Source organism: Apium graveolens, chromosome 10 (genome assembly GCF_009905375.1).
Source record: "Apium graveolens cultivar Ventura chromosome 10, ASM990537v1, whole genome shotgun sequence".
Lineage (NCBI taxonomy): Eukaryota > Viridiplantae > Streptophyta > Magnoliopsida > Apiales > Apiaceae > Apium > Apium graveolens.
The window spans coordinates 7672400-7744488 of NC_133656.1; the positions used below are offsets into that span (position 1 = coordinate 7672400).

Here is a 72089-nt window from a genome sequence, read left to right on the forward strand (position 1 = left end):
TTTGCAAAACCAATCCTGCTCCACTGGAGTTTGTTTTTGATGCTCCATCAAAATAGAGAACCCAATACTCTTTATCATCCTTCTCTTTGCTTTCATTATCAACTCCTTTGTCTTGAGGTATGGTATCTTCCTGCCCCCCGACTTCTTGGTTGGGTATGGTACATTCCACCACGAAGTCAGCTAGTGCCTGGGCTTTTATCGCCGTACGTGGCTTATACTTGAGATCGAACTCTCCCAGCTCTATTGCCCACTTAATCAATCTCCCACTTGCCTTGGGACTGTGAATGATGTTTCTCAAGGGTTGATTCGTTAGCACCTCAATCTGGTGAGCCTGAAAATAAGGACGCAGCTTTCTCGAAGTCATTACCAAGGCTAGAGCAAATTTCTCAATAGTCGAATAATTCAACTCAGCACCATGCAAAATTTTGCTGACATAGTATACGGGTTTCTGGACTTTCAGTTCCTCCTTAACCAACACCGCGCTCAAGGCGCTCTCTGAAACAGCCAAGTACAGAAATAAAACTTCATTCAGAACTGGCTTGGCCAACAACGGGGCCTGGCCCATATACTTCTTTAACTCTTCAAATGTCTTCTGATTTTCCTCACTCCATACAAAGTCTTTGATGTTCTTTAGTGACTTGAAGAATGACAAGCACTTGTCTCCTGACTTGGAGATGAATCGTCCTAGCGCAGCAACCCTTCCCGTGAGCTTCTGAACATCCTTGACAGTTTTTGGGGGTTCCATGTCCAGGATTGCCTTTATTTTATCGGGGTTAGCCTCAATTCCCCTCTTTGAGACCATCAATCCCAAGAATTTTCCAGATCCTACTCCGAAAGCACACTTCGCAGGATTCAACATCATCTTGTGGTACCTCAGGACCTCAAAAGCTTCCCTCAAATGGGTTATGTGATCGGTCTTTACTAGACTCTTGACTAACATGTCATCAACATAGACTTCCATAGTCTTACCAATAAGATCCTTAAAAATTTTGTTTACCAACCTTTGATAGGTGGCTCCTGCATTCTTGAGACCAAACGCCATAACAAGATAACAATAAACACCAAAATCAGTGATAAATGATACCTTTGGTATGTCATCCTTATGCATTCTGATCTGGTTGTATCCGCTAAATCCATCCATGAAACTCAGCATCTCATGTCCAGCAGTGGCATCAATCAAAGTATCAATCCTAGGCAGCGGAAAACAGTCTTTGGGGCATGCATCATTCAGATCAGTGAAGTCTATACACATCCTCCACTTTCCATTAGCCTTCTTCACCATTACAGGGTTGGCTAACCACTCCGGAAATTGGATCTCCTCAATGAAACCAGCCTCTAAGAGCTTTTCTACTTCCTATTTTATAGCCTCTTGTCTTTCTGGGGCAAAATTTCTTTTCTTTTGTTTCACTGTCTTCCGGATTGGATCCACGTTTAGCTTGTGAGTAATTAACTCCGGGTCTATGCCTGGCATATCAGCTGCTGACCATGCAAATACATCACTATTTTCTTGCAAAAATTTCACCAACTTCCCTCTAAAGGGATCCTCTAATGTGGCTCCAATGAAAGTCTTCCTCTCAGGATCCTTGGGGTCTAAAGGGACCGAAACCAGGTCTTCAGCTGGCCTTCCTCTCTTCTCGTCATTTTCTCGAACATCCATATCTTTAATAGGAAGAACTTGTCCCCCGACTCCGTCCGCCCTCAAAGAGGCTACATAACAGCTTCTAGCCATTCTTTGATCTCCTCTCTCTTCTCCAATCCCATTTCGGGTGGGAAACTTCATAACTGAATGGTAGGAAGAGGGGACTGCCTTGAAGGCATGTATCCCTGTTCTCCCCATGATAGCATTATAAGTTGAACTAGCCTTTACCACCACGAAATCCAGCATTTGCGTTGCTTGCCTTGGCTCCGTACCTATGGTGGTTGGTAATTTGATTATCCCTTCTACAGGACACTCTACTCCAGCAAATCCATATATCGGCATGTCGGTTGGTGTTAACTGGGAATCATTATACCCCATCCTTAGAAAGGCGTCATGGAGCAAGATATCCACGGAAGCACCATTATCAACAAGGACCCTCTTGACCGGGCTGTTTCCTATTATCGGTGTTATGACTAGCGGGTCGTCATGAGGAAACTTGACCCCCTCTAGGTCAGAGTCATCAAAAGCCAATGTTACCTCTGTCCTGGCCCTTTTTGGGGCTTCTCCTACAATATGCATAACCTCTCTAGTATATGCCTTTCTGGAATTCTTGGACAATCCAGCAGCAGTTGGACCTCCAAAGATCGTGTTTATCACATGCCCTCGAGGTCTCGGCCCTCCATAAATGGTGTTTATAACAGGTCCTCTAGGCTGGGGATTTCGCCCCTGATCGTCTTGGTCCCTCCTACGATCTTCAAAGTTCTTCCTTCCACTATTATTCCTGTCCCCTCCTTCTCCAGTGTATTTGTTCAATCTTCCTTTTCGAATGAGGAACTCAATTTCATCCTTCAATTGCCTACACTCATCGGTGTCATGGCCAACATCTTTGTGAAACCTGCAGTACTTGCTCTTATCTAGCTTGGCAGGATCAGCCTTCAAGGGCTTAGGCCAGCGAATATCTCTGTCTTTCTCAATCTCCATCAAAATCTGACTTCTAGGAGCATTCAGTTTAGCGTATTCAGTGAACTTTTGCCCAGGTCCTCCCTTCTTGGGGGTTGAATCAGGATTTTGTTCGGTTCTAGGATACTTGTCCTTAGCGATATACTCCAGATCAGTTTTTCGCTTCTTGCCTCCAGTGGGCTCATTACTTACTGCGGTCTTCCTCATGCTTTCTTCAACCTTGATATACTTCCCTGCCCTCTCTTGGAGCTGCAACATATTTTCAGGGGGACGTTTGGCCAAAGACATCTTGAAAAACTCATCCTTGGTTCCTTGTTGCAGTGCTATCATGGCTACCTTATCATCAAGGTCTGGGACTTTTAAAGCCTCCTTTGTAAAACGATTCAGGTAGTCTCTCAAAGATTCCTTTGCTCCTTGCACAATACTCATGAGAGATGCTGAACTTTTCTCATGGACTCTCCCACTGATGAACTGCTTAATGAAAGCCTGACTTAACTCCCGGAACGATCCTATAGAGTTCGGAGGCAAGCGACTATACCATCTTTGAGCCATACCCGACAGGGTTTGAGGGAAGGCCCGACACTTTATAGCATCATTCACGGGTTGCAGCAGCAGTGCATTAGAGAATGTCCTAACATGATTTGCGGGGTCTCCCGTGCCATCATAGGCTTTGATAGTGGGCATCTTGAACTTTCTTGATATATGGGCATTCATTATCTCTTCTGTGAAGGGCGGAGTTGGATCATCAGGATCTCCAAGGGGAAGTAGATTGCTTGGATCAGTTCTTGGGCCAACAGCCCTTCTTCGCACTGGACCTTCCAGGTCTATGACAGGAGGAGGATTTCTCCCCCTAGGAGGTATCTGGGGTATGGCGGCCTGGTGAGCCTCCAAATCACGCCTCAGCCTTTGGATTTCGGCCTCATGAGCCCTAATCCTTTCCTGCACTTCTTGGGGATTCGCCCCTGGGGTGCTTTGAGGGCGTTGCCTTCCATCAGCCATTGGCTCTTTGCCAGGACGCCTCCTTCTCGGGGCCACTTCATCATCCGAAGATTCGGAGTCTCTCTCAGTGTAAGGACCAGAAAATTCCCGATCCTCAGGGATAGGACCCAATCCTCGTATATAGGGAGGCGACTGCCCTCGTGCTTCACTTCGCCCAGCATATCCGCTTCCTCCAACCTCAGGGTGAAGGGGCATCCCATAAGGGGGGTTAGTAGTAACAATAGTTGAATATTCATACCCGACGGGTCGAGAATTCACAGGTATATGTACTTGTTGAACTTGAGGATTCGTACCTTGAATAGTCGGGGGAGTTGTCCCTTGTAGCTGAGGTTAAGTTGCCCCTGTCTGGGCTTCCCCTTGAGCAGATGCATAAGTTGAGTGGGGAGGAATCTCCACGGTTGACGAAATCACCTGAGTTGTCCCTGATGGTGTTCCTTCCTCCAAAGCTCTAATCGTTCTCCGTGTTCTCGCCATGGTTGTTGTTGTGCTTCCCACAGACGGCGCCAAATGTTGTGGATAAAAAACTAAGGTTATTACTCGCTGCGTTTATTACTAAGATTCGGGAGCTCAAGGCCTTTAATGGCTGCTCTCGTGTTTCGTAGCTTAATTCTGCCTTTACGAGATGCCTACGTATCTCTGTGAATTAGAGAATCAAGCCAAAAAACGTAGTTCTGATCTGTGGGGTGAGACCCCTTATATAGATGTTGGTGGTCCTTGAATTGGACTTGGTATAGGAGACTTGGTGGGCAAGTCTCATAATTAGAATGGACTTTGGAGTCCTAGATAGTAGGAAACTGATTCCTTATCCTTTTAGGTCCCCTTGAGGCTTATCTATAAGGATTTATATCCTTATCAGGACTCTTCTCAACAGCTGATTTTTCCCTTATTAATTAATTACGAAATTAATTAATAATCAGGGCTTTTGGGCCATTTTTATTCGACCAGACCTAATCTGGTCCATCAGGCTTAACCTTTCTGGTCTGAATATCAAACATCTTCTTATTGGGTCTAGCAGCCCATTATCAGGATTTATTTATCCCTATCACATACGACCCAGTGTATCCCCATGGGGTGCACCGGTATTGTTCGTGAAGAAGAAAGATGGCAGTATGCGATTATGCATTAACTATCGGGAATTGAATAAGCTAACTATCAAGAAAAAGTATCCTTTACCGATAATCGATGATTTGTTCGATCAACTAAAAAGAGCCGCATGGTTTTCGAAGATAGATTTATGATCAGGCTATTATCAATTGAAGATTAAAGTCGAAGATATTCCCAGGACTGATACGGACATTACGAGTTTCTTGTAATGGCATTCGGTTTGACAAACGCATCAGCAGCATTCATGGATCTGATTAATAGGGTATTCAAGAAATACTTGGACAAATTTGTGATCGTATTTATTGATGACATCTTGATTTACTCAAGGACGGAAGAAGAGCATGCTGAGCACTTGAGGATAGCTTTGGAAATTCTGAGGAAAGAGCAACTGTACGCGAAATTCTCGAAATATGAATTCTGGTTGAAGGAAGTACAATTTCTAGGACACATCATCAGTAGAGAAGGCATCAAAGTTGATCCAGCAAAGATTGAAGCCGTGTTGAATTGGGAAAGACCAAAGATACCGACAGAAGTTCGAAGTTTCTTGGGATTGACAGGATATTATAGATGATTTGTCAAAGATTTTGCGAAAATAGCAACGCCGTTGACCTAGTTAACTTAAAAAAGTGAAAAGTTCGTATGGAATGACAAATGTGAAGAAAGTTTTCAAGACCTGAAGAATCGGTTAGTAACCACACCGGTACTCGTATTGCCAGATGAGCATGGGAATTTCGTCATTTACAGCGATGCTTCGTATCGCGGATTAGGATGTGTATTGATGCAGCACGGTAATGTCATTGCATATGCTTCGAGACAACTTAAACCTCATGAACAGAAATATCCTACTCATGACCTGGAATTAGCAGCGATCGTATTTGCGTTGAAACTTTGGAGACACTATCTCTATGGTGAAAAATGCAAAATCTACACAGATCATAAAAGTCTGAAGTATATCTTTACGCAAAAGGAACTGAACATGAGACAACGTCGATGGCTGGAATTAATTAAGGATTATGATGTTACGATCAGTTATCATCCAGGGAAAGCAAATGTTGTGGCAGATGCACTGAGCAGGAAAGAAAAATTGAATTTGTTAACTTCATGCGAAGAATTAGCCAAGGAATTTAATAAGTTGGAAATTGAAATTCGTATTCCCAATGAATCTGCAGAAGTTATCTACGCTATGACTTTTCTACCAGAGTTGTTAGAGAAGATTCGCCGCTGTCAAGAAGAAGTGATGAGTCAGGATGATGACTTAACGGGAGAAGAAATCACAACTTAGAAGGATAATGAAGGAATTATACGCTTTGCATCGAGAATCTGGATCCCTAACGTGGCAGAATTAAAAGAAGAAATATTGCGAGATGCCCACAGTTCGAAGTATTCCATTCATCCAGGGAGCACAAAAATGTATCACGATCTGAAGGAAAACTTTTGCTGGCCAAACATGAAGAAGGAAATAGCAGAATGGGTGAGTAAATGCTACACATGCCGGCGAGTTAAAGTGGAACATCAACATCCGAGCGGATTATTACAACCGTTAGACATTCCAGAATGGAAATGGGAACATTTAGCGATGGATTTTGTGGTAGGACTACCACGAACTAAAGCAAATCATGATGGGATATGGGTAATCATTGACAGACTCACGAAGTCGGCACATTTTCTACCAATTAACGAAAGATTTTCACTCGACAAGTTAGTGCACTTGTATCTCAAGGAAATTATGATACGACATGGAGTTCTAATATCTATCGTATCTGATCGAGATCCCCGTTTCAACTCAAGATTTTGGAGACAATTTCAAGAATGTCTTGGAACTACATTAAACATGAGTACCGCGTATCATCCGCAAACCGATGGGCAAAGTGAAAGGACTATCCAAACGATTGAAGACATGCTACGAGTTCGTGCGATTGATTTTGAAGGCAATTGGGATGAACATTTACCTTTGGTGGAATTTTCTTACAACAACAGTTATCACGCCATCATTGGAATGCCACCGTACGAAGTATTATACGGAAGAAAATGCAGATCACCAGTACATTGGGATGAAGTTAGAGAACGCAAGATTTTGGGTCCAGAATTAATCCAATAGACTAAAGAAAAGATTGAACTTATTCGGAAACGACTCGATGCAGCACAAAACAGACAACGCAAATATGCAGACCAAGCAAGGAAGGATATGGACTACCAGGAAGGAGAACACGTATTACTCAAAATATCACCATGGAAAGGATTGACCAGATTTGGCAACAAGGGTAAATTGAAACCACGATACGTCGGACCGTTTGAAATTTTGAAGAAAGTGGGAAAAGTTGCGTACGAATTAGCTTTACCGCCTCATATGCAACATATTCACAACATGTTTCACGTGTCGATGCTTAAGCAATATAATCCTGATTCTAGGCATGTAATCGAGTATGAACCGATAGACATCCAACCTGATTTGACTTTTGTAGAACAGCCGGTAAAAATTTTCGATCGGCGTGAGAAAGTGTTGAGAAATAAGTCTGTATCTTTAGTGCGAGTCTTGTGGAGAAATCCTATGGTTGAAGAATCAACATGGGAACTTGAGAGCGAAATGTTAGAAAAATATCCTCACTTGTTTTCATAGTGAGATTCTGAGGACATAATCCTATTAAGGGGGAAGGATGTAACGTCTGGGAAATTTACGTTTGTATTATATCATATTTATAATAAAATATGTGTATTAATGTGTCATTTATGTGTAATTATCCGTCAGACCCTAATTGTTACGTGTTACGTGTATTCTGTGTTATTCCGGTATTTTAAGATATTTTTCAGATATTTTATTTTGCATTCATAAGTTTCATTTCAAACGTTTTACGACCCGAACCATGATTTTAAAGCAAATATTTCAAAAAAATAATGGGCCTTATTTTTCATCAAACCGCTTTTCTCATCGCATTATTCTGAACATCTAGGCATTTTATAAACTTTCTCGTTTTATGAAAAATGACTTTTCCGGGCCCCATTGGGTGTTAAAAACCCCACAAAAATCAATTTTTATAAAATTATAGGACTTTCATTTATATTATTTCTTTGCATTTTTGCATTATTCACAATTTTTGGGAAATTTTGGCATATATATTGTATATATAAAATATTTATAAATTAAAATTTAATACTCAAAAATTATAAAATTAAGGGCCTATTAATTTTAAAAAGTGTAGAATTAGGGCCTTAATTTTATTTAGGAGTATTAATTTTACTACTATCAATAGCCTAATTTTTATTTAATAATTATTAATTATAAAATAGAAATCAGAAATTAATTGATTTTCTCTGCAAATCGGGTCGGGAAGAACTTGAATCGGGTCGAGAATCAAACTGTGATTTCCAGCTGATTTCTTCATCAAATCGTGTGATTCCAGTAACCAAATCGAAGGTTTTGATATGTTCTTTCTGTTTTTGATATCAATTTCATGTTTTAACAGTAACCAAATCGAAGGTTTTGATCTGTTCTTTCTGTTTTTGATATCAATTTCATGTTTTAATGCATTGTTTTTAATTTTCAATTTCTAGGGTTTATGTTCGAATTAGGACTTTTTGATTTCTGGGTTATTTTGATGTTTTGATGATTGATATAGCTTTGTTAGATGATTTACAGTCGATTCATGATGTTTAATTGAACAAACGATGTCTGTATAATGATTCACGATTTCTAGGGTTTAAAATGAATTTTCAAATTATAACTCGATGATTTATGTGAATCTTTGGTTCCTGAAAGGTTAGGGCTTTGATTGTATGTGTTATTGGCTTCAGTTTGCACTATATAACGTTTGATTTTATGTACAAATGAATGATTTGGGTATTTGGCCGGAGTTTATGTCGATTGTGATCGGAGTTGAGGTTTCAGTTGTGGCGCCCTCCAGACCCGGGTCAGAAGTTTGGGGTCCACAACACAAACACATTATATTAACATGTATAAGAAATATTATTTATAATGACCCTGCTTCATAGATCACGGATCGCAACAGGTTAAAGTATGAAAAGAAGGCACAACCTTAACTTTTATTACAACATACCGAATTTCCCTTTAATTTAACTTACAACTGATAATAAAAGTATTCTTACAATTTGACTATCTCTCTACCCCATGAAGCTTCTGCTAGCTCGATCAAACTCAACTGGGACCTTAGCCTACACTTTGGACTGAGGAACTTCACTATCATCCATATCCTTTTCAACTGTAACATATATAAAAAGATTCGCAAGAGTGAGCTAACTAGCTCAGCAAGTCATAATAGTGATAACTGAGGTTAAACAATGATCAAATGAGATGATTCAAAGGAATCAAGTTTCTTTTAACTAATCATTAGAATTGGATATTCATTTTAAGTTTTAAAAACCAAGGTTAGGCTACTGATCAGTCACGCACTAACCCCGAGCAAGCACACAGCACTGCTCTAATTACTGGATCCAAGGCGCACATTGGCCTAACTTGACCATTGGTATGGCCTGACCAAGAATCTGGTCCACATATATAAAAACTATCCAATCCTAAAGCAGTTCAATATGATAACAACATGATTCAATAAAACAAGATCATAATCGATGATGGTTAAACATTTGCATAAAAACGTAAGGAAACTCATGGATATCTCAAGGGTATATCAGGGTATGTATAAGAAACGGTTTTCAGTTTGTACAAGGGTCAGGTATCAGACCAGTAATGATTTTTCAAGATATGGTTCTTTGAGGTTATTAAGAATGATTGGAGTATAAAAGTTCCTGTGTTTTCAAAACATTCTCTTTCAGTGTTTGGTGTTTGGTAATTATATCTTTGAAGGTTAGTATTATATTTGTATGGTTTGGTGTCTGAGGATCAACAAAGGACGATTTGCAAAGAATAAGGCTTACGGCTCAAGATCAAGAAAGAATCAGGGTTAAGGGTAAATAGTTTGAAGCATATGCATTATTAAACATGAGTTATGTTTAATAATAGTAACATGTTATGAAACAGTTCGAAAACATTGGTAATATATCTTGAAGAAAAGTTTAGATATACTTGCCTTACAGGCTTTACAACTATTACTGATCAATTCTGATCCGACTCTGCCGCTCAGGCTTTAACGTCCAACCACTAGATCCCATTGGATTCGACTTCGACACTCAGGTTTTTCTGTTGAAACTCTACTGAGCTCGACGACTGACTACTAGGTCATCTCTAGTCTATCGTCCACTTTCAGGTTCCCGATTATAACATACAGGGTCGAAATACCCTACGTTAGACGTCTAGGTATGCTTGACATATCCTCAATACCAATTTTACCCAACGATATTCAAACCCGACTCGTAATTATTCATATTAGAATAACACAGAAAACAATTAGGGTTCACATTCTCGAAATCGATCCAGTGTTCATTTTCAGAAAATACGTATACTCGTCATTTTACGAAATTAGGGTTACTGTGTTTTGGTCAAAACATACAACATAACATGCAATCAGGTTCTGTATAAAACATACGTATATGTATTTACTTATACTCGCTCGACGTCCCGATAATCCTCGGATACGCTCCCGTATTTCCGTAGTTCGATTTCCCCGGAAATCGGGCAGCGTCCCCTTTGTTTATCGGACTACCCGTCGAAACATCATCGACGTCAATAACACAAATCACAATTCAATTTTCACAATACGAAACTAATTACATGATTCATTTTATTTATTTTATAAAATTAGAACTCAGAATAAATTCATCACTGTCTACCGTCGGCTCGCCGGGGTTCATCGCTGACGGCGGCAAAACTCGTTGGTGCCCGATTAACTTAATTTTCCCGCATAATATATTTTTTTATCACTAAGTTTACTCAATGATTTCCTGTAGAAAAATATATAAGAAATTCCCAAATTAATATATACATATTAATTTGGAAATAAATAAAAAAAATTGGAACTAGGTACAATTAGCAGGGTCACCGGAATAAAAGCAAACACCGGAAAAATCAAAAGAAACATCACAGCAGCAGTAACCACAAGCGTATACATACACATATAACAACAGAATTGAACCTCGCCGGAAAAGTACACCGGCGGCAAGGGAAAATAAGAACACAAGCGGCAGTTACCAGAAAAAAAATAAACGGCGACGAACCACGCGGGGGAGGGGAACTCACGGAAATCGCAGGAATAGAAAAGGGAATGGGGCGAGTGGGAGAGAGTCTAGGCAGAGATTGAAAACGGAAGAGAGAGATGAGGGAGGTTGAGTATATTACAGGGTATTAACAATTCTATACATCTGCTTCTCCCTTTAATTGTTTTTTTAAAAAAACAACACGTATTAAGGTAATTAACACGTAGCAAAATGATGACCTGAGGGGCTTCCCCGATTGTACCCTTTTAATATAATTGTGACACGTACCCCCTGCAGGTACTACATGCGTCTGGTTTCGTCCCGCGGTTCGCTATTAATCGAACAACTTACGGGTAAATATTAATCAAAAATTACCAAATTAGTTTTAAAATTTTATAAATATCCCAAAATTAATAAAATAAAATTTTCATAATTTTTAAAGCACTTTTGAAACGCAACTCGTACCCGTATTTCAAAATTAAAGATCCGAGCTGTATTTTAAACAAATTCAGAAAATTACGAAAATAGTCTTAAAATGTTGCAAATATCCCGAAGTAAATAAAAATATAAGTTTCGAAATTTTAAAAATACTTCTGAGGTGCGCTTTATACTCGATTTTTAATAAATAACAAAACAACGCGCGCGCGAAACGACTCCTGAAAATTCCCAAAATAATTTTAAAATTCTCAGAATATTCCAAACTTAAATAAATATGAGTTTCATAATTTTTGAAGAATTTTAGAATTAAATATGGATTTTACCATTAAACATACTCAGAAAATCATTTAAGGATAAATAATTAATGAAATATTGATTTCTCAATTTTATAAAATCCTAAAAATAATTATTGTAATTAAAACATCATAAAAACAATTTTAGAAACATTCCCAATATTTATGCAAATAAATTTGCACTAAATCCACTTTTGAAAGTGAAAACAATTCAGTACGAGTCCATAATTAATCGCGCGGACAACGCGGTACACTATAAATCACATATGGATAATAATCAAACAACACATAGCGTTCAAAACCAACACACATAACTTATTTATTTAATAATTTCCATAATTGCACAATTAAATAATTAAAAAGAATACACGAGTCGTTATATCAGTGATTATTTTTGGTATATTTTGGCCGGAGTTGAGTTGCTGCAGTTGTGTGAAATTGAAGCCCAGTGAAAACCACATCAAACGATGTTGTTTTGCCCTGATTTTGGACTCGCCGGAATCCTGGCCGGTTTCCGGATTCTGGAAAAATCCGGTCATGTTCTTCATGACCCAGATTGTGACCCGGTTGACCCGTTTTTCAACCCGGTTTTGATCTGTTTTGTCAGATGTCTTGTTACTGTTTGTTTTGATCCGATTTTTAATTTAATTTTATTTTTATTTTCAAAAATCAGTTTTATTTATTTAATAAATTAATTAATTATTTAATTAATTGATTTATATTATAAATAATTCTAAATTATTTTCTAAAAATCAGATTGAATTATTTTCTCAATTATTTATTATTTATTTATTAGTTATTAATTATTTATTAATTATTTAAAAATTATTAATTATTTTAATAATTAATCAAATAATTTTCAATAAATCATAATAAATTCATTTTAATTCCAAAAATTATAAAAAAATCATTTTTAATTCTGATTTTTCTTAAATAATTACTTTAATTTTTTTTTTAGTTTTACAAATTAGTAATAATTATTTATAGTGAATAATAAATTGAATTATCAGTGTTTAATTAATTATAATTAGACCGTTAGTCTGATTCGAGCGAAATGAAAGTCCTTTGACTCAGAAAAATGAATTATTTCCATTAAAAATAATATTAAAGTCTAATTTCTTCTAGAAATTAGTTGACCTTGTTACTTGTTTGATTGTCAGTCGAAATGTGTGTCGAAACGAGTCCGAAAAATTCCGGAAAAATGAGAAACGAGTTAGATAACGATCAGTTGAGCAATAAGCTAGTCTAATTTGATTCTAAAAATTATTTCAACTATAAAAATGATTATGTGCTTATGTGCTTATGTGTATCATGTGGTTAATTGAGTCTTACTTGCTAATAAGTAATACATGAGTCGGTCATAAGCGCATGGGTAGACATTGAGAACGGTGTGAAGTCGATTCACGATGTAATTGAAGTACGAAATGACTAAATCAGTCTATTTCTCTAATAGAAGATAAGTAAGCAAGGCAGGTTGAGTCGGTAATAGATGAAGGTGACATATTTTCAGTGAGTCGCGCAGAAGGCAAGTTTTTCCCCTATTTTACTTTCAGAATAGTGACATTTCTTCAGATGCTTATCACGTTTGCACTCTTTTAATTCTTGTGCATAATCACCGATATACACTTACTATTCCTTTATTCATATTTCATTTTGATTCCTGATTTCTCAGTCTCCTTGAATTCTTGATTCATAACTCATTGGTTACACATTGATATTGATATGTTCAGTTGATTAGAATATATCAAAGCATACCGATTGTTCCGGTTGCTAAGAAATGGACTGGATAATGATATTTTGGGGATTGAGTGTGTCTTAATCCTGAGGATCGAGATATGACTATTGCCTTGATATGGGCCGTAGTGCCTGGGTACCCGACTGGATCTATATATGGGGATATAGATCTGTATTATATTCTGACTTATCAACAGAATATAGATGCGAATTTGTGTCTAGTTTAGTTCATTTGTACTCTCTAGTAATGGCCTTCTTTCTATTCTCGTGGGGTTATATCTTTGTAAAACTTATCAATATCAATGTGTAATGTCCAGTTTAAATTGCTTTAACACTATTTATATATTGTGGACTTGTGGAGCAATTTTTGGCTCACCCTTTTTGTTGTTATTCACCTTATTGGTTTTAGTTAAGAAGGAATATGAAACCCATCAGGACTCGGGTGGTAAAGAAGTGGGTCAAGCCTCGGGATCCTCTCATACCCAAGGTGTTGATCCCAATCCAGGAAGAAAGCTTTGAGTTGCCCGAGCATGTGGAGTGTAGATAGTTAGTGTGTGTGTTTGAATAAAAAATGAACTTAGTTTTAAAATAGAATAGACAATGGTTTGTAATAAAAAGAGTTTGTGAGATTCTGAACTTTTGGTTTGTAATAAAGTAGTTAGAGGTTCTTGTTTTCATACTACAACCTAAAAAGATCGTGGTTAGTGTTAAAGGGGTTTAGTGTCATTTCTTTATTAATTATTCATCAGATTGTACATGTTTGGTGATTAGCTAGTAACCCCCAGACTTATACCCCGGGTCTGGAGGGCGTTACAACCATAATCTTACTTTATCATCATAGAGGATCACAAAACCACACAACACAATCAAATTCGAAAAACCCGAACCAAACTCGAAAGAACCGAACCAAAACCCGAGTTGGGGTTTCGAATCAACTCAAGGAACAACACATGCAATTACACAGAGTTGTAGAGGAGAGAAAACAAAGCATGGAAGTGGTTTCAAATTCAAGATCAAGAAAGAAACAGGGGAGAAATGGAGGAGAGAGATTATCGAGAGTGATAGAGAGAGAGACAGAGAGAGAGTCGACAGAGTGAGAGAAAAGAGAGAAACCAGGTGAGAAAAAGAAACATAAAGCGGGAGAGTGAGGGTATATATATTTTCCAGGCAAATTTGTAATTAGCAATTTAAATTATGAATTTTTCTTTTCCTTTTCTAATTCTCTAATGCATTAAGCAATTATGATAATATAAAATTATCTTACAAATTCGAAAATGATACCACTCTTATTTTTAAAATATAGGATATGAAATTATCTCTTCACCCGTATTTTTAAATAAATTTTTGAGAGAATAGATTATTTATTATGGATATTACAAATAAATCTCTAATAATAGAAATACACTTCATAAAACCATTTTAAAATATCAGAACATCCAAATAAATCCAACTATCATTTTTAAAAAGCCCCTTAGACTAATTTTAGAGATAATAAAATAAATCTCACAGCTTGATCATATTTTAATTATTTAATAAAAATAAATAAGGACCATTAAATTCTTATTTAAATCAAATAAACCCTTTTTAAAATCATTTAAAAACTCGTGAATCACAGAATCATACTCGTAATCATCAAATAACATATATTCATATAATATTAGCCACCATAATTCGTATCCATACACCTTAGCACATAGTTCCCTTTTAATTACTGATTAAGCGAGTAACAATTACTCGACAACCGAATTCACAGAATAACCTTTCAAATATAAACTCAAATCACAGAAACACACAAATATCTTCACATTTATAATACTTATTTATAATTCTCACTTTATGTTATCTTAACCCTTTTTTAATCCATCCTTTGAATAACAGGCCCCGTTCTACTAAACGGCCCGACAATCACAACTTAAGCCCTTACTTGACTCATCAAACTGGAACGAGACTTTGCTCGTTTCTTATCACTATTTCACATAAATTATACATAAACCACAAAATCATTTATCTTTTTGTTAGATTCACATAAATCCAAGTAAAAACACAAGAACTATACTTTATTCATATAAATACAATACGAAAATCTCAGTCGCTACAGCTGGGATTAAAATCTTCCGCAATAACTCATAGCGGAAGCGGGAAATGACTGTTTGGCCCTTAACACTTCCGTAATGAATCATTGCCGAAGCATCTAATCCCATCCAAACCCAGCAGCAATGAAAGATTCACACAACAAAAAAGATTTCAAATTTCCATCTTTGTCATCAATTTGAAGGCCGATTTGAGCGACTCCGATGATTTTAAGGACGATTTCAAAAGCAATTTCACAATCTTCTACTATTCAGGTATCATTATCATCTTATATATATACACACACACGCTTCTTCTCATTTGGGAAAACTCTGGTACTTTTAATTGCCATTTTTCATCGCAACTCTTCTTTGATTATCTATTACCTGATTACATCAAACTGGTATGCCTAGGGTTCCACTTTGATTTGTCATTTACTTGGTCAATTAAGTAAATGTTAGATGTATGTGTGGCTATTTGTGATTATTATCATTGGATTTTAGATCCGATTATTAGAATCATGAATGAGAGTTTAATACATATTTGCAGTATTTTTATTTATATCAAGATAACTGAAATCTCCTCATTCAAAATAGGTCGGGTATTATTATTTGAATAAATGAGATTTGTGGTTAATTTGTTTATGTAGGATTCACAATATGATAAGAGTTCCTGATACATATGCATCCCTCCTAACCCCAATATGATACGTTGGTTTATATCATTGATCATTTTCTCCCGATTTGCACATTTATTTATTTTTTCATTTCTGAGTGTTAACAAAAATGAGGAGTTAATTTCTGATTATCAAGTTCTTATATGTATATATAATTGACAGTCTTAATGGAATTTTATATGTTTATTGTGGTGCCTATATCAAGATATGCTACTGATGTTCGCAAACTTGCTAATGATGTGTATTCTTGGTATGAGTTGTCTATTGACCTCTTGGTTCCCTTTTTTCTAGACATTTAAGGTTGCATAACCCATACAAATCATTAAAAGAAATATCAACTAGAAACAACTTTACAGAGCATTGCTTATAGAAGGTACTTGAGATATTTTTTAGTTGCGTGATGAATAATTGTGTTTCTAAAATAGCTGGCTACGTATATAAACATTGCTTTCTATTAATTAAAATAGAGTAGAATCTGCCTTTCGTCCATTTCCGACACTAATATTACATTTACATCCTTATATTATCACTTGTGAGTGATACAATAATATTTGAACTTTAGTGATATACCTATGCTTTCTTTATTTTAATTATGAGGACATATGACTCCTTTTCTTCAATGTGTTATGTTATGATTGTTACAATTATATACAATTTGGTTAATTATATATGTTTTAGGGGTTATAAATGATTGTTTATGCATTCATGATTTGTGAAAGACATCTTGGATTAATTATTTATTTTGGTATTTGCATAATTTAACGTAAATTTTAAAACACGTATATCCTCTTCAAATAGGCATAAATTTAATTGACATAATTAAAAGTCAAAATCCATCTCTAGCAAAATATTTTCAAAAATGTTTTTCAAGTGTATTTATATTTTAAATATAAATACAAGAGATATTCCAATTTGCTGAAAATCAAAATATATATTTATAAGGGATATACTCTAAAGATCGAAGCAATGAGATCGTAAAAGAATTATCGGTATATGATCTTTCTTAGGATCTCTTGCCATATTAATAAGGCAACAAATTTGAAAAAGGAATATCAAAATTTGGATATTCTTTAGAAGGCTCGTGCTAAATTTGTTTTAATACATATGTTTTTAAAGGGATAAAATTTATATATTTCTTGCCATAAATATTTATTCATAAAAATATATAATTTTATACTATTAGAAATTAATATTTGATAAAGAAATATTAATGTTTTATTTTATCCTCCTTCTCATATTTTTCAAAGTAATTTTCTCTCGTATCTCAAATATATTATCTATCAAAGAAACTACTTTTAAATACTTAAAATATTTCCCACACTCTCAAAATACTTTATATTTTATGAAATGTATTCTAAGTATTTATTATAGCCCAAACTTGAGCCAAAAAGGTCTATATATTTTAATAATATATCGTTCATATTTTATTTGGAATCGAACCCCGATTTAATCATTTTAAATCCAAATAAAATACTTCCAATTTCTATAAAGTCTTGAAACTTGAGATTTTTCACTTAAATGTTATTTTATATGCATGTTTAAAGTTTCGTAATTTTTGGAGAAACTTTGTTCGGGTGTGATTTTCGAGGGTGTTGACCAAGACTTTGACCGAGCGTTTGACCAAGCTACCTTTGACCAATATTGACCAAAATTTGCAGATCATCATTTTATGATAGGTAATTATCATAATTTTGGTTGTATTTATTAAAGGGTTTTCAAAGTCATTATATTTAATGGTGCTAATTACTTAATTAATTAAGTAATTAATGATTAATTGAAAAAAGCTAAAATAACATTATTATATAATTAAAATTTGCTGGGATTTTTGCTCCATAAACTTGTTTGTCCTATATGCAAGTTTCAAACACACACAACTAAACCTCCACCTCATCAATCCACATCACTCTCTTCATCCATCATTCATTTTAACTCAATCTCAACCACTCCCTTCTAGGGCTGAGCAAAACCGAACCGAAACCAAAAAATTGAACCGAAAAATTCAAAAATTCCCGTTAATTCGGTTTTTCGGTTTTAACTGAAAAATATTGGTTCAGTTCGGTTTATTTGAAATTCAATTCGGTTTTAACTGAATTAACTGAATTATGCATACATACATTTTTAAATTATATATATATATATTAATATTAGTAAATATTATACAAAAAATCAATAGACTATAATGAGTAGCCTAACAGAATGGATGACCCAATTTGATTTAATTTCAATAGAATCAACACTCAATTGATTCTTTCTAGTTTCTTCTAACTTTTTCAAGTATCAAAGTCGAGGCAGGGTGCTAGCTGAATATGCGTACAACTGCAGAAGTTTGAGAGTATAATGCAGTGCGCAGCAAATTAACTTTGTTATTGTATTAGATTTGTGTAAAATAACCATTGAAGGCATAAGTTCTAACTGTATGTTTGAAAATTCAATCTGGAAGTGGCTGTAAAAACTAATAAGCAACTTCATTTGTGTTTGTAGAAACAAATTTTGAAATATTTTGGTTTTCATGAACCAAACCAAATAAACCGAAATAATTCGGTTCAGTTTTTTGGTTCAGTTAATGCTTAAGTTCAGTTTGGTTCGGTTACAAAAAAATTATCAATTCGGTTTTTGGTTAATTTGGTTCAGTTCGGTTTCTGACCGAATCGACCGAATGCTCAACCCTACTCCATTCACCTAACTCCTTCTATAAATAAACACCCTCCCCCTACCATTTTATACACAAGCTAAGAGCTAATTAACTGCTGGGCATTTTCAATAAGTATTCTCTCTACACACTCTCTAATATCCAAACCCAAATACTTCATCGTAAAAACCTTCTCTCTTACAAATATATATCATATATTCAGGGTTTTTGATCTTCAAGCTTAGTTCCACCAACCAAGCTCTTTCATCCCAAAAAAAGCTCATCCACACCACTTCCTTGCCTCACGAAGGGCTGCCCAAGTTCGACCAACAAGCCAAAATTCGGCCGAACCTCTGGTGAATTTTTACGGTGAACTTTTCCGTTCATCTCTTAAAAGTGGTAAACCCCTTAGCTTTTATCCGAATCTTAACTGACCCACTTAATATTCATATAAGATGCTTAGTACCGCCTTCTCATCATCTTTACAAGCTCTTATATAAAATAACTTAAAGAAAAAAAAATCCGTAGAAAGATTGTTTAATCGAACAAAATTCGACAAATTATACACTTCTAGCACGAAGTGATAATTTTTATACAAAGCTTGATTTAAATTCCTTACTTGCACCTTGGTGTTTTATGGGAATTAAATCACAAAAGCTAGCATTTCATTCTTTAAACTTAAATGCACTTATCTTGGCCATATATTGATATACTTGTTATAATTGTTTAACAAGACTTAAGCAACTTTCCTTACTAGCACCTTTAGTGTTTCGTGGGAAAAACTTAAGGCTTATATTATATATATCTATATATATCTATTTATATTTAGTTAAAAGATTTAAGTGAATTCCCTTACCATCACCTCTAGTGTTTCGTGGAAAAATCTAAAAGCTTTTAAGTAAATATAAGTATATATATAATCGTATTAGATTTAAGCGACTTCCCTTACTAAAATCTTCAGTGTTTCGTGGGGAAAACTTAAAGCTTATATTGTATTATAGATATACACATATAAATTATGCTAATATAATTTAAACTCTGCTCTTATATTTTGTGATATATTATGTTTAAATTACGCACCTTTTATTTTCTCAGCCAAAAATATTATAAGTGCAAATAGTTAAAGAATAAGTGTAATGCTCTCGATTTTTACAAGTCTACACATGACTATATTAAATGAGAAGTTGTTTTATCAAAGATCCCAAAGCTATAGCGCTTCACTAAGGATTTGATATATTTATTACTTCGGAAATAAGATATATTATCTGAAACTAAGTAATACCAAGTGATAACACCGGTGAGCGGGGCAGCTCCTTCCGACGCCTTGCCTAGACCTTCTTCTTGCGAGTGGGGTGTAGTTGCTGTTGGGTATCTACAAAATAACACCGGAGGGGGGTTTTGTCCCCGCGGCGCCTCCGGTGTAAGAATAAGATTCTTGTTGGGGAAGATGAAGACATATATGACTAGGGTGGCTGTGTGTGTATAAGTTGTGTATGTGAGAGTGTGTATAATGAAATGTGTCTAACCCTTAAACCCTTCACCTTTGGGGGTATATATAGCCCAAAGATAGGGTTTAGGGGTTGGTACCTCTAGATCAAGGCCGTTGGTTGTTGGAGGCGGAGGACGCCTGGCTTAGGTAGATTGCATACACGTGTCTAGGAAAGGACCACCTTCAGGGCATCTCAACGATTATCTGACACGCGCCGTGTTTATCTCATATGTTAGTTGTTGATAGCTGTCATTGTCAGCTGCCCACGTACCCCTCTTTGGCGGGTTGTGGGGTGTGCATACGCTTGTAGGCCCCCCCGGGTCTATTGTAGCTGGGTGATCCTGGAATTGGGATGGATCCAGGTCTGTGGATGATCCAGGTCCTGGGTTGGCAGCTGAGCCTGGGTCTCTCCACTTGACTACTCTCGGTGGGGGGGGGTCTTGGTCCATTAGTTGAGCCTGCCTTACCCTAGATTCGGGTTGGGCCCTAGCCAGGTTACTTATACCCTATCATTTACCCCCATTTCCTTATGCAGATTTTCTGGATGAGGGAGTAGAGTAGTGTCATGTAGTTGTTACCTTGAGAAAAAATTATGCTTTTTTATTCCCCCCCAATCCGGGTCTTGTATAGTAAAGACGGAACCGGATTAAGGTAGATGAAATTGGTTGCCTTAGAAGAAATTATGCTTCTTTTTTGCCAACCATCTCGGATCTGGTGTTGGAGATACCAATCCAGATTGAAGTAGTTGAAATTGATTACTTAGAAGAAATTCTACTTCTTTGTTCCCCCCAATCCGGGTCTTGTATAGTAGAGAAAGATCCGGATTGAAGTAGATGAAATTGGTTGTCTTGGAAGAAATTCTGCTTCTTTGTTGCCCGCCAATCCGGGTCCTGTGTAGTAGAGACAGACACGGATTAAGGTAGATGAAATTGGTTGCCTTAGAAGAAATTCTGCTTCTTTGTTGCCAACCAACCTGGATCTGGTGTTGGAGATACCAATCCGGATTTAATTAGTTGAAACTGGCTGCTTAGAAGAAACTCTTCTTCTTTGTTGCCCCATAATCCGGGTCTTGTGTAGTAGAGAAAGATCCGGATTAAAGTAGATGAAATTGGTTGCCTTGAAGAAATTCTGCTTCTTTGTTGCCCCACAATCTGGGTCCCTAGAAGTTCTGCTTCTTGAGGAAGACTGATCCGGGTTTATCAGGATCTGGTTAGGGGTTATTGATCCGGGTTGAAGGCTTTGAATTCTAAAAAAATGGGGAATTTATAACGTTTTTGCTTATTCCCCCCCCCACGATTTTGAATTTTTTGGAGTTACTTCCCTAGGAAACTGCCCCATAATTATTATGGGGTTTAATATGCTCTTAATTGGGCACATATATATGTGTATATATATATATTTTTTTCTTTTATTTTTCTTTTCTGTAACTTCCTTTTTGGGCCAATCTCAGGGCACCGCGTGGCAGGGGCAGTTCCCCTCTCTCTTGCATATAAAAAGCCCACCCTCCTTCTATTTCTTTTTTTATTCATCACCAAAGAAAAACCAGAAAGGAAATATTGCTTCTATACGAATTTGCTTCTCTATCCGTGGATTAATGGTGGAAATATTGCTTTTTAGTCTTGTTTTTATGGCGAATATGATTGTTTATGGCTTGTTTTGTTTATATTTGTAGGTTTGGGCACTTTTTGCAATATTTTTTGCACGAAAAATTGGGTTTCTCTGTTTGATTTTTCTGGGTTTTTTAGGTCTGTTCTTCGTGTTCTTGGTGGGGATGTATGTAGGTATAAGAAAAAATTCTATGTTTTGCTTTTTGATTCTCAAACTGTTTGTTTGTGGGTGAGGGTTTGATTTTGATCCAGGCATGGGGTGCATAACCCGGATCTAGAGTGGTTTTCTAGGGTATAATTGTATGTATTAGGGTATTGTTGTTTAGATCCTAATCTATGATAAGGTTCTTGATCCAGGCCCCATTATGCTTCTTATTACCCGGGTTGGTTCTGGTTCTGGGATGGTGGGTTTATTTAAGGGGTTGCTTTTATTTTCAGTATATGTGATCTGGATCGTTGATGTTTTTCCGGGTTGGAGTTGCATTAGCGGTCCAGATCATTTGGTTATGGAAATATTAACATAACGTCCTTGATCCGGACCGCTTAGCAAAAAACTTAAAAATTGTAGGAATCTAGACTAACTCACCTTGATTTCAATAGGTATATGGTCTGGATCAAGAGGCTTCCTAGAAGAGCTTTCAACTGTTACCCTGATCTTTCAAGTGAGGAAAGTGACCCGGATTCATCTGAGAGAACGTAGATCTAGGTAGAGATGGGTAAAAAGGCCTCCTCTTCAACAGAGATTATCTCAAAGTTCTGGTTCAAGAAGCTCCCGGAAAATGCGGTTCCTTTCACCCCCTAGGACTATTGGACTGATGTGAAGTACCATTTTGTAGTCAAGTCCATAGATATTGAAAATGATGTTTATTATGGGAGGGTTAGGTATGATAGGCAACATAATGGTCACCCCAGGGTTTATAACCAGGAGGCTCTCGAGAGGGTTTTTGCCGAGTTCCCCATCAGCCGGGACCACTACCAGTTAAAGGACCTTTATGCTGAGGCAGATCCGGCTGAGATGGATGAGGTTGTCCGGGCTGCGTTCCAATTGACCCCTGATATCCAGTGGAGGTTGCCGGAACCAGAAGAAAGGATCTATCACAGCCCGAAAGATGGTTTTGTTCTGGTATGGATGGAGTACTTTAGATCCGGGTGGAGCCCCCGCTGCCATATTTTTATTAAGCACCTCTGCAAGCATGTCTACAAGATATCCCCAATGCAGATCACCCCCAACAAGATTAAGTCAATGACCTAGCTCATTGCTTATTGTAATAAAGCTGGATTCTTGGCCAACTTGAAGGTTTTCCACCAGATTTTCTACCTGTCCACGTCGAGCCAAAAGCCATTTTATGAAATTAGGTTCCGGGCCTCAAAGTGTGGATATGGCCCGGGCAGAGCCAAACCTATAATGCACCAGACTTCCTTGAAGTTCTGGAATGGGGAGATCATAATGTTGAAGGGTTATGACCTGGCCCACCTGCCCTATTTTACAATGGAGAGTATCCAAACCAAACTTGCTACTACTGTTCTGAAGGGGCAGACCTTGAACCAGATAAGAGTATTATGTGTCTCTCTCAGATTTCAGCCTACTCGGGATACTTTCATGAACCATAAACTGCTCTTCAAACTCGGCTGTAAGTTTTCTAAGCATCCAGATTCGGGTCCTTTCTTGCTTTTGCTTATTCCAGATCACTTTCCTTTAGAATTTATCTTGTTTTGCTATTTTCTTGACCCGAGTGAGCCGCATCTGGTTCGGGTTATTCCCTAAGCATGTTAATCCGGATCACTTACCCTGTTCGTTGATCTGGATCCTGGTTGTGTTTACTTTTGACTTGTAGTTCGTTTATAGAATTTTCTGGTTCATGATTCAGATCGCTTGCTCCGTTCGTTGATCCAGATCCTAGTCCTATTTGATTTTGACTTGTAGTTTGTTTATAGTATTTGCTGGCTCATGATCCGGATCAGTTTTTCCATTTGTTGATCCGGATTCGGGTCCTATTTGCTATTGACTTGTAGTTTGTTTATAGTATTTGCTGGCTCATGATCCGGATCATTTTTTCCATTTATTGATCCGAATCCGGGTCCTATTTGCTATTGACTTGTGCCTTTTTGGTAGAATTTGTTGTATCCTGATCCAGATCCCTTATTGTGCACTTTGATCCGGATCATCCTTGCTTTTCATTCTGGAATTCGACTTGTGCTTTTCTCATATTTCTACAGGTCTACTTCATTTCACCCATGACTTTCTCGGAATCATGTCTTCTTCCGCATATGCTGCAGCTTTCAACACTCTTGGTCTGGCCTTCAAGACTACTAAGGGGCTCCAGGACTTGGATCCGGATCTGCGGACATCAGGGTGGAGCCGAGTCCTCGGTTCCCCAGAATATTCTTGTTCCGCGTCATGAAGCCGGCGACCCTGAGCCTGTGGTGCAGGAGATTTCAGATGATGATGATCCTCCAAGGAAGAAGATGAAAAGTGTCCCTGTCAAACCTCCTCGGGGCAAAGCTGCTATTTCCAGCCGGGTCATCTCTGATTCTGAGGGAAAGGGCCCTGATGGGGATCCGGTGAAGGTTGGGACCAAGTCCCTGGTTGATCTGGTCGGGTTTATGTCAAGCATCCCGTTTGAGGAGGATCGGGATGAGGTTGAGGGTTCCAATATGGCTGCAGCTTTCAAGAGGGTGACCGGGCAATGGGGACAGGTAAACTTTAAGTAGTTTTTTATTTTTCGTCAGGATAGCTTTCCTTTCCAGAATCATATTACTTTTTCTTCCCCCAGGTTGCGAGTGCCATATCCATCTGTTCCGATATTGTTTTTATTGAGGTCCGGGAGGCCAACAACAGGACCAGGGCTGAGAAGATTTGGGCGGATAATCTGAAGGATAAATTGGATGAGGCCTGGGAGGGCTTTCAGACTGTTGAATCCGGGTTGAAGGAGCAGCTAAAGGGCGAGAAGACCCGGGCCGACAGTCTCACCAAAGAAGTTAAGAAGCTCAAGGTTGACCTGACTATGAAGGAGAACCTGGACAAGGAGGCCATCATCGCCGAGTTCAAAGGGAACGATGTTTATGACTTTGAAATTGCCCAGGCCAGGGTTCCCAAGGTTCGCAAGGCCTGGATCGTGGGGGAGAGGCACATCAAAACTGATCCCCTGACCAACTGGGATAGCTTTATCCAGGAGTTTCTGGTAGCCAAATCAGCTGTTGGACAGGGTCAAGGTGAACCAGAACCTTATGATGGTCCTATCCCCGGTTTCCTTTAGATTTGCTCCAACTTTGTCAAGCTTCTCGGGCCTTGCCCATGTAACTTGTTGCTTTATTTCAGAACCCTTCTCTTCTCTAGTACTTTAATTCCAAATGATTTGTAATATTTGGATTTATCCGGATTGGTGTTTTTCATTTGACTTTCGCTTTGGTAATTCCCTTGTTTAGAAATGTTATATTTGCTTATGCTCTTGATCCGGGTAAGAGAGCCTACCCGGGGACGTTTGTTTTGTGGCTTGATCCGGATCCTTGGGTGGATTCTAATCCGATTTAAGGCTGGCACTTGAAAAATATTTAGTGCAAAAATGATTTTAATCCAGTTATAGCTGTGGCCTCCCAACCTGGATTGGGTTTATAGCCGGTGAAGTTCCGGGTATGAAGCCTTATTAGGTTTGCGTAATTTTCCTTAGTACAAAGTGATTGACCTGTAACCCGGATGGTTTTCTGTTATGGTTGTTCTGCAACCCGGATATGGGCCCAGACCCGGATTAATGTTTGCTTGTGCTTTATTTACTTGGAAAATAATCTCAGTACATAATAGTTGGTTTCAACCCGGCTTCGGGTACCTATCCAAGTTGATGTTTGCTTTATTGTTGGCTTTCAATACGGGTATGATACCATATCCAGATTGATGTTTTCTTTGGCTCTTTTATGTACTTGGAAAATAATCTAAGTACATAACAGTTTCTTTCAATCCGGATTAGGATTCCTATCCGAGTTGATTTTTGCTTTTAATATTGGCTTTCAATCCGGGTATGACACCGTATCCGAATTGATGTTTGCTTTTTATATTGGCTTTCAATCCGGAATGACACCATATCCGAATTGATGTTTGCTTTTGCTCTTTTATTTACTTAGAGAGTAGTCTAAGTACATAATAGTTATTTTTGACCCGGATTGGGATATTTATTCGGGTTGATGTTTGCTTTTAATATTGGCTCCCAGTCCGGGTATGACACCACATCCGGATCGATGGTTGCTTTATTTTCTCTAGGTACTTAGAAAATCAATCTAAGTAAATAGTGGTTACTGTTAACCCGAATTTGGATATTTATCCGAGTTGTTTGCTTTTAATTTTGGCTTCCAATCCGGGGATGGCACCATATCCGGATTGGTATTTGTTTGCTTTTCTTGTAAGTTAAAATAAGAACTGGGTGAAAAGGAAAATTCTTTTCATTGACTGGAAATTTTCTTCACACAAAATATTGAATCAGATATTGGTTGCTTGCCATAGGCTACAGGTTTTTTGGTTGCTTTTGGCTGCTTTTTCTATTAATAGAATTTTCTAAGCCTGAGTCCGTGCCAGGTGTTTGGGATCTCGGATTCATCAAAGTTCATCAGCTTATAGGTTCCCGGCCTTAAAACTTGCTTGATTTTGTAAGGCCCTTCCCACCTAGGCATCAGCTTTTCAGTGTTTGTTGGATCTGAAGCTTCTGTGTCTCGAAGTACCAGGTCTCTAACTTGGAAGTTCTTGACCCAGGACTTCTTGCTACAGTGTTGCTTAGTTTTTTCTTTGTACCTCTCCATCCTTGCGATAGCCTGGTCTCGGACCTCTTTAATTAGCTCGAGGTTTGTCCTGAGCCCCTCCTCGTTGGCTACCTCTTCAAAGTTTATTGCCCGGTGAGACGGGGATCCTACCTTGATGGGAAGCATTGCTTCAGTCCCGTAAGCCAGTTTGAAGGGCATTTTGCCTGTGCTTGTGCGGGGACTTGTTCTGTAGGCCCATAGTACATTTGGAAATTCTTCCGGTCATTTGCTTTTTCTTTATTTGAGCTTCTTCTCGATCCCACAGAGAAGGATCCAGTTCGTCACTTCTACTTGGCCATTTCCTTGAGGGTAGGCTACTGATCATTTCCTGTGCCGGATGCCTCACTCCTGGAGGTAGGATTGAAACTCCGATCTGATAAACTGTGGCCCACTATCCGAGACAAGTACTTTTGGGACTCCGAATCTTATCAATATATTTTCCATAAATTTTATGCAATCTTGCTGGTTTATTGTCCGCATTGCCTTCGCTTCAACCCATTTGGTCGTGTAATCAATTGAGACTAACAAGTACCTGAGGTCTCCTTTGGACCCGGGGAAGGGTCCCATAATGTCAATACCCCAGACAGCAAAGGGGATTGGTGACAGGACTGAGGAGGGTAGGATTGGGCTGATCCGGGGCACAATGCTGAAAAATTGGCATTCCTTGCATTTTTTCACGAACTCTAGTGCATCCTGGTGGATGGTTGGCCAATAGTACCCTTGTCTTATGATCTTATGAGCTAGGGCCTTTGCGGACATGTGATCTCCGCATATCCCTTCGTGGACTTCCATTAAGCAATAGTCTGCCTCCCCTGGGCCAATGTATTTCAGGATGGGTGATGAGAAGGTCCGGTGATAGAGTATCCCCTCTTCAATGAAGAATTTTGCTGCTTTGGCTTTTAACCTTTGAGCCTTCCCTTTATCTTCAGGGAGCTCTCCCTTCTCCAAGTAGTTGATAAATAGAGTCATCCAATTCGGGCTGTAGTCTATTTCCATTACTTCTTCAGATTCTATGCTTGGCGTTTGTAGATCTTCGAAGTAGACAAAACAATCCAGGTCTAATGAGTTCTTAACCAGTTTGGATAGTGTATCGGCTTCCGAATTCTCTTCTCTGGATATCTGTAGAACTTGGCTTCTTGGTATTAAGGCGAGATAGCTTTTGACCAGGGCCTGGTACTTGGCTAAAACTGGATCCTTGGCTATGTACTCGCCATTTTTTTACTTTACTATGATCTGGGAGTCGCTGTAGATGTTGAGGTCCTGGATCTTGAGGGTCTTTGCTAACTTCAATCCTGCTATCAGTGCTTTATACTCCGCCTGGTTGTTGGTTGCTGCAAAGCCAAAAGAGATGGCAGTTTGGAATGTAAAGCCATCCAGGGTCTTTAGAATGAGCCCTGCTCTTGACCTTTCGTTCATTGAGGATCTATCAACTTTGAGAGCCCAGGCTCCCGGGTTATTATCATTGCTGCTCTCTGGGTCAATGCTCATATGCCTAGGCATATCTTTTAGGAAGTTGCACTCTATTATGAAGTCAGCCAATGCCTGGGCTTTGATTGCTGTTCTTGGAATGAAATTCAAGTTGAATTGACTTTGCTGAACTGCCTAGTTTACTAGCCTTCCTGAGACATCTGGCTTATGTATTATCTTCCTTCAAGGTTGATTAGTTACAAACCGGATCTCCCTTCCCTGGAAGTAGTCTCTGAGCTTCATGGATGTCGTGACCAATGCAAAAGCAAACATTTCTAGCCTTGGATATCGGGTCTCTACATCTTTTAGTACTTGGCTTATAGAGTAAACTGGTTGTTATTTTCCATTCTCTTCCCTGATTAGTGATGCTCAAACTGCCAAGCCCCCGCTGATAGGTAGGGGAACAGGGGCTCCCCAAGTTGGGCTTTGGTTAAGATTGGTGGATGGGAGAGATACCTTTTTATTTCTTCAAAGGAACTTTGGCATTCTGGGCTCCAATTCACTTCCCTCTTGTTGGTTGCTCCTTTTAATAGGTCAAAGAAGGGTATGCATCTCTCAGCTAGGTTTGAAATGAATCTTCTAAGTGTTTCTAGTGACCCTGCTAGCTTCTAAACAACCTTCTTGGTCCTAGGAGGTTTCATCTCCTGGATCGCCTTTATCTTCTCTGAATTGGCTTCAATTCCACGGTTGTTGATCATGAATCCTAGGAATTTCCCTGCCCCACTCCGAATGTGTAATTTTCCGGATTGATTTTGAGTGAATATTTCCTCAAGTTATCAAAATATTCCCTTATGTCTTTTATGTGACATAGGTCTCCAGGTTCCTTCCAAGCTGGTTTTTGAAGATTTTGTCCATTGCTCTCTGGTAGGTTGTCCCTGCATTTGTCAATCTGAAAGGCAGCATTACATAGGTATAGACCGCCCTGTGGGTGATGAAGGCTATCTTCAGGATGTCTTTCGGATTCATTTTGATCTGGTTGTACCCCGAGTAGGCGTGCATGAAACTCAGCATGATGTGCCCGGATGTGGCGTCAATCAATTGATCAATATTTGGCAAGGAATAAGGATCTTTGGGGAATGCACTATTCAAATTGGTGTAGTCGACATACATTCTCCATTTCCCGTTTGCCATTTTTACCATCACAACATTTTCCAACCATTCCGGGTACTTAACCTCGCATATGATCCTAGCTTTCAGTAGTTTCTCAACCTCTCCATCTATTGCTTTCTGCCTCTCTGGGGCAAAAATTCTTCTTTTCTTCTTAACTGGTTTCCTCTCTAGGTTGACGTCCAAGCTATGAACTGCTATGGATTCGTCCAACCTGGGCATGTCTCTTGGGCTCCAGGAAAATATGTCAGAGTACCCTCGGAGCAATGACACCAGGTCTTTTCTGAAAGTAGTTCTGAGTCCGGATCCTATTTTTACCTTCTTGGAAGGATTGGTTGCATCGATCAGAATTATTTCTATTTCTACTGCGGCCTCGATCTTTGCTTGATCCTGGTTTGATACCAATTTCTGGATCCGAGCTTCTGTATTCTTCTTCATATAGATTTGACCCTGGGTTATCATTTCTTCTTGGTTGTTTTCCCTTACTTCACTTTTTCAAGGTTGGTTGCTTGCACAGTAGGATTTCCCTGGCCGAGGCCTGGGCTCAATTCAATATCTGCTCTGACTTGGTTGCTTTCTTGCTCTTTCGAGCTTGTCTTGGTTGCTTTTCGATCCAGGATGGATTCTATAATATGGACTTCTTTTCTCGCATTATCTCTTGAGTGAGGGCGATGTTTCTTAATGCTTTGATGTTTGTGAAGGATTATGGCCTTTCTCTTTTTGTCTTGGTGAGTTTCGACCATGACCAGGGCCTGGCTATAGTAACTTTCAGCGACCTTGTAGTCTCCCTTAACTTCTCCAATCCCCGTTGGAGTTTGGAATTTGATTTTCAAGTGTAATATGGAGGTGATTGCTGTAGGATTTTATACATCACAGAAGTATGGTAAAACAATTTTCTTGATATAAAATCCAAATAAAGGCATACAAATCGTGATTAAATCATATGGGATCGATTTCTAACCTTTAAAAGCGATCCAAGAACGATGAGCGGAGATCCCTAGCAGCTGCTCCTCAAGTGTGAAGCACTCCACCGGTATCCACCAAGAGATCAGTGTAATGGAGAAGGAAGGGGTGGGAGAATTAGGGTTTGCTTAACTTTTTTAGGTTGAGGCAGATAGGGTTAATAATAGTATATTTATAGGCAAAATTTTCAGCTGAAAATTTTCCATAAAATATTATTATCATTAACCTTCTAATTGATTATTCTTTTTAACCAATTAACTAATAATTAAAACACCTTTTAATCGTTAATCCATTTTCTAAACACTTTAGAAAAATAATTCTCTCACTTGATTTAATTTCCAAAATTAAATTCTTAATTAATAATATTAAGAACAATTCTTAATTAATTTATAATTAATTAAATCTCATTTAATCAATTATTAAATTTGCTAATTAATTATTTATTTCACAAATAAATAATTACCAGTCATTATTAATTAGTTCCTCCATCATTAAATCATTCTCTTTTATGGTGTTACCCTGTAGGTTCAATATTAAGCCGGTAGTAGAAATAAATAATAATAAAACTATTTTATCATTATTTATATAAATTCTCTAATTTACTAAATATGATTAATTAATAAATTAATCATGTTTATTCTACATCGTGAGGGATACTTCTCAGCATATAGCGACTATCCGGATAATATGAATTCACTGCTTAGAATACCAAGAACCTATTCAGTGAATAGTTACCGTACAATCAATTCCTTCTACCCTGCAATGTCACGATTAAATATAAGGCATGGAACTTGTGTCAAGCCTATCTTATTTAATCATATGCTTTCCCATTCACTATGCTTAATTCTAATTAATGTAAATTAGAAACTTCTTTCTAATTTCATTCACTCTGGCCAGAGATTCCTGAACTAGCATAAGTGGATCAGCATTGAACATTATCTTCCTTCACTGGAAGGGGTAGATCCTTTATTGATCATACACTATCTTCGTGTACAAATTCTTATACCCAGTAGAGCCCTTATAATTATCCCTGGAGACTAAGAACTAAACCAAAGCATAGTTCAGTGTACACAAGATGACTATGACGACCTCAAATCTAAGGATACTTGTACAACTATCACTATGTGAACAACTGCTGACACGTGAGTGAACTCCATCAGTTGTTCAGCTGTGTGAGTCATGTTCAGTGAACTTATTCTATAATAAGCACCTACATACTAGCTATAGTGTCACCACACAAATGTCTATGAGAACAGACATCCTTCATAATGAAGCAAACATAGTATGTACCGATCATTACGGATTACTAATTACCAGTTAGTAATCATACGACCAGGAAATATTTAAGTTCAGAGTTATCATCTTTTAGGTCTCATTATTATGATCTCATCATAATCCATAAAAGGCTTTACTCTAAACTATGGTATATCTTATTTAAACACTTAAGTAGATAAAGCTCGCAATAAAACCAAAATAAGTCTTTAATTAATAACAATGAAATCAAAACAGATTACATAAAAGTTATTCCTAAATCATCATACATGATTGGACTTAGGACACATCTCTTTCAATTGCTTGTATCCTGGTCAGAAGGGAACGACCAATTATTCTATTGTAGGATGAGGGAGTGTTGATGACGTAGAATCTTATGACATGGGTGACTTGGTTTGGAGATGATCCAAATATCACTGGCAAGTATAATGTTCCCTGCATCGGGACCAAGTTATTCCAAAACCCATAGAGGGGGTCCTCTTGGCATTCATTTCAACGCACGCTTCCTAGCTTCATCCGGTCCACAGTATGCTTGAATAGTATGTTTACTGAAGAGCCATTGTCTATCAGCATTCTCCTTACCTCATTATCAAAAATATCAAGTGTTACCACCAAAGCTTTATTGTGATTCGGGTTGACCCCTTCATAATCCTTACTGCTGAATGAGATTACCATCTTCGGGTATGATTGGATGGAGAATACTTCATCTCTTGAGCCTGGGCTCCTAGAGGGAGAGTGGGACCCCCCCAGGACAACATTCACTACATTCTTTCCTCTCCTTGGTCTTTCTTCCTTCTAATTTGTATCCCGGAAGATATACTGATTCAGGTTACCCTTCTTGACTTGGTCATCAATGAAATACTTGAGAGAGAGACAATTTTCAGTTTTGTACCCATGAGTTTCATGATAGTCGCATTGTCTATTGTAAGGCCTGCTCTCTGGGGGGGTCTGCATGGGCTTCGGTGGGTAATAAAATGGCTTTCCCTTAATCTCCTTTAGTATCTCTTCCCGGGTCATGTTCAGTGGTGTCCAGTCTGGTTCCTGCCTAGGCTCCCTGGTTTGCCTGGTTGGTCCGGGATCGCTTTTAGATTCTGTCTTAGGACCCGGTCTTTGAAATATTGGAGTGTTTTGCACCATATTGGTCTGCTAGGCTTGTTGGCTATGCATGAACTTCTTTTCCTGATGGTAACTCCCTTTCAGTCGGTTATCAGAGGTCTTGCTCCTGGATCCCCCAATCTGGGTCATCTTCATGGTCCGGAGTACATCCGTTTCTTTGATGAATCTGGATTCCAGAGAATAGGAAGTGACTAGGCTTTGTGGTTTCTTGTTTATCAGCTCTACAATGTACCTCTCATTGTGTTCCGGATCCAGGTTTCTTCGAAATATGCTCAGTGCATCACGCTCATCAAGTTTCAAGACTTTGTTGATTACTTCCTGAAACCTCCACATATAGTTTGAGAGTGATTCATTGTCGTATTGGCGGATGGTTTCCAGGTGACACATATGCATTTCATGTATCTTATTGGCTCTGAATCTTCTAAGGAAGGCTCCTCTGAACTCTTTCTAGTAGTGGATGCTTCATGAGGGGATCCTGCTGAACCACTTTTGAGCCCCCTTCGAGGGTCGACACGAAGAATCTGGGCTTTGTTAAGTCGTTGTAGTAGTATATTTACGCGATTTGTTCGAAATAATTGAGGTGCTCTTCCGGATCCCCCAGTCCATCAAAAGAATCAAAATTGTAATGTTTGAGATTTTTCTATCAAGGGATGACTTCTAGGGAGTGACTGAAGGGTGTCAGAGTTTCCCCAACTTCTAATCCAGAATCTTTTTCCATCTTTCGTTGGAGCTCATAAATCATATCTTTCAAATCCTTCTGGCCCTCCTCATCATCATCAGAAATGACCTCGGGGGTTAGGTCCCTCCGGGCCCTTTTGCCTTTGGCCTTAGCTAGGAGCCTCTCCACTTCCAGCTGGATTCTTTTCTGAATCTTTTTCTCAAGCTTTGCCTCTTCTTTTCTTCTTATTTGTTCCCTTTCTTCCAACTTCCTTTTCCTGGTTGCTTATGTCTCTTTCTTACTAGGCTCTTTCTGATACTTTTTCTCCTTAGCTCTGATTCGGTCGAAGACAGATCTCGTAGACTGTTGAGAATCCCCGGACTCTTCTTGATCATCATCTTGCTCATATTCTATCTAAGCCCGGGCTTGCTCCTCTCTGTAGAGCCTGATTGCCTCAGCTAATTCGTGGCTTGTTAAATTGGCCATATGCTCCTCTGCCACCGGAACATTGGTGTATTTGTATTGATTCAGCTCAATGAGGTTCCTGGTATCCCGGGGTGTTACTATCCTTTCTCGGACCGGGGTATGCTGTGTCAATGGTTGCTCCTAGAGGTTTCTCGGTCTCCCCCAGGTTCTTGAGCCTGTGAGTGGTCCTGATCCTAGAACTGGGTACTAGCTGAGGGCATACCCGCCGTACTCTTTCCTGCTCTAGCCATTACCACACGTGTACAAACAAAAAACCAAGGTTTGAGGCTAAAAATGTGTCACGCCCCCAACTTGAACAGCAAAATAAATATAGCTATTACAAAATTTTAAAAGAAATAACACAACCAAATCCAAGATCTTACCGTTTAGGGTTTGGAACAGCCCAACACTACCAACTATTACATCTGATTTTGAATACCGAGTCCTCACACAAACTACTATCACTTATTCTACCTGAGCTCGAACATAAGCATTAGCATCACAGGTCTTACGGGCAGTCTGCTTGAATCTAACCATAGCTGCTAGCTGTAATATCAGGGTAAAGCAAGAAGTGAGCCAAATGCTCAACAAGTGCTAACAGTATGACACAAAACATAAATCGAGATATACATTAAAGAATGACAATGGAAAGACATAAGCAATGATAACGAGGGATAAAACTGTGAGTGATGGCATCATTCTTACTTGTATCAAAATAATTTCAAAATCATGTCTCAATCAAAATCATTTTATGACGCTACGGATTACAGCCGGTGATCAGCCGCGAAGTAATCCCCAACCTCGCTGGGTTCTAAAATATTAATGGGAATCCCTAGGCAACTTTTAAGCCTAATATAAGTGTGGAAAGGACTCGCGTCTCAGTCCAGATCCACCATTCAAAGAAAACATTTATCCCCCTTTGGGACTGAAAAACCCACATTTTATTTATTTCAAAAAACTGATGCCGAATTATGACAAAATCTCTTTTTACAGTAAACATCTTTATCAAGGGATTATAGATCAACTTGAAACACGGGGAAATGGTGCTAACTCTTAGAGCCATGAATCATAAAACTAAACTCTATTAGGGTAACTGAATGGTTTTCATGTATCAAAGTTTGGACAAGGGAATTTAGTGAGGCTATTGGATATCATGAAAGGAAGTGCCAAATTGGGCTTAAAGCAATGGTTTCTCATCAAGGTTCAAGTGCTGGATCATCAAGAATGTAAGCTTCATGAATACTAAGGGTGTTAAGGTATGAAGAAATGATTTTTAGCTCAGGATATATCAGAATTGTCAAGTTTTAGGATAAGAAAGAGGGGTATCAATCAATGAGGGATCACTTTGATAAGTATCTGACTTTCAGGGTTCAAGGTAAGGTTCTATAGGGGTTCAAGTATCAGGATGAGATATCAATACTTAGGAATCATCAGCATGTTAATCAAGAGAATCAACTAATAGTGGTAACTACCCTTTCTTTTATCATGGTATTCAAATTACTTTAGTATACTATCATGAATAAGACTTTTGAACTACTTGCATTACGTACTCGAGGGTTCATGGCATTTCAAAGATAAGCATAAGATATGCTTGATTTAAATATAACAACATGACTCAGGATAGTTGCGGCAATGTATGAACCATTAACAATAAGTACGAATGTCAAGTTGAATCACTTGCCTTGAGAAAGGCTGGTCTGGTTTGACTGGTAGGAGCAACTGGAGCTTCACTCGACCTTTATGGCAAGTTTTCCCTCGTCTCAAGATCCTACATAAATAATAATAATCCTTATTATAATATATTCTTACCATCTTAACCTATTTACAACTCGAAATTAAATACGGATGACACTTAGGCCTATACGCACTTAATTTATATTCACTTTTAAATTACAATTGTACACACATAGCCACATATTATCATATCATATATTAATACCAAATAACACCATATATACCATAATGCAACACTAGGCTTGGATGATCTCGACTCACAACGTAAGTCACTTGGTCGCTAAACTAGACAAAATCTTCTAATTTTGGCTTCCTAACTCGATGTACCTTTACTAAACTATCCAAAACATATTGACCCTCACTTATGCCTTTTTCTCTACTGACCTTATACTATCTTACAACTATGGTGGTTGACCTAATGCTCACTCCTAAGTGTTCTAAAACTATGCGGTAAGTGAAAGTGCTCACTGGTGCAAATTTCAGAATGACAACTATGGTTTCTTGAGTGCATTAGACACTCTTAAACTACAAGTTTTCCTTCAAAACTTTTACACAAGACTCTCCTGACCTAAGGGCATCTCACAAACTTGATGTGGCTCAAGGGCCTGGCTTGGGCCTTCTTGGGCCTAAGCTAAAAGTCCAAAGTTCCCCTGTTTTTCTGGGCAGAAAATGCCCTGACTTGAATTAACTTGTGACACATGGTTCTAACTCATATCCTATGAACTATGGTTGGAAAAACTTCTCTGACACTCCCTCTAACTAAGGCCCAACAGGTCCTAATGAGGGCCTACCCATGACATGGTCAAATCTCCCTATTTCTAAGTTGCAATAAAACTATCCCCAGCTGGACAGATTTTGTTCTTCTACTTGTGCACCTAACCAAATGACATGTAAACCTCCAACCAACTCCTAAAACCTTTTATATACTACCAATAATAACTTCTGGTGGCTTGGGCCTCAAAGTGCACATCAATGACATGGTTAAAACTCACTCTAAACCTCAGGGTTCTAAACTGATTTTCTGCAGAAACTATAACTCTCCTTTCTCCAAGGTTTTGACTTGACAAACTCAACTACCAACAACCCAATACTCAAACCAAGACTTAAACATGGTAATCTACTGAACTAAATCCCTTATTCTCAAAATACCCTTGGGTGAGATCATCCTTATCTAAGGTACAATTATGGAAAAACAAAAGAAACTACACTTCACAACTCACAAATCTTCATGCTTTTGAAATAACAAGATATGCATTTTTATAAAAGATAACCACGAATTATTATCATGCAACAAGAAGCATAAATAAATATTAACACATTATTCCTAATGAAATTAAGGCTCACTAACAAAATCTTTCCAAATGATCAAAATCTTATAACATTCTAAGAGAAATCCACATGCATGCATGTCTTCGGGTTTTGCAAACCAAAACAACATATTTTCTACATATATTCTATCATAAAATTGACATGCAAGCCTAGCATAAGCTATACCTAGATGATCACTTAGCATGCAAAGAGTTTTATCAAATTTTCACCACAAAATTCAAGTCATTATCATATAAACATGCAAAAATTGATTTAAGCAACAAGAATAGTCTTAAGGACCATTCATTCGGCTCCCATATGGTCATGGCCGAATGAAATGGATGGGAATGGCCATTTAATCCTCAAGAGTTTCCCTCTCAAGACTTGGCACTTCTCCATTCCTTGTAGTCCTCTCAAAAATAACCCTAAACTCACAAGAATCAAGGTTGTATTTTGAGTTTCACTAAAACCTTTACATGCAACCTTTAAACTTAAAATTTTCACTCAACACTCTTTGAATTATGTATGATCAAGATATAGGAAGTAACATTTACTTGAATGGAAAGTGGGAGCTTGAATGAAGAATGAAGAAAAGGGAGGGGGGTATCGCTTCGGCCAAAAAAACCGAGAGAGGGGAGAGCCGAGAGGAGGGGGAGGAAAGGAGGAGTGTGGAAATGGTGGGGTGAAAGTGAAGTAATAATCATGTTGGTTTGGTTTTTATTTGACCAAAAGTGAGTGGATTTGAGAATTTACAAGAGTAACCTTCCAATATAGTTAGGTAGATTTGCATGCAAGGACAAAGTGGTAATTTGGTTAGTAGAATGAAAGTGAGTGGGGTTGGTAATGTCTTCCTTGCCCCTTAGTTGAATTGGAAGAGTATTTGCATGCAAGGGTAACCATGTAATTTGCTAAGTATAACAAATAAAATTTGTAAAGATTTATTTTTATAAAATAAAATACAAGTTCAAGAATTATAAAATTTATACCATAAAATAACTTGGATTTTTAGAGACTTTATAAAATCATTTTCAAAATTTGTGAACAAAATACCTTTTAAAAGAAAAATTTCCAAGGCTTAGAATATTCCTTATAAATCAAAAATAAAGCAATTAAATAAACTCTTGCTTTGAAAAATCATATACTACATAAAGCAAATTTATAATGCAGAAATTTTCACTCACACAAATGTACAATTTTTGAATATATTTTCATTCGGCTTTAATATTATACCAAATCCACAAATACTATTACATAAAATGCCGGTCGTAACATCCTCTCCCCCTTAAGGGATTCTGCCCCCAGAATCTAAGAGAACAGATGAGGATACCGGGAACACATATCAGACTCTAACTCCCAAGTCGATTCTTCGACCTTAGGGTTCCTCCAAAGTACTTTCACTAACTTTACCGACTTATTCCTAAGACTCTTTACTTGCCAGTCGAGTATTTTGACAGGTTGCTCCACAAATGACAGGTCTGTCTGAATTTCTACAGGTTCATATTCTATCACATGGCTAGCATCAGGATTGTACTTCTTAAGCAACGACACATGGAACACATTATGCACATGCTGATACTGAGGTGGTAAGGCGAACTCATAGGCCACCTTTCCCACTTGACTCAATATTTCAAAAGGACCTATGTATCTAGGTGCTAATTTCCCTTTCTTTCCAAATCTAAACAACCCTTTTCTAGGTGACACCTTCAGCAACACAGCTTCACCAATTTGGTATCGAACATCCTTATGCGCTGGATCCGCATACTTCCTCTGTCTATCTTGAGCAACAAGCAACCTTTTCTGAATTAACTTGACTGAATCATGCAACTGTTGTACCAATCTCGAGCCGAGAATTCTTCCTTCTCCTACTTCATCCCAACTTGTTGGTGATCTACATTTTCTCCCGTACAAAGCTTCGTATGGTGGCATGCCGATACTGGAATGATAGTTGTTGTTGTAAGAGAATTTAATCAACGCAAGTGATCGTCCCAACTACCTGCAAAATCGATTGCGCAACTGCGCAACATGTCTTTGATTGTTTGAATTATCCTTTCACTCTGGCCATCAGTCTGTGGGTGGTACCCCGTGCTCATATTCAACTTTGTGCCCAGATATTCCTGAAATTGCTTCCAAAATCTCGAGTTAAATCGGGGATCTCTGTCTGAAACTATTGATACGGGTACTCCATGCCTTAGTACGATTTCGCGCACATACAGATGAACAAACTTGTCCAATGACGACTTCTCGTTTATTGGAAGAAAATGCGCCGACTTCGTAAGACGATCAATTATAACCCATATTGCGTCATGCCCGGATTTCGTTCACGGTAGTCCTACTATAAAGTCCATAGCGATATTTTCCCATTTCCATTCTGGAATCTTCAGGGGCTGAATTAATCCGCTTGGTCGTTGATGTTCTTCCTTCACCTTCTAACAAGTATAACACTTCGCAACCCATTCTGCCACGTCTCGCTTCTTATTTGGCCACCAAAAGTTCTTCTTTAAGTCTCGATACATCTTGGTGCTTCCCGGGTGGATTGAAAATTTCAAATTGTGGGCTTCATGGAGGATCTCATTCTTTAATTCAGGTACATGAGGAATCCATATTCTGGAAGAGAACCTTAGTATCCCTTGTTCATCCCTTCGAGTATTTATCTCCTCTCCAGATAACTGATTCTTCTCTTTCTCCATTACTTCTTCTTGACATTTCTTTATCTTTTCTACTAGTGTTGGCTGAAAGGTCATTGCACGACAAACTTTCTCAACTTTTTCGCAAGCACAAAGTTCCAGTTCAAATCTCTTGATTTCTTCAGATAATTCCTTTGAGGTTGTCATCATATTCAGTCTCTCCTTCCTACTCAGAGCGTCGGCCACAGCATTTGCCTTTCCAGGATGGTAATTTATCGAACAGTCATAGTCCTTGATCAATTCCAGCCATCTCCTCTGCCTCATATTGAGCTCCTTCTGAGTGAAAATGTACTTTAAACTCTTGTGATCCGTGTAGATTTCACACTTCACTCCGTAGAGGTAATGTCTCCAAATCTTAAGTACGAACACTATGGCGGGTAGTTCCAAGTCATGCGTCGGGTACTTTAACTCATGCGGTTTTAATTGTCTTGACGCATATGCGATCACTTTACTGTGTTGCATCAACACACAACCCGAACCCTTATGTGAAGCGTCGCTGAAAATTACAAAGTTCCTTTGATCGTCTGGAAGTACCAACACCGGAGCTGTTACCAACTTCTGCTTCAACTCTTAAAAGCTATCCTCACATTCTGCACTCCATTCATACTTTTGATTCTTTCTGGTTAACTTGGTCAATGGCGTGGCGATCTTCGAGAAATCCTTGACGAATCTTCTATAGTATCCGACCAATCCTAGAAAACTTCGCACTTCCGTAGGAGTCTTTGGCCTCTCCCAACTCATAACTGCCTCAATCTTTGCCGGATCCACTTTAACACCCTCAATTCCAATGACATGCCCCAAAAATTGAACTTCCTTTAACCAAAACTCACATTTGGTAAACTTGGCATACAACTTCTCTTGACGAAGTATTTCCAATGCTATCCAGAGGTGCTGCTTATGTTCTTCTTCCGACTTAGAATAAATAAGGATATCATCAATGAATACCAAGACAAATTTGTCCAAATACTTCTTAAATACCCGATTCATCAGATCCATAAATGCGACCGGAGCGTTGGTCAATCCGAACGGCATTACTAGGAATTCATAATGCCCATATCTGGTCCTGAATGCGGTCTTGGGAATATCTTCTTCCTTGATCTTTAATTGATGGTATCCCGATCTCAAATCGATCTTTGAAAAGCATTTTGCTCCCTTCAGCTGATCAAAAAGGTCATCTATCCTTGGTAGCGGGTAGCGGTTCTTGATCGTTACCTTATTCAACTCCCGATAGTCTATGCATAATCGCATACTCCCGTCTTTCTTCTTTACAAACAGAACGGGTGCTCCCCATGGCGACGTACTTGGCCGTATCACTCCCTTATCCAATAATTCTTGTACCTGGCTTGCCAACTCTTTCATTTCTGCTGGTGCCATCCTATATGGGGCCTTTGAAACTGGTTTTGTGCCTGGAGCAAGGTTGATCTCGAACTCGATTTGTCGATCTGGTGGTAAGCCCGGTAGTTCATCGGGAAACACATCCGGGAACTCGCTAACTACAGGGATATCTTCCATGCTGGGGCTGCCATTTTCCGAATCCACTACATAAGCTAGGAATGACTCATAACCTTTTCTAAGTAGCTTCTTAGCCTGAACAATTGTAAGAAATAGTTGCTCTTGCCTCTGCCCCTTAAATACTACCTTCTCTCCACTCTTCGTCTTTAAATACACTATCTTGGTCTTACAATTAATCTGAGCGTTATTCTCTCCTAACCAATCCATTCCTAAAATTATGTCAAACTCTCCTAACTTGAAGAGTATCAAGTCGGCTGAAAACTTATACCCCGAAATATCGATCTCACACTTTGGACAAAATTGATTCACATGAATCTTCTCTTGGTTCGCAATTACCACATTTACTACCTCACTCATAATAATTTTATCACATTGGAGCTTATCAACAAAAGTTTCTGATATGAAAGATCTTGTTGCTCCCGAATCAATCAATACTTTAGCTTTGACATTATTGAGTAAAAGTGTACCTGCTATCACCTCCGAATTCTGAACAGCATCCTTCATCTTCAGATCAAATGTCCTTGCTGTTGCTTGCGGGGTTGGTGTAGGTGGTGGAGGTAATGCCAATACCTCGGCTGGCACGCTTGCACTAGTACTTGCCACATTCATCAGAGCTTTGACTGGTCCGGTTGCCTTGCACTCCCTAACTATGTGTCCAGTCTTCCCACACTTATAACATGTAACTCCTGGCTTCAGCATCTTGCAGTCATTTGCCAAATGTCCCTTCTGATTGCACCTGTAGCATGTCATGCTCAGCTTATTACACACTCCAGGGTGCCTTCTTCCACAGTGCTTGCATTCTGGCCTCTGGAACCTGTTTTCTCCAACTTGCCCTTGGCTTGCCTGATTGTTCCCCTTCGATTCTTGCCTTTTACCCAAATTTCCTTTCTTTTGAAAATTTCCGCCCTTCTGGAAACCAATCCTCTTTACATTTCGATCTTGTGAACTTCCTGCTTCAGACTTTTCTCCATAAAATGGAACCTTCTTCTTCTTGTTATCCCTCTCTTTCCTTGACCGCATCCCATTATTCTCAATCAGAGCAGCTTTCTGTACTACTCCCGCATAAGTTTCAAGCTCAAACATAGCCACTCTATCTCTGATCCAAGGCTCTAATCCTTGCTGAAATTTCTTTGCTTTTTCCTCCTCAATGCTGGTATACTTTGTCACAAACCTTGACAACTCAGTAAACTTCTTCTCATACTCCAGTACAGTCATGTTCCCTTGCTTCAACTCAAGAAATTTAAGCTCCATCTGATTCTGCATGTACTTAGGGTAATACTTGTCCAGAAATAACTTCTTAAATCCCTCCCAAGAAACCTGCTGAGTGACTTCCATAGCTTTTACTGATTCCCACCAATAGATGACTTCTCCCTTCAAGAAGTAAGTAGCATACAGCGTCTTCTGATCGTCTCCTAACTGTACCAACTCAAAAGCCCTTTCCATCTCCTTGATCCATGTGTTATCTATCACTGGATCAGTGGTATCATGAAATGCAGGTGGATTCACGTTCTGAAAAGCCTTGAAAGTGACAATTTGTCTAGGTGGTACTGGTGGTTTAGGTGGTTGGTGTGGCTCACGGTTATCTTGGTTTTCAATTCGTTGTTGAAGAGTTAGTTGTTGTTGAGCTATAGCATTGGTCTGCTGTTGCAAGGTTTCCAGTAGTCGAAGAATGTTTGGGTCTGTGGTGGATGTGGTTATTGGGTTCTTCTTTTTGGGAGGCATGATCCTGAAATAAGAGTTGTGTCAAAACAGATATGAATGATAAAATGATTCGAGGGTATCGCATGGCATTCTTATTTACATATGGGGTCAAGTTTCCAAATTAAGCATATATGATGATAAAAATGTAAAATAACAGTTGAGAGCAAATGGAACAATAGCACACAATTATTAAAATTTTAAAGGTCACAATATATAGGATTAGGACAAAGTCTGATTCTAGGAATAACAGGCTTATTTAAAGGAAACAACGGAAACAACTGGGGATTCCACAGAGTCTGATAGTACAACAACATGAAAGGTAAATGGAAAGAACTAAGGCTCCACTCCATCTGAACGGGGCTTGGTAGTCTTTTCCTCTCGAAGCGTCTTCACAATGCTCTGGAGCTCATCCGCCACCATCTGAATGACATATTGGCTGGTGCGGTCCCGGTGCGCTGGCATCTCCTCAAGCTTAGTGTTGACGTACTGAACCAAGGTCTCAAGTCTCGCAGTCATCTGCTCCTTGGGCTTCCCTTCGTAGTTTCGGCTTTCCGGATACACGTTCTAGAGTCGGTCTATCAGTCGGTCGTACTTGCCCTGAAGCATGTCGAACTCGCGCCTCAACTCAGCATACACTGTGAAAGCAATAGTGTCGTCCGACCCAGAGGATGACGAGGAATGCGCCCTTTGCTGACAACCAATAAGAGGAGTATTTATAATAAATTTACTTATCCTACTCTCTCGCATATTATCTATAACCTACACATATATCCAATAACCTATTTGGGCTGTCCAGGGACTCTAAACCGTAGCTCTGATACCAAAACCTGTCACACCCCCAACTTGAACAACAAAATAAATATAGCTATTACAAAATTTTAGAAGAAATAACACAACCAAATCCAAGATCTAACAGTTTAGGGTTTGGAACAGCCCAACACTACCAACTATTACATCTGATTTTGAATACCGAATCCTCACACAAACTACTATCACTTATTCTACCTGAGCTCGAACATCAGCATTAGCATCACAGGTCTTACGGGCAGTCTGCTTGAATCTAACCATAGCTGCTAGCTGTAATATCAGGGTAAAGCAAGAAGTGAGCCAAATGCTCAACAAGTGCTAACAGTACGACACAAAACATAAATCGAGATATACATTAAAGAATGACAATGGAAAGACATAACCAATGATAACGAGGGATAAAACTGTGAGTGATGGCATCATTCTTACTTGTATCAAAATAATTTCAAAATCATGTCTTAATCAAATTCATTTTTTGACGCTACGGATTACAGCCGGTGATCAGCCGCGAAGTAATCCCGAACCTCGTTGGGTTCTAAAATATTAATGGGAATCCCTAGGCAACTTTTAAGCCTAATATAAGTGTGGAAAGGACTCGCATCTCAGTCCAGATCCACCATTCAAAGAAAACATTTATCCCCCTTAGGACTGAAAAACCCACATTTTATTTATTTTAAAAACTGATGCCAAATTATGACAAAATCTCTTTTACAGTAAACATCTTTATCAAGGGATTATAGATCAACTCGAAACACGGGGAAATGGTGCTAACTCTTAGAGCCATGAATCACAAAAGTAAACTCTATTAGGGTAACTGAATGGTTTTCATGTATCAAAGTTTGGACAAGGGAATTTAGTGAGGCTATTGGATATCATGAAAGGAAGTGCCAAATTGGCCTTAAAGCAATGGTTTCTCATCAAGGTTCAAGTGCTGGATCATCAAGAATGTAAGCTTCATGAATACTAAGGGTGTTAAGGTATGAAGAAATGATTTTTAGCTCAGGATATATCAAAATTGTCAAGCTTTAGGATAAGAAAGAGGGGTATCAATCTATGAGGGATCACTTTGATAAGTATCTGACTTTCAGGGTTCAAGGTAAGGTTCTATAGGGGTTCAAGTATCAGGATGAGATATCAATACTTAGGAATCATCAGCATGTTAATCAAGAGAATCAACTAAGAGTGGTAACTACCCTTTCTTTTATCATGGTATTCAAATTACTTTAGTATACTATCATGAATAAGACTTTTGAACTACTTGCATTACGTACTCGAGGGTTCATGGCATTTCAAAGATAAGCATAAGATACGCTTGATTTAAATATAACAACATGACTCAGGATAGTTGCAGCAATGTATGAACCATTAGCAGTAAATACGAAGGTCAAGTTGAATCACTTGCCTTGAGAAACGCTGGTCTGGTCTAACTGGTAGGAGCGACTGGTAGGAGCAACTGGAGCTTCACTCGACCTTTATGGCAAGTTTTCCCTCATCTCGAGATCCTACATAAATAATAATAATCCTTATTATAATATATTCTTACCATCTTAACCTATTTACAACTCGAAATTAAACACGGATGACACGTAGGCCTATACGCACTTAATTTATATTCACTTTTAAATTACAATTATACACACATAGCCACATATTCTCATATCATATATTAATACCAAATAACACCATATATACCATAATGCAACACTAGGCTTGGATGATCTCGACTCACAACGTAAGTCACTTGGTCGCTAAACTAGACAAAGTCTTCTAATTTTGGCTTCCTAACTCGATGTATCTTTACTAAACTATCCAAAACCTATTGACCCTCACTTGTGTCTTTTGCTCTACTGACCTTATACTATCTTACAACTATGGTGGTCGACCTAATGCTCACTCCTAAGTGTTCTAAAACTATGCGGTAAGTGAAAGTGCTCACTAGTGCAAATTTCAGAATGATAACTATGGTTTCTTGAGTGCATTAGACACTCTTAAACTACAAGTTTTCCTTCAAAACTTTTACACAAGACTCTCCTGACCTAAGGGCATCTCACAAACTTGATGAGGCTCAAGGGCCTGGCTTGGGCCTAAGCTAAAAGTCCAAAGTTCCCCTGTTTTTCTGGGCAGAAAACGCTCTGACTTGAATTAACTTGTGACACATGGTTCTAACTCATATCCTATGAACTATGGTTGGAAAAAATTCTCTGACACTCCCTCTAACTAAGGCCCAACAGGGCCTAATGAGGGCCTACCCATGACATGGTCAAATCTCCCTATTTCTAAGTTGCAACAAAACTGTCCCCTGCTGGACATATTTTGTTATTATACTTGTGCACCTAATCAAATGACATTCAAACCTCCAACCAACTCCTAAAACCTTTTATATACTCCCAATACTAACTTCTGGTGGCTTGGGCCTCAAATTGCACATCAATGACATGGTCAAAACTCACTCTAAACCTCAGGGTTCTAAACTGATTTTCTGCAGAAACTATAACTCTCCTTTCTCCAAGGTTTTGACTTGACAAACTCAACTACCAACAACCTAATACTCAAACCAAGACTTAAACATGGTAATCTACTGAACTAACTCCCTTATTCTCAAAATAACCTTGGTTGAGATCATCCTTACCTAAGGTACAATTATGGCAAAACAAAAGAAACTACACTTCACAACTCACAAATCTTCATGCTTTTGAAATAACAAGATATGCATTTTTATAAAAGATAACCACGAATTATTACCATGCAACAAGAAGCATAAATCAATATTAACACATTATTCCTACTGAAATTAAGGCTCACTAACAAAATCTTTCCAAATGATCAAAATCTTATAACATTCTAAGAGAAATCCACATGCATGCATGTCTTCGGGTTTTGCAAACCAAAACAACATATTTTCTACATATATTCTATCATAAAATTGACATGCAAGCCTAGCATAAGCTATACCTCGATGATCACTTAGCATGAAAAGAGTTTTATCAAATTTTCACCACAAAATTCAAGTCATTATCACATAAACATGCAAAAATTGATTTAAGCAACAAGAATACTCTTAAGGACCATTGATTCGGCTCCCATATGGTCATGGCCGAATGAAATGGATGGCAATGGCCATTTAATCATCAAGAGTTTCCCTCTCAAGACTTGGCACTTCTCCATTCCTTGTAGTCCTCTCAAAAACAACCCTAAACTCACAAGAATCAAGGTTGTATTTTGAGTTTCACTAAAACCTTTACATGCAACCTTTAAACTTAAACTTTTCACTCAACACTCTTTGAATTATGTATGATCAAGATATAGGAAGTAACATTTACTTGAATGGAAAGTGGGAGCTTGAATGAAGAATGAAGAAAAGGGAGGGGGGTATGGCTTCGGCCAAAATAACCGAGAGAGGGGAGAGCCGAGAGGAGGGGGAGGAAAGGAGGAGTGTGGAAATGGTGGGGTGAAAGTGGAGTAATAATCATGTTGGTTTGGTTTTTATTTGACCAAAAGTGAGTGGATTTGAGAATTTACAAGAGTAACCTTCCAACATAGTTAGGTAGATTTGCATGCAAGGACAAAGTGGTAATTTGGTTAGTAGAATGAAAGTGAGTGGGGTTGGAAATGTATTCCTTGCCCCTTAGTTGAATTGGAAGAGTATTTGCATGCAAGGGTAACCATGTAATTTGCTAATTATAACAAATAAAATTTGTAAAGATTTATTTTTATAAAATAAAATACAAGTTCACGAATTATAAAATTTATACCATAAAATAACTTGGATTTTTAGAGACTTTATAAAATCATTTTCAAAATTTGTGAACAAAATACCTTTTAAAAGAAAAATTTTCCAAGGCTTAGAATATTCCTTATAAATAAAAAATAAAGCAATTAAATAAACTCTTGATTTGAAAAATCATATACTACATAAAGCAAATTTATAATGCAGAAATTTTCACTCACACAAATGTACAATCATTGAATATATTTTCATTCGACTTTAATATTATACCAAATCCACAAATAATATTACATAAAATGTCGGTCGTAACAAAATGTGGATCTAAGGTTACTTTTTTAAAGATAGCAAAAGAAATTCAGAATAACACCAAACAAACTTTCGGGGTTTTGCTAATAATATTACTGAACAAGAACAGTAGGCTCTAGACCACAAAAATAGTATGCAAACTAAAGTTGATCTGGGTTTTAAAACTATCAAAACTATCAAACCCAAGGATTTAAGACTATTAAAATTATCAAACCACAAATAATCAAAACTAACAAACGAGAACGGGTTCACACAAACGTGACCTAACGTAATGAGCTCACACAAACGTGGATTAAATGAACATCATTCATATTCAAGAGAGGGTATGGTTTCTTGAGTTCTTACAGGTCTAAGATGTGGACTCTCTTAACAGCTTGTTGGTGAAGGTGAATTCAGGGGCACCGAGACCCAAGGATGGAGCGCCCCTCCTTCTAGCGCCAAATGATAACTCTGGTAAGCGGGGAGGCTCCTTCCGACACCATGCCTAGACCTTCTTCTTGCGAGTAGGGTGTAGCTGCTGTTGGGTATCTGTAAAATAACACCGGAGGGGGGTTTTGTCCCCGTGGCGCCTCCGATGCAAGAATAAGATTCTAGTTGGGGAAGATGAAGACAGAGAGGACTAGGGTGGTTGTGTATGTATAAGTTGTGTATATGAGAGTGTGTGTAATGAAATGTGTCTAACCCTTAAACCCTTCACCTGTGGGGGTATATATAGCCCAAAGGTAGGATTTAAAGGTTGGTACCTCTAGATCAGAGCCGTTGGTTGTTGGAGGCGGAGGACGCCTGGCTTAGGTAGATTACATACACGTGTCTAGGCAAGGACCACCTTCAGGGCGTCCCCACGGTACTCTGACACGCGCCGTGTTTTTCTAATATGTTAGTTATTGAACAAAACACCTTAGTAGATTTAAAATAGTGAATTTTGTAGTACTCGACGGATGATCAAATATAGTCCCGACGGATGATTTATTATAGTCCCGACGGATGACAATTTGACATCCACCGGGTGAGTATCTTATGTAACAAATAAGTATTGTAGCACATTTCTTCAAACAAATTTGTGTAGATTCTATAGGAGCATATGAGTCATGTTGACTAGTAGTGGATATGCAGAATAGGTTGATTAATTGTAAATATGAGATGTCTTGTAATTATGTATAGGTAAAATGGAGTCAAGTAATAAATAGCTACCCGACAGATGATCAACAAAGCTACCCGACGGATGACAAGCATGTACCCGACGGATGATCAAATTCAAATATCTGTTGACAGTGACAACACAGTCACATGCGTTGGGTGTTTGTAAAAGGAATGTGGCAGCCTGTTAAGCAGGAATTTAAGAACAAAGAAGCATTACCATTTCCATGCAAATGTGAAGATATTCAAAGATGATGGAATATAGTAGTGAAGTAGCATGGAGTTAGACTAGATATGTTTTATTTTATTATCTTGTCTTATTATCATGTAAACTTGGTGATATATAAACCAAGTGTAGCTAGTAGAACATTCAACTAAGCAAACATATTTCAAAGAGAGATAGAAAAAACTGTACTTGTCAAGAATTTCTCTGTAGTTTGTTTGTTCTACTTATAAGAAGCTGTGAGCTATTCAAGCTTCACAGAGTTCTCATTCGATATATATATATATATATATATATATATATATATATATATATATATCTGGTGGATACTTTCAAATCCACCAGAATGTTTTAAAAGCTTGTGTTTTTATTACTTTGTGTTTTGATTTATATAACTACTTCATTCTGCAATCTGCAAATCAAACACATATATATTTTTCGAGTTAAAACTATTTTAAAATCTTGAAAAAGTAGCCAGAATTACATTCAACCCCCCTTCTATAATTCTTGTATTGTTAGGGAATAACAATTGGTATCAGAGCAAGCTCTTGAAGTACAAAGAGTGTAAAGATCACAACAAATAGCAAGATGAACAAGAAGGATGTTGGAGTCAAAATTCCATTTCTTAGAGATAATTATCACCATTGGAAGGTGAAAATGCACCTACATCTTCTTTCCCAAGATGAGGCCTATGTGGATTGCATAGAGAGATGTCCTCATGTACCAATGAGAACTGCAACAGGCAATAAACCATCTGTTCCCAAGCCTAGGCATGAATGGTCAGATCCTGATATTGAGCAAGTCAGGAAAGACAAGAAGGCCATGAATATATTGTTCAATGGAGTTGATGGTGATATGTTTGATAACATCATTAACTGCAAAACAACCAAAGAGGTTTGGGACACAATCCATTTATTTGTGATGGTACTGAGCAAGTAAGGGAGAATAAGATGTAGCTGCTAATTCAGCAATATGAGCACTTCCACTGTGAAGAAAGTGAGTCTCTCACTGACATTTTTAGTAGATTTAAAAAGCTACTAAATGCTCCGAAGTTACATGGAAGAGTCTATCAAACGAAAGACTCTAACCTCAAGTTCCCTAGATCTCTTCCAAAAGAGTTGAAGCCAATGACAGTCTTATTGAGAAATTCTCAGGATTACAAGGAGTTCACCTTGGAGAGACTTTATGGACTCAAAGGTCTATATCAAAGGTCTGTGAAAGCAAGGGTAAAGGGCTGGTAGCTGAAAATGAAGATCACTTGAGCCAAGATGATATGGATGACATTGATGAACATCTAGCATTCCTATCCAGAAGATTTGCCAAGCTCAAATTCAAAAAGAATTTTGGAGCAGCCAAGCCAAATAGAAACATGGTGGATAAATCCAAATTCAAATGTTTCAAATATGGCTTGGCAGGGCATTTTTTAAGTGAATGTAGAAAGTCTGATTCTAGCAAGAAGAAGTTTGAGCCTGTTGATTATAACAGAAATACTTTGAGTTGCTCAAACAAAAGGAAAGGGCTTTCATCATACAGGAGAATGACTGGGCTGCAGATGGTTTGGATGAAGATGAAGAAACAAATTATGTCAATCTAGCCCTAATGGCCAAACCTGATGAAACAAAAACAAGTTCTTCAAGCAATCAGGTAATCACCACTAACCTAGCACATTTATCTAAAGCTGAGTGTAATGATGCCATAAATGACATGCCCACAGAATTATATCACTTACGTCTTACACTTAAGTCCCTCACTGAGGAAAATGCTAAAAATTAAAGAAAACTGTTTGTTTTTAAGTGAGAGGAATAATGTGCTAGAGTCTCAGTTTATTGAATTTGAAAAATTGAGAATTGAATGTAAGATTGCTAAAGATGAATTAACAGAGTCCTTAAAGAAAGAAGAGATTTTAAAGAAGCACCTTAAACGAGAACATGAAGTGATTAAAACATGGAAATCATCCAGAGATGTCCATGCTCAAATCACTAAAGTTCAAGGTATTGAGTCCTTTTGTGATGCAGCTTCGAAGAATAGTAAGGAGAAGCTGGAAGTTGAAGGATTGTTGACAGATGTGGACTCGACGGATGATCAAAATCATCCGTCGGATAATCAAAAGGATTATCCATCGAGTGACAAAGAGCCACATCCGTCGGCTATGAGTAAACCTGTGAGCAAAGCTAAACTTGCCAAGCTGAATGAGAAATATGGATCAGTTTCCAAAAACTTTGTTCCAGGAGAATCAAATCAAGTGAAGAAGGAGAAGAAAGTTAATGTTGGTCATCTATCCATCAAGCAATTGAATGACAGATTAAAAAAGATTGAGTTTAAAGCAGAAGTTAAAAAGAAAAACAATAGAAATGGGAAAGTAGGAATTAACAAGCATAACAACTACATACCTGATAAATATGCACCAAGAAAAATCTGTATTAAGTATGATAGTGTTAATCACCTGTTTGTTAATTGCAAACTTGCCATGCCTACTCCTATGTCTGTACCTCCTTTTTTCCCAACATGACTGCTATGCCTACCATGCCTATGAATGATATGTCTACTCAGAATATGAATGCACAATTTGCTAATATGCCATTTGCACCTAATCCTTATTATGCTGTATTTAGTATGCCATAAATGTCATTTAGCATGCCTTACTGGAATAACATGTTTGCAAATAGAATGCCTTTTCCTGTTAATAAAAATGTGCATGATAATTCTGTTTTAATGACTGGTTTTAAAGGTCAAACTCAAATGACTGAGGATGAATCAGAAATTCCCAAATCAAATGAGATCAAACCCAAGAAACCAAAGAAGAAAGCTAACAAGGAAGGACCCAAGGAAACCTGTGTACCAAAATCAACTTGATTTGATTTTGATGTGTGCAGGGAAACATAAAGAATCTTTGGTATCTGGATAGTGTTTGCTCAAGGCACATGACTGGAGATTTTACCCTGCTCACTGAGTTCAAGGAAAGAGTTGGACCAAGTATTACTTTTGGAGATGACAGCAAAGGTTATACTGTGGGATATGGCTTAATTGCAAAAGACAATGTCATCATTGAAGAGGTTGCCCTAGTGGCCGGTCTCAAGCACAATTTGCTGAGTATCAGCCAACTTTGTGATAAGGGCAATTCAGTAACCTTCAATTCAAAAGCCTTTGTTGTGATAAACAAAAGGAGGAACAAAGTGGTTTTCACTGGAGTGAGAAAAGGAAATGTGTATTTAGCTGACTTCAACTCATCTAATGCAGAATATGTCACTTGTCTTCTCAGTAAAGCACGTCAAGATGAAAGTTGGCTATGGCACACGAAGCTGTCCCATCTAAACTTCAAGATCATGAATGAGCTTGTCAAGAAAGAACTAGTTAGAGGTATTCCTCACATGGAGTTTACTAAGGATGGATTGTGTGATGCCTACCAGAAAGGAAAGCAGATCAAAGCATCATTCAGAAAGAAGCTTGAGTCAACAATTGAATAACCTTTGCAATTGCTACACATGGATTTGTTTGGACTAGTCAATGTGTTGTCTATCTCAAGGAAAAGATTTTGCCTATTAATTGTGGATGATTTCTCAAAGTTATCTTGGACATATTTCCTAAAGTCTAAATATGAAGCTAGTGAAATCATCATCAATCACATAAGGCAAGTCAACAATCATCCTGATTTTAAGGTAAGAAGAATCAGGATTGACAATGGAACTGAGTTCAAGAATTCTGTGATGAGATCATTTTGTGAAGATAATGGGATTATGCATGAGTTTTCTGCAGAAAGAACTCCACAACAAAATAGAGAAGTGGAAAGAAAGAACAGATCTCTTATTGAAGCTGCAAGGACAATGCTTGAAGAATCAAAGTTACCAACATATTTTTTGGCTGAAGCTGTGAATATTGCCTAATACACTCAGAATATTTCTTTGGTTAATCAAGCAAAGTATATGACACCCTACCAATTGTTCAAGAATAGGAACCCAACTCTAAATTTTCTTCATGTCTTTGGATGCAAATGTTTTATCTTTAGGAATCAAACTGATCAGCATGGGAAGTTTGATGCTAAAGCAGTTGAAGGAATTTTTGTTGGATATGCTGTGAGAAAGGCATATAGGGTCTACAATCTAAGAACCAACATTATTATGGAATCAATACATGTTGTGTTTGATGACAAAAAGCTTGAAGGACTGCAAGATGGAGATTTCCATGAAAGCCTCAAGTTTGATAATGTGGAGATGGTTAGTGATGCCAGTGATGATGAAAGTGATCAAGAAACAGTGAATAAGGATAATGCAGAAAAATCTACAACTAACGAAGCACATAATTCAACATCTGTCGAGTTACAAAATGTTTCATCCATTGGGAGACAATCTGCCTTATCCGTTGGGAGACAATCAGCTTCATCCGTCGGGACACAAAGTGCATCATCCGTCGGAACATTAAGAGAAGCTGAAAGTCAGAATAGATCACCTACAGAAAGTTCCCCTTTCTCAAGTCAAAGATTCACAAACTCAGGGGGAGTTTCTTATAATCAAAACTCAGTCACACATCAAGACAACAATGAGGCCTCTTCATCTAGAGCTAATCTACCTCAACAAAAAAATGGACTAAAGATCACCCTTTTGAGCTCATCATTGGTGATGCGTCTTCTAGAGTTCAAACAAGGAGGGCAACTCAAGAAGAATGTCTATATAGCAGCTTTTTATCTAAGGAAGAACCAAAGAAGGTAGAAGAAGCTTTGTTGGATCCTGATTGGATTTTAGCTATGCAGGAGGAGCTAAATCAATTTGAAAGGAACAAGGTATGAAAGCTGGTACCCAAACCTAAAGGAAAGAATCCAATTGACACCAAGTGGGTATTCAGAAACAAGATGGATAAAATTGGCATAGTGGTCAGGAACAAAGCTAGATTGGTTGCTAAGGGCTACTGTCAACAAGAAGGAATAGATTTTAATGAAACCTTTGCTCCCGTTACAAGAGTTGAAGCCATCAGAATTTTCTTAGCCTATGCATCCCATGCCAATTTCAAGGTCTATCAAATGGATGTCAAAAATTGCCTTTCTGAATGGAGATTTGGAGGAGGAGGTCTATGTCAGTCAACCTCCTGGTTTTGAAGATCCAAATTTTCCAGAAAATGTCTACTATCTTTTGATGGCACTTTATGGACTAAAGCAAGCACCTGGAGCCTGGTATGACACTTTCTCAAAGTTTCATTTGGAAAATCACTTCACAAGAGGTACTGTTGATAAAACTTTATTCTTTAGAAATGTTAATGTCTCTAGTATACTTGTTCAAATTTATGTAGATGATATTATATTTGGCTCTATAGATGAAAAACTTTGCAAAAAGTTTGCCAAATTGATGCAAAGTAAGTATGAAATGAGCATAATGGGAGAACTAACTTACTTTCTTGGTTTACAAGTTAAGCAAGTTAGTGATGGAATATTAATTAGTCAAACTAAATATATTCATGATCTTTTAAAGAAGTTTGATCAAATGAATTGCACATCTGCAAAAACTCCCATGGCCACTGCAACTGTAATAACTCGAATTTTTGAGACATTGTAAAAACGTTTAATGAATGGTAACCCTGACGTACGGGGAAATTTTTTTAGCCCACACTATGTTGTGCATGGGAAAATGAGTTTTGAAGTTGATATTATGATTATACATACCAAATGAGTGTATGTAAACGCTATTAGTTTTCGAAGAAAACGAACTTTGAAAAACGACCATATTTACGAATCATCGAGGATTATAGGAATCACAATATAATTACGAATTTAAAACCTTACGGATTTATATCCAAGGACGATACTTCAAAATATAAGGAATAAATACGAAAGGATTTACGTCACGAACCGTTTACGAGAAATTATTACGAAAACGGTTCAACGACCGAACGAACACGTAAAACATTAAATAAATGTATCGCACTAACTAACCATGGTATAAAAGTAACCATGGTTACTTTATCAAATAGTAAGCTAAGGAAGTAGGATGATCATCTAAGAGCTAGGAGAATAGTAAAGCTAATAGCTAAACTAACTAACTTAGCTTGTAATCTAAAAAGGCTAGCTAGAATTGTCCAAAGATTTGCCAACATAAATCTATCCTAGGACTTATACTAGATAATAAACAAGATATCACAAGAATTATTCCAAGAAGCGACCAAGAAGCCAAAACAATTTCTCTCCCTCTCTCCAAAAGAAGCTCCATTCGGCCCCTTCTCAAAAACAAGAGAAATCAAATTCAAATCACCAAGGTCTAGCCATGGAAAAATTTCCCCATTATTCTCAAGCTTCATACCTCCTAAACTAAGGTAAGATAAATCTTTAAGATCTTTTTATCAAGGTTGGATGAGTGAAATAAATTCAAGAAAGATGAAAGTGAATAGTATGAATAGTAACTTTTCTTTGGTTTGTTGATTTTAATGGTTGTTTTAGGTTCCAAAAACCCTACCAAGCACTCCCAAGACTTCACCATCATCAAGAATACATCTCAATCTCTCAAGAAAGGTATAAGTCTTTGACCCATCCTTATTTAAGATATAAGTTCAAGAATCTTGAAGAACATAGTTATAAACCTAGTTTTGACCCATCGTTATTTAAGATATATTGTCGTAATCTTGATGTTTAATTAAGTAGATTTACGGTTGATGGTCTTTGCCTCAAGAACTTGATGTTATTGAGAGTATTTAGTGTGGTGATTATTATATGTTGATTTTTGGTGGTAGTATAAAGATTTAAGGCATAAACGAAACTCGGATCGTAACCGTAATCTCGCTAAAACGAACAAAACGTAGCATTAAGTTTCTGCAGAAAGTCCCGAGGATGTAAACTGTAGTTTCTTGAAAAACAAAAATTTATTATGATAGAAAATTTTATAAGGATCGTTTAGGCGCTTGAATCGCGTGATTCCGATTTACGGATCAAAAGTTATGGCCGTTTTACTAAAAGTGATTTACGCGACAAAAACTGTTACGAATTACAAACTTTGAAAATAAAAAGGGATCGACTTAAAAATGTTCATAAATCATGAAATTTTTTCAGGGGATTATTAAATTGAGTTTCTAAACCTCTACCAAAATTTCAAGTGAAAATAATGATTTTTTAATTTTATAAAAATATCGGAGCCGAGACCGCGCGATTAGAAAACCGTAGAATCCATAAGCAGAACCGACGATGAAAATGAAAACGAACTTAAGATACTTTGAAAAAGGAAGCGACCATAATGTGAATAAGGACTTAAAGAAATGATAAGGGTAATATAAGTTGAGAGGGTGCATAATTATTAGCATATAAGTGCGAGTTGCCGTAAATTAGAGCGGGACCTAACAAAACGAATTGTGTTTATGGTTATAGATTTCCGAGCGGAACCTAGAGCATCCTCCACCTCGAGATACCCAGGAAAGTTTACGAACCCAACTACCATTTACTGTTGTGTTGCGATTGTTTTATTATCATTGCATAAATACCATGCTTGCCATGATACTTAGTATTGAGTTTTGCATAATGTAGCGATGTTGTACGACACGTATATTTTTACAAAATATTTAACTCTGCCATAAGCGTGACGTATATTATAAGACCGAGAGTCGGTCGGGATTTTAAAATAAAAACCCAGGAATCATTCCGGTGATATTTATAGAACAATTAAAGTCCATAGTAGTTACGTATTAAGGGACTCAACGTCCACTTACGAAACATTAAATACCTCAAACTTTTATTAAAACGATTTCCAAAGATCGTATTCCCTCAACTATATTTTATTGTTCGAATAATAAATACTAATTAACTATTTATTTATTATGGGAGAATTATTCTCCAACGATTATTTATTTCAAACCCGATTAAATATTAAAGATTATTAAAGTACTTAAACATAAATTAGTTGAGGAATATTATTTCAATATTCTTTTAAAAGCATAATTATTCGAGGTTTAATTATTTAGAGATTGATATTTAATTATTAAATATTTATTAAATGAGTTATTTATGGTTTAAAAATCATAAAACCCGATTTAAAGTACTTTCTGATTTTCAGAAAATCATTCGAATAATTTCAGATTGTCGGAGAATATTATCTCGACTTATTGTAAATATTTTTTAATATAGTTTCAAAAGAAACTCCCCCTTATTTAATTATCTGTTGACAACGGTCAACTCACATCCTTAGTACTTCCTTCGAGAAATTCGGAAGTACGTATACATATACATATATACGCTAATAAAACAAGATGTTTCTATCAACAAGCAAAACGCCTGGGGGAACTTCGATGTGGTTCGAGTTCTCAAGATATGATAGAATTCTGTTAAAGGACAAGGGAGGGGTAGACTCTAGTATTATGTGTGCTAGATGGACTACCAAAGGTACCGAGGCGAAGGTACTCTGTGTACTCAGTAACTTGTGAAGTATGTGTATACCCAAAAATGGTACACGTAGCCCGAATGCGGAAAGGGTGATAACCGGGATATAAAGTTGTCGTTCTTCTACTAGTAGAAAAGGTTACTATTTCCCGTAGTACGACTGATCATCATATGCGGCGGCTCCAATTAACGTCCCATTATTTTCCAACTGGAATTGTAATGCAATACCATAACCCGAGCTTAGTGCTGGGTTTACCATTAAGGTATTTGCAGGATAATAAATCCACTAATAAATTATTTTCAAAAGAAGGTGTGTATCACCAATGAAAACTATATTTGAATAAAACATATTTATCATATATGATGTTTTACTTGAGTTATCATACAGTCATTTCATATTGTACATTATTATGATAGGCATTATAGCTCACACTTATTTTCTTAAATTGACACAACACAATAGTGAATCAAGATGCCTATCATGAAACCCATAGCCAGGAAACGGGTAGGAAACAGCCAGCTGTTCCGTAGGTCGTTTGGTGTTGTACCACAGGTAGACCGAATAAGCTGGATTGGTTTTCAGTTATTTTTAGTTCGTCTTATTTACAAGTATGACTTATGTAAGATAATGAATAAGGAACAAATATTTGGCCGATGGACTAGCCTTACTTAAAGGTTATTCCCCGGTAGGACTTAATTACTTTTGCGTTGTAATAATTATCACTTTGTGGATTGATTTACTCTAGTAATGAATGGTTCATTTCCAAGACAATAACCTATAAGTGTGTATGTGTGTGATAAGTGTGGGGTCGTAAAGTGTGAGTAATTATATATTGTGATGCGAGGTATGTGGTATATAGTGTTCAAGATGGCGTGGCATCCTAGATCCCTCACCCCAGATTTTGGGGTGCCACATAAATGGTATCAGAGCCTTAGGTTATCAAATCTTGGAAATGATAGGATATAAAATATGTAGAAATAAGAATAATAAATAATCAGTTAAAACTCAAGTCGAGTTCGTCGTCAGGCTACATGGGTAGTCTTGGCAGTTTTACCCTCAAGGGAATTCCGACTCTAAGTTAGTAATACCTTGCCTATTGTGTTAGGTACCAGTGGAGCCTATGGGGGAGGTTGACCCTGTTGATGATGTTATGGCCCCTGAGCGTAACCCTACTCCCGAGCCGAAGGACTCACCCATTGATGACTCAAATCATGACCCTACTGAGGATGCCCCAGAGGAGGAGACTGACCTTCCTGTCCCCATAGCTGATGATGTTGAGATGCCCCAGGGAGGTGGCTTAGGCTGGAGGGATATAGATGTAACAACCCAAATCCGGGGTCAAGATTTGGTGTCACGAAACAATCTTTACATAAAATAAAAGAAAATTCAATTAACCCCTTGAATCCGTATCGTTTACAGGTTATGGTATGAAACAAAAATCTAACCTTCTACAACTCACAATAACTAAAATACAAGTTTAAATACCTTTGTACTAATGCTCTTGTCATATTCTTCTAACATCTTCAATCTCTCATAGCGGAGATTTCTCGAACTTCTTCTATCTATCAAAGCTATTCACTTTTATCCTTATCTGTTTCTGGAAGAAATAAGAATTTGCAAAGCAAGAGTGAGCCAAAAATGCCCAGCAAGTATATAATTTGAGTTTCAAGCATTAATACCAAAGGAAAATTTCCGGACAAAATCTTTAAAAAATTTTAAATAATTTTATTTATTTGAGTGAGTTGAGCGAATAAACGTTGGTTGTCACCAGCCTTTAACTATAAATCCAAAAGTGACAAGCGATTCCCAGATTCATCTCCTGAATCAAGGTTTTGTCCGGTTTTGGAATCATAAAACCTTTCGCGAGAGAATGCCGTTAATGGCGAACAACAACAAATTAGACTGGACACTAGTTCGCTCCTATATCCTGCTAATCAGTCAGGATACAGTGCAGATATATACCTACCTGTATAGATCCGGTCGGGTTCCCAGGCTCTACGGCCCATCTCAAGGCACCGGTCATGTCCTGGTACTTAGGATTAAGTAAAACTTAATCCCACACATCATCATTATCCAGCCCATGGAGTATTTTGATGTCAAATCATTTTGAATTCAAAACATCCCAATTCAGGGTTCGCAAATAACCCGAAAGAATGGGTATTTGCTCAAGAGAGCAATCGAATTATAGGAACAATAATGAAAAGAACATGCATAATCTGAGTAATTGCAGCGAAATGTAAAACATTTAACTATTCTGAACTTAGAATAGGAATGAAGAAATATTTGCAGTATTTTAAAAGAAAAATCAGGAATACTTGCCTCAATAAGCTTTAATCGCTATTACTAGTTGACTTTGGTTCGATTTGGACATTCGGCTTTATCGTCGAACTACCATCCCATTCTGGATACGATCCCAACATTCAGGCCCTTCAATTGGAACTTCGTTGATCTCGACGTCTAATCACTAGATCGTTCCTAGTCTGATGTCGATACTCGGGTTTTCCGTCTAGGACCTACAGGGTCGAAATACCCTAACTCAGATAATCGCTTAAGCTTAATACCAAATTGCTATCACTTCTACCCATACGGTTTCATATAAATTATTTATACTCGTCATTTTGAAAAATAGGGCAATCGATTATTTATAAATTATTTTGTCTCAATCGCACTTAAGTTAATATAATATAATTATATATGATTATTCGACGTCTCCGATAATTGCGGGTTACACTCCCGTATTTTCGGAATCAATTTCCCAAAAATTGGGCAGCATCTCCTTTGTTTATCGGCCTACCCGTCAAAATAAAATCGATGTCAAAACACAACAACAATCGCAATACATTCCAGTCCAAAATCTAATTCATCAATCCTAACCACCGATATGAATTCAATTTATTAATTATTATTCGTTTCCGTTTTGTAATTAATATCACGAACTAATTTATTTAATTAATAAATGTAGGACTCAGATAAAAATCATCATCGCCCACCGTCAGCTCGGCGAGGCTCATCGCCGACGGCGGTAAAATTCGTCGGTGCCCGATAAATTCGGGTTTCCATTCGAATTCCACCCATTAATTATTTCTAATTTCTCGCACAAAATATTTATTTTACGAATGTTATTCAAGAATTCCCTACAGAAAATTAATAAAATATTAATAAAATCCCAATTGGACAGCAACACGCGCTTAACGCACATAACCAGAAAACACAACCACGGCCGGAAAGACAGAAAGTCAGGCAGCATCCGCAGAATCAGGGAAACACAGGGGACACAACATACACTGTAACACAAACACCGCACACACACCACACACGCACACACACCACACACACATATAGATACACACACATATATGTTTATATACACGGGAATCGACAAGAAAGAAAAAGGGGAAGGGGCGGCGACTTCGCCGGAAAATATAATGGCGCAGTGACTTACCAGAAACAAGCAGCGAGAGGAAGAAAATAAATCGAGGAGAACAAGGAACGAGAGGAATTAAAGGATGGAAGTAAATTCAGAAGAAAAGAGATTAGAGATAGAGTGAAATCGAGAGGAGAGGGAGACAAGAAACTAATGTTTAGAGAGAGAGAGCCTAGGGATAAACTGGGAAAGGGGATGAAATCGGGTTTATTTACTCGGTTTCTTTCCTAGATACCGCAACCGAACACCCCGATCTATTTAATCACGATACACTTCACGGACAAAACGAATTGAAATAGTCTAAAAAAAACCTCAAAATTCGCACAATATATAAAACTGATAATATACAAGCTTTTTGGAATTTGTTTTAAAAAAATATTTTTGAAACGTAACTATTACCCGAATTGGCAGATTAACGAACGGACATGTAGTTAAATTTAATCCCAAAAATTTTCAAAAATAATATTAAAATCCTCGAAATATTCTAAACGTAATAAAATAAAATTTTCATGATTTTTAAAGCATGCTGGAATTAAATACTGATTTTATAATTAAATGCAGGTCAGAAAATCATTTAAAAATAAATTATCAATAAAAATAATACTTTATAAATTTATAAACTCCTAAAAATAATAAATGAAATTATAAACCCAACAAAATAATTTTAGAAACAATTATAACATTTATAAGAATAAATATTCAATAAAATTACTTGAAAAAAATGAATTAAATTCATGCAACACGATAATTAATTAAAACAAATTAAACTTCGCATCCAACAAATCACAGACAATTAATAATACAGCAAAAACATAATTGACAGAACCATCACATATTTTATTTATTTAATAATTCAATAATTACATTTATATATCGGATCCGAAAATAGGTTACTTAGCCACTAAGTACCTACATAACAATACAATTTTAATACTCGATTTGGATAATTATCAAAACAGAGCGTCTTATAAAATAATTTATACAAAAACACTACTAGAAAAATGACCTTAGACATCGAGTAAAAACCGATGTCTATGTAAAAAAGTACTGATATCTTCGCGACTGATATTAAAGATAGTTTTTCATAGACATCGGTTTTTACCCGATGTCAAATGGTAGCTCAGACATCGGTTATATATATAACCGTTGTAAAAATATGCAGTTTAACATCAGTTCCAATAGATAACTGTAGTTATAGGTGTTCTTTAATATCAGTTTTGATTAAATATATATTATTAAAAGTCTATTCTAATATCGATATTCTTTTATAACCGTTGTTAATATTCATGTAGTAGAGTTCTATAATATCAGTCTTTTTTAACAATTATTTGAATTTTTACTGATGTTTTTTGTGATATTAGACAATATATTGACCAAAATAACAAAAAAACTTAATTCCCAAAGCTGAACGAGTACATATTATTACCTAATTGAATTCAAGATGAATAAACAAAATAGCATATTTTGCACAACCAACCCCAAAAACATTCTAACCCAAATACATCTATTGTTCTGAATAAACTATTACATTGAACTATTGGCATTGTTATGAATCATTCTGTACTTCAAAACATGCAAATCATATTAAGAATTCAGTAGTACATGATGTCATTTATTTGAAAGTGCTGCTTCCATCATGTCCTCACAGGGTGACAAAATTTTTAAATCACATCCCTCCAAATTGCACTAAAGAGTAAAATAAAATGAAGATGAAGGTATCTCTGGTGCTCTTTCCCCATACATTGTGATGGTCCGTTTCTGAACGTGGCATGCATTAAAGAAAACAACATTAATTTTATATTTGGCTAAAGAAAAATTCACAACATTTTAGAAATAAATTTAAATTAATATCTTCGTCATGAGATGCTACTTTCTAGTCAATATGAAAGAAATTCAGTTCTCCATTCATAGGAAGCTTGGACACTTAAAACTGGATCCGTGACAATTTAATTAGTCATTCCAAATATAAATGTGTGTGCTCACATGTATTAGAGATATATAAAGAAAGGCTTACATCGATTCAGGTTTTGTTAGCAACACTAGTCTAATCCTTAGAAGCAATACTAGACTTCCATCTTTGAAATTTGTGCAAACAAATTTTTTGTTCTGTAGTCCGAGGCTCCTAGCCTATAATTGGTTCATGAAAAATCCAGAAACTCTAAACCTGTACAATCACAATCATAAACATTAATAATTTTGAAGAAACAAGATTTGGCTAAATAGAGTCAATTTTGGATGAACCTTATCCTCTACAATGCAAGTATAATACAGGTAACTCCTTTTAGTTTTTGTTTGGCAGGTCACTAAAACAGGGTAAGGCATAGGTTAATATAAAATTTACTGTTCTTAAAGTATCGACTAAGTTCATACAATTACAGATGACAAGATATGTGAAAATTAATAGCTTCCATTATTATGCAAAAGGCTCTGGCATAAGCATGCACACTAACTATTTAACAGAAATTGTAAGCAGGCACATCATTTCCTTTAGCATCCTGGAACAATGTTTATATGCAGAGACTTTTAGTACACCATAAATACATTTTTGGGCGATAATTTACGGTATATCCATTGTTTAAATTTGTAGACCAACTAAAGGATGTTATTTGTTACCCAAAACTTACTAATTACTTACAAAATAATTTCAGTGTAAAAGTAACCAAATATGATAATCAAATAAAATCATTATTTATAAGATAATTGAGGCAACTATCAATGAACACTACAAGACAACTAAAAAAAGTAGCAGTAGCAATGAATGAATGAAACTATGCATGTAGACATTTCCAGTACTCTGTATAACCTGTTATAAATTTAATCAAACCATCCAACTAATAAATCTTGACTACAAGAAATTCAAATATTGATTTTAAAGTACATTCATTCTAGCTGAAACAAAACACATTAGTACAACTCAATTAACAAATATTCTCATATTCTAAATCGCAAAAGCATTATGAAAAATGGACAGAAAATAAATAACTATAAACATCAAAAATAAATTTTCCTTTGTTTATATAAGTAACATATAAATCTACATTTTCATAATACAATATGAATTTCTATTAAAGTCATTGTCATTTTCTTTGGATTCAGAATTACCTACCTAAAACAATACTCACATTAAAATTTTTGTAATATACTTCAAATCAAATTTAAAATCTGTTGAACATTTTATAGTAAATAAACACTTATCCTAATATGAAAGTATAATGTAAATATAGATAAGTGCCTCCTGTTAGAAAAATACTAGTTAAGCGGCATTAAACTAGTCCAACCAGAAGTGTCTCCAAATTGTTTAAGATAGTCAAGACAAGCCCGAAATCAGATTTTTACCCTTTAAAGCAAGGAAATGTGTGATAAGAAAACATGACAACATAGTAGCATTACATGTGAAATGGGTTTGAATTTGATTGCTTTAGTTCTATATCTTACAAATTGAGATAATTAAAGAGTTGCAGATTTACCAAATGATTAATTCTCAAACACCCATATGTGTGTGTCTTGCTTCAAATTCCAAGTCAAAGAAATGTAACAAACTTCCTGCTAACTCTTCCCTGTTACAAATAAGTCAAATTTAGCACAAAAACTAACACTAGACTTTTTAACCATTAAATAGGGTGAAACATAAACTTAGCACCTGTGGTAAAAACCGTAAGTTCACATCATGTTTTTGATAAACCTGTTGAACAAGAGCAAGGAAACTACTTAGCTTTGCTTTGTTTAAGCACAAATTAAGACATCGAAAATGAATAAACACCTATTGAAACTCAATAAACCTCCAAACCTGTTTAAAAAAGGAAAAAATTGAGATTAAAAGCAAACCCAATAACAATTAGGATCTAAATCAAGATGAAGAATAAAAAAACAAATTGAAAAAGTAAATCAAGCCAAATTATTGAGAAATTAGTGTTCCTCGAAGCAGGTGTTTCATCAATCGAAGGCATTCTTTAATTTGGGGTTCATTTGGAACCCTAATTACAAAAATGTGAGATGGTGAGAGATAATGTGAGATGGGAAGATAGAGAGAGAGAGATAGATAGAGAGAGAGAGAGAGAGATGTGAGAGATGTGAGGGTGAACCAAAGGGAGGCCGGAGTGGAAGACTGGAGAGAGAGACAGTAGATATTGACGGGAGAGTGAGGTGAGAGAGACATGAATGAGATTAAGAAAGGGGGAAAATAAAGAATAGATTTTGGAATGGGGGAAAATATTTGTGTTGTTAAGGGGGAATAATTGGGGAAATAATAGGGAAAAAGTAAGCGTCAGTTTTTTTTTTTTTTTTGACATTAATCATCAACAACGGTTGTAATTTTAGACTGGTGTCTAAGAAAATTTAACAACGGTTATGTCGTAAACCGATGTCTAATTCATGTATCTCCTTTTTTAAAAATAACTATCGACAACGGTTATTTTATCGACTGAGGTCTAATATACGCAGTAACATCGCTTTAAAAATAATCGATGTCTAAAAGAACTTTAACATCGGTCGTCTGAGCAACCGATGTCTAAGGACCGATGTCTATTGACAAAATTCTAGTAGTGACATAAGGTAATAATGTCTTGACTTTTGAGAATATGAATTCTTATCGATATATAAAATGATTAGCGTATCAAAAATTTCACGCCGGGACTCGTACGGATCAAACCATACCCCAGATCGAAAAAGTAAAAACACGAAAAGTGTTCAAAATTATCAGATTAGGTTATGAAGGAGTTTTCAGAAGAGTTTCGGGTTGTAAAAATGCAAAAATGGTTGAAGTGAGACGATTTCTGATTCTAAAAAGTAATTTTGTAATCACGTAAAAATAATCATTATTGTTTCTATAAATCCTTATAAAATCACATAACACTCCAAAAATTACCAGAAAATACCAAAGCAATCTATATTTTATTCTGGATAATTAAAGATTAAAATATCTAAATTTTTATCAGAAATAAACATCCAAATATTAATATCAATCATCAAATAATTCACCAAAATTCACATAAAATCACATAATCATTATTTATTGATAAAAATAATTACATAATATTTCTCAGACGTTACATCCTTCCCCCTTAAAATAATTATGTCCTCAGAATCATGCTAAGGAACAGACCATGATATTTTTCAAGTACCTCTCTTATAATTTTTCAGGTCTCATCACTTAAATCACAACTCAACGGTCTCTTACAGACCTCAAATCTATCAGTTGCTCATGCAACCCCTAACTCAATTTTTACTTCATGCATTTGGAGCTAAATTACTCTTCATAGTCGTACACACATGAATGTCTTATGAACTCGTTATACATGTGACAACAAGACCAACTCATTCACAATTGTTCTATCTATCTCACTGTTTCAAAGGACTAACTTAATTTACATTAACCTTCTTTTCTTTCCAATTCTAATAGTTCTTGTTCATGAAATTTTTATTTTCAATGACTGTTCTACTTTACTTTTCATGTCTCCTTCTGTTCGGTTAATCTGGCCTATGATCATTTTCTAATCAAATTCGAGAATCTTTAATTGATCTCTTGCCCCTATCATTTATCTGTGCCCGATATACTGAGTTCATGGCGTCTTCTGCTTCGAATGTCCAATATCTATTTAAAAGTTTAAACTTAAAGGAAAATTTCAACAATTGCATTTAACTTACCACTTAACAGTATATCCCAATTTCTTTTCAATCACTATCAAGGATATTCACCGAGAGAATCTTTTACTATCTGAAAGAAATATATTAATTTGGAATGGGATGAATCATAACTTTATTCAAAACCCGGTCTCTTGGTACTAATACTCATTCTGTTGTCATATCAAGTTAGATATTAATATGAACTTTGATGCTCACAACATTTCATACTGAAGTTAACATCAATCATCTATATTAATACCACCTTTGATATCTAACAATAAAGTAAGTATAAACCAGAAACTGAGTCAAAACTTGATCTTCAATTTCTAAGTTTTCCAATTCTTTTAACCATTTCCCAACAATCTTAATGGTATTCACTCTTTTCTTTCTATTCAAAACATCTGTCCCTAAATGGACCTTTCCTGGTTGGTAGTTAACCAAACAATCATAGCTCATAATCAATTATAACCAGAATTTATACCTTTGAAACTGAGAATATAGTTGCTATTTTTCAACTCTTCGCAAGCATATCTTCAGGAGTTCAACTTGGTCTTCCTTAGTCCTTGAATTAGCGAGGATGTTATCAATAAATACAATTACACTATCCAAATGCTCCCGATACACTATGTTCATTTAATCCTCAGACTTACAATTTCTGATAATCGATGCGTGACTTCATACCTCTATTCTTTTTTTTTCTTCCCATGATCACTTTTGTGCATAACGCGAAGCACTCTTTATTTCATTATTCTTTAATTCCATATTTCTGAAGTTTTCCTTCACTCATTACTTCATCCCTATAGGGTTATACAATACAGGGCTTTTGATACCATCTCGACTCTGTGCAGTAACTGACGAGAAATTCTTACCTCCTTCCCCGAGGTAACCTTGGTAAATCATTCGTTTGAACCGCCGGGACTTCACTTTAATTCTAAAGAATTCTGACACGAGATTCATTGTAACGTTCTTCTCTAACAGTTCGCCATTAATACCTTTGTTTAATCTTTCCTGTTTACACGCATTTTGGGAACGAATTCATATCTCCAATTATCGGCGTTTCACCTCATTCTCCTATCAGTTCTGGCATAACCGACGTTCACAACTTGCATATATCCTGGATTATTTTATAAAATTCCTTTATCATCTTTTTGATTCCACTTATTTTCTTCATTATTTCCCCATTCTCATTATTCATTATCTCTTTTAAACATAACGAATTTCTTTTTCTTAGTAATATTAATCTGTTCATTATTAGATAGGTCATTTCTGGAGTTCACACTGGCATAAAGGCTTTTATTTATAATATTTAAATTCTTACAAACAAAATTATCAAATTTCATAGGTAGCTATTTTCTTAGCCTCGCTTAACTCATCACGGATCGCGTATTTGACTTTTCCCGATTGACCATCATTTCTTTTTCCTGAGTTCACATGCAGACTTTGTCAGTCTCTGTCTTACATCGGATACTTGTATTCGGGAGTTTTCCACTATTTTACAGTAGCTTCCATTCAATCGCCATTCAACATGAGTATACATTCGAGTCCTTCCTAGAACGTCATTGCAGATGGTAAATCTGTTTGCTCTATCTTGAATCTTCAGTTCTTGAAAATATTCTTCTTACTAGCATGTACCACTTACTCTCTGTTTCTCTTATTTATCAAAAAGGGCGCATTCATCTAGATAAAACCTCGCACATGTCTGCAATAACATTCCGCTAATTCTACTAACCTTTCAATTTCTGCTAATGCCATTACTTCCTCCAAATTGCTAATCACTTTGATTTCGGAACTGAAAATCAGGAAGCAATATGTTGAGAAGAAAAATAGTTAAGAAGGAATACAATACATTTTCATTCGTTTTTGCCTCTTATGATTTACCAATAAAAGAAGCTCATACATATTCAAGAATCAAGAAGAATATATACTTTCGTATTGGTAAAATAATGACATTGTAGGTCACCGTTCACGCCTCATTTACGTATGCCCTCAGGAATTATTCGAATGAGAGATTCACAACTTCAGTCACATTACAACTTCAGAATACCGTCTGGAAATGCCTCCATATTAAATGCTTTAATGATTTGATCATAATTGCGTCCTTGCGAAATTTATAACCACTGCTTCGGATTGCATTTATGCCGCGTAAAATAACCATCGATCACACAACGCCTCAATTTCGTCGATAGAAATACGATTCTTCTCCAACCATCTAGAAGATTCTTTCATTTCCTTCAATCACCCTCTAACCGCTCGAATCACGAATCTTATTAAATTTTAATAATTTCATGAATTAGGTAAATAATGTTTTAACATGTTGATTTAATCATTAATATTATTAAATAAAATTTATGTTCGTCTTTCACGGAAACTTTAAACTTTCTTCTTACTAGTGGGTCTACTTGGTCCTCTAAATTAACAGTACTGAGTCAAAATTCATTCTTCTTTTTGGATCACTTTCTGTTTATAATAACAAGAACTTAAGTAGTAATTCGAAAACCAAATTGTAAAACTCATTTATGCAAAAATCTTCTAAAAGTTGATTAAGAAAAAATCTGTTTCGAAATCTCATTTTGAAATTTTGAAAGTCGCATATTTGGTCATCATTACTATATAAGTTACTTGGTGTCTCATGATCTACTAATGAAATATTTGATTAAAAGAATGCTCATATAAGGGTCTCTCTATTTTGGTACAACTTCTACTTTTTCTTGGATTCTGCTGCACTTATTAGTCGACGAAACTTCATTTACCGTTGTATATCATTTTATTCACAATTCTACCGCAATGCTAACATCTGGTACTATCTTTGACATTCTTGTCATCGTCCTTAAAGTTATGCTTACAATCACGCAGGCAATTTGACGTTCGGTCTATAGATAAGGTCGTACCTTGTTGCTAGTCTTACCTATACCTAGTAAGGTAAATATCATTACTTGCACAGCTCCCGATAAGTGATAAGAATATTCTCGCAACGGTGGTGCCTTCAAAACGTGCAACGTTGGTTCTTCATTAGTTTCCATCAACTGGTTGCCTTCGGCGTGGAGCTCAATCTACTACCTAATTCTAAGTTAAATCGTACCAACACTCACGAAGTTCTCACAAAACTCAATTGCATTTTTCTTCAACCCATATGAAAAGTGGGGGTAACATACCCAGTCTCCATCGATCTATCAATTCCTCATTACTATATGATCTGGGAACTAAATATACCTATAGCGTTGCGATATTCGCCTTACGCTTGCCTCAACAATCATGGCTTACCAATTCCGTATCAGATCTACTAACCCTAATTCGCACTCAACTCAACTTAACATGAGTACGCCTAGGGTCTTTCCTATCTTGTACGGCCTATCACTCCTATCTTACCCTCACCTATTATTATTTCAGTGACCAATAACCTGTAGCTCTGATGCCAACTTGTAACAACCCAAATCCGGGGTCAAGATTTGGTGTCACGAAACAATCTTTACATAAAATAAAAGAAAAGTCAATTAACCCCTTATATCCGGATCGTTTACATGTTATGGTATGAAACAAGAATCTAACCTTCTACAACTCACAATAACTAGAATACAAGTGTAAATACCTTTGTACTAATGCCCTTATCATATTCTTCTAACATCTTCAGCCTCTCGCAGCGGAGATTTCTCTAACTTCTGCTGTCTATCAAAGCTATTCACTTTTATTCTTATATGTTTCTGGAAGAAATAAGAATTTACAAAGTAAGAGTGAGCCAAAAATGCCCAGCAAGTATATAATTTGAGTTTCAAGCATTAATACCAAAGGAAAGTTTCCGGATAAAATCTTTAAACAATTTTAAACAATTCTATTTATTTTATTGAGTTGAGCGAATAAATGTTGGCTATGACCGGCCTTTAACTATAAATCCAAAAGTGACAAGTGATTCCCAGATTCATCTCCTGAATCAGGGTTTTGTCCGATTTTGGAATCATAAAACCTTTCGAGAGAGAATGCCTTTAATGGTGATCAACAACAAATTAGACTGGACACTAGTTCGCTCCTATATCCTACTCATCAGTCAGGATACAGAGCAGATCTATACCTACATGTATAGATCCGGTCAGGTTTCCAGGCTCTATGGCCCATCTCAAGGCACCAGTCATGTCCCGGTCCTTAGGATTAAGTAAAACTTAATCCCACACATCATCATTATCCATCCCATGGAGTATTTTGATGTCAAATCATTTTGAATTCAAAACATCCCAATTCAGGGTTGGCAAATAACCCAAAAGAATGGGTATTTGCTCAAGAGAGCAATCAAATTATAGGAACAATAATGAATAGAACATGCATAATCTGAGTAATTGCAGCAAAATGTAAAACATTTAACTATTCTAAACTTAGAATAGGAATGAAGAAATATTTGCAGTATTTTAAAAGAAAAATCAGGAATACTTGCCTCAATAAGCTTTAATCGCTATTACTGGTTGACTTTGGTTCGATTTGGATGTTCGGCTTTATCGTCAAACTACTATCCCATTCTGGATACGATCCCAACATTCAGGCCCCTTCAATTGGAACTTCGTTGATCTTGATGACTAATCACTAGATTGTTCCTAGTCCGATGTCGATACTCGGGTTTTCCGTCTAGGACCTACAGGGTCGAAATACCCTAACTCAGATAATCGCTTAAGCGTAACATCAAATTGCTATCACTTCTACCCATACGGTTTCATATCACGTCTCGTATTTATTGTTATTATCGAAACGCACATAGCAATTATGGTTTGCATCTTCAAGGCTCGGTTCGGTATTTATTTTTGGAAAATACGTATACTCGTCATTTTAAAAAATAGGGCAATCGATTATTTATAAATCATTTTGTCTCAATCGCACTTAAGTTCATATAATATAATTATATATGGCTATTGGACGTCTCCGATAATTGCGGGTTGCACTCCCGTATTTTCGGAATCAATTTCCCGAAAATTGGGCAGCGTCTCCTTTGTTTATCGGCCTACCCGTCGAAATTAAATCGACGTCAAAATACAACAACAATCGCAATACATTCCAGTCCACAATCCAATTCATCAATCCCAACCACCAATACGAATTAAATTTATTAATTATTATTCGTTTTCATTTCATAATTAATATCATGAACTAATTTATTTAATTAATAAATGTAGAACTCAGATAAAAATCATCATCGCCCACAGTCGGCTCGCCGAGGCTCATCGCCAATGAGCGGTAAAATTCATCGGTGCCCGATAAATTCGGGTTTCCATACGAATTCCACCGATTAATTATTACAAATTTTCTCGTACAAAATATTTATTTCACGAATGTTATTCAAGAATTCACTGCAGAAAATTAATAAAAAATTAATAAAATCCCAATCGGACAGCAACACGCGCTCAACGCACATAACCAGAAACACAACCACGGCCGGAAAGACAGAAAATTAGGCAGCATCCGCAGAATCAGGGAAACACAGGGGACACAACACACACTGTTACACAAACACCGCACACACACCACACACGCACACACACAAACATATAGATACGTACACATATATGTTTATATACACGCGAATCGACAGGAAAGAAGAAGGGGAAGGGGCGGCGACTTCGCCGGAAAACAGAATGGCGAGATGACTTACCAGAAACAAGCAGCGAGAGGACGAAAATAAATCGACGAGAACAACGAACGAGAGGAATTAAAGGAAGGAAGTAAATTCGGAAGAGAAGAGATTAGAGACAAGGTGAAATTGAGAGGAGAAGGAGACAATAAACTGATGTTTAGAGAGAGAGAGCCTAGGGATTAACTGGGAAAGGGGATGAAATAGGGTTTATTTACCCGGTTTCTTTCCTCGATACCGCAACTGAACACCCCGATCTATTTAGTCACGATACATTTCACGAACAGAACGAATTGAAATAGTACAAAAAAATAAACCTCAAAATTCCCACAATATTTAAAACTGATAATATACAAGCTTTTTGGATTATTTTTTAAAATTTTT

At 37.0% G+C, this 72089-nt stretch overlaps 1 protein-coding gene across 1 annotated transcript; it reads right to left on the bottom strand.

Annotated features, from left to right (window-relative positions):
* Positions 1-26270: 26270 nt before the first annotated feature.
* On the bottom strand, positions 26271-26684 carry LOC141690396 (uncharacterized). The gene has a single exon (XM_074495203.1). The coding sequence runs from the start codon at positions 26682-26684 to the stop codon at positions 26271-26273; it is 414 nt and encodes a 137-aa protein (XP_074351304.1).
* Between the last annotated feature and the right edge of the window lie 45405 nt (positions 26685-72089).

Bases quoted from the DNA above. Each gene is read 5' to 3' on its own strand.
- LOC141690396 (XM_074495203.1), bottom strand. From the start codon at position 26,684: ATGCCCTTCAAACTGGCTTACGGGACTGAAGCAATGCTTCCCATCAAG.